Consider the following 62,260-nt stretch of genomic DNA (forward strand, 5'->3'; position numbering starts at 1 on the left):
GTCAAACAAAATATAGATGGATTGGTCAATAGGTTGAAGGCAAGACTAGTTGCAAAGGGGTTTACCCAGACCTATGGGATTGATTATTAAGAAACCTAGCGCTTGTTGCAAAACTAGACACTGTTAGAGCTTTGTTATCTGTAGGTGTGAACAAATACTGGAACTTGCATAAACTAGATGTAAAGATTGCGTTCTTACATGGGGAGTTGGAGGAAGAAGTTTATATGGGGATTCCACATGGCTTCTCTGATGAAAGCACTGTAGGAAAAGTATGTTAGTTAAAGAGGTCAATTTATGGATTGAAACAATCTCCTAGGTGTTGGTTGGGCGTCTCTAGAATACAGTGTCCTTTATTGGGTACAAGCAAAGTAATGTTGATTACACACTGTTTGTCAAGAAGTTAGGGAACAAGATAACTGTTCTCATTATTTATATGGATGATATTGTTATCATAAGGAATGATGCTAAAGAAATACAGAGGCTGAAAGACTTTCTTGGCAAAGAGTTTGAGATTAAAGATTTAGGGAAGCTACAATACTTCCTAGGATTGAGGTTGCCCGATCAAAAAAGGGTATATACCTTTTCCAAAGGAAGTATGCTCTAGATTTAGTGTTTGAAGTGGGAATCTTGGAGGCATAAAGTAGTGGATACCCTTATTGAAGATGGAGCTAAACTCAAGGAGAAAGAGGGAGAACTAGTGGATGAAGGAAGATATCAAAGTCTAGTAGGAAAGCTTATCTACTTGTCCCACACCAGGCCTGACATTGCTTATGCGGTTGGGTTGGTGGGCGAGTTCATGCATGATCCATATGCAGCCTGTATGAAGGCCATTAGCATAAAACTACATTATTTAAAGGGAACTCCTATAAAAGAGATACTTTTGTTACCTATAGATAATATATAGGTAGAAGCATATACAAATGCAGATTGCAGATTAGGCTGGGTCTCTTGACAGGAAGTCTATTTCAGGTTATTGTGCCTTTGTTGGAGGTAATCTAGTTACTTGAGGGAGTAAGAAATAGAATGAGGTTGCCTTATCCAGTATAAAAGCAGAATATAAAGCTATGGTTTGTGGAGTTTGTGAGCTATTGTGGCTGGAAGGTCTGTCAGAAGACATTGGAGTTTAAGTCCTAAGCCTTATGATGTTGTATGATGACAATAAGGTCGCAATTAACATTGTCAATAATTCTTTGCAACATGATCGAACCAAGCACATTGAGATTGACAGATTTTTTTTATCAAAGGAAAGTTGGAACAAGGGCTCATTTGTATGCCTTTTGTGAGATCTAGAGAGCAAGTGGCTGATATTTTCACCAAGGGTTTAAAGGAAGGAGATTTCCTCCCTATTGTAGGCAAGTTGGGCATGACTAACATCTATGCCTCAACTTGAGGGCGAGTGTTGGTTGGTTCGGTTCTATTAGTGGGTTTGGTTTATTTAGATTGTTTTTTCTTGTTGCCCAAGTAAGGGTATTTGTGTAGCATTCTACTTTCCATTTCATTATAAATAAAGGGTTGGGAACTTGGGATCACATTGATCTAACCAGCCATTCTACCACAATCAACTTTGTCAATAGAAGTTTTTGCAGGACAGATAGAAGGCGGTTTCTTGAAAAACTAACAAGTTCTTAGGTTTTTGTGTGTATGGCAGCTTCCCGGCATAGTTCAAGTTTTGGTCGAAACTGACCGAAACTTTGGCAAAATGTCTACTCTGAGAAACTGAGACTGAGTTTCATGGGTAAAAAGGAAAGTTAATCAATTCAGTCGAGTTGGTTGATATCTCGACTGAGGTGGAGGTCGCAACCAGTTTTTAAGTGAAAAAAAACTCTTTTCGACATAAACTTGCAAATCTTGGTGGTTTTGAGCTTCTCTTTCCTAGTGTTTCAACATCTCTACCTTTCGTTAATACAAATGCTTAGTTTTTGGAGAATAAAACATGATTTCTTCTACTTCAAAGTTTCTATTGAGCAAGCTTCTTTGTTTTAGGGTTTACAACATCTAATTTGTCTTCTTGACATTGTTGTGTTAAAGTACATTAGAGCCCTTGTGTGTTTCTAAGTTAGTAACCAACTATTCTAAATTCCAGCAAACAATGGTAGACATAGGTCAAGAATCATATCCAGAATTCTCTTTCTATAGAAAACTAGCAAAATTTCACATGCATACCCACGTGGTTTTCGTTGTTTCTGTAAAAAATCAAATGTTTAAACATATTCATATTGAGGGAGAAAATGGTTGGAAAATAGTCAATTTTCTCTTTGCTTTAATATATCGAATGGAATTTGACTTTTTTCCCCTCGTAAAGAGTCGTTATGGAATTTTTAATTTGATATGTTGAGTGAAATCATGTGGTTCTTCTTCTTCTTCTTCTTCTTCTTCTTCTTCTTCTTCTTCTTCTTTTTTTTTTTTTTTTTTTTTGTGTGTGTGTGTGTGTGTGTGTGGAGAAAAGGGAGACTATTATATCATATAAAATCATTTTTTTTTGTATAAAATATTTCATAAATTTTTTTGTGCAAATATTTCATAGTTTTGATTATATCATTTTGGAATGGTGTTTATTTTGAGATGAGTCATGGGAATTTCAGTTGTCAAATGTTCAGTGATAGGGATGTTTTCTTCCCCTCCATATATTTTAAAGGTAAATTGATTTTCTTTTGTGTAATAAATGGGATTCTAACTTGAATTAGGTTTTATTAGAGATTATCATATTTTCGCTTGTTGACAGGAATTTTTGTTTTAAGTACATCGTAGAATTTATGTAAAGGTAATTTGGATTTAATTTTAACAAACTTTGTTTGGGATAGCTTCCAAAGATATATGGGATGGTTGGTTGGAAGTTGTCTTCTTGCTTGAAGGTGGTGTGGTCTTGCTCAATTATAGGATCCAGACTCCTGTATGCTTGCTCTTCCCATGTCTGGTCTTCCTCCTCTAACCTCCTTCCTGAAATGTAGATGGAGCTGTTGATCTTGACCTAGGTGTTGCTCTTCTAGCCTGCTCATGTTGCTTCACATTATCTAAATACAAGTCTACTAGCTTAAAGGCCGCCCCATCTGTCTCCACTTCACTGCTGTTTCTATACCCATATTTCTTCTGTCTGCCTCATCATCATCAGATTCCTCATCCACATCAACAGAAGGCCTCTGAATGGGTGCCTGCTCGAACTCCCTCTGCTGCCTTTTGTTCTTCTCTGTCCTCTTTAGTCTCCCTCTTAAATTGAATTGTTTATCACTTTGGTGTCCTATATGACTTCCTCTAAGCCTTGCTACCTCAAATGACTTTCTCATAGCTTATCAGGTATAGGATCCAGTACCAAACCAGTTCTAACACGATTGTTCCTCAATGATAAAAGTCCCCACATTTTAATTTATGAAGCTATAGACTTTTAATTCCATTCTCTGCAAAATAGAAGTATGAGAATAAATAAAATATTCTCGTGTTGTGGTAGTCAACTTATATGAATAAACCCACTTAAGATGCTCTTCTTTAAGATGTCAGTTATGCATGTGTACTGGTGATTCTGTCTTCCCTCCCCCCTTTTGGGTGTTTTTAAGTTAAATTTGTGGTTTTAATTGAAAAGGAAACACATTATTGTTTGTATATGTGATGTGATGATATTTTTTTCTTGGGCAAAATTCTTCTGTTTATGTCTTCTATATATTTGTTTGGTTATAGTTGAGCTTCCTTTCCTTGTCTCAATGCATGGCCAGTTTGAATATAGTATCAAGGACATTGTCGGAAGTCCTTTTATGCTCTTGACCTATACATGGATCAATTTTATCTGAGAATAATTGTCATTACAGTCATCTTCATTGATATGGCCAATTTGCAGATTAGATCACAGTGTTTTAGTTGTTTGATGTCTCAAACACCAAGGAAAGATGCAAAGGCTGCTAAAATCAATAGGCAACCATTGTTTTATAAGTCGGGGTCCTCATTGTCATTGCTTCCAAGAAATCGTATCCTTTTTTCTTTATCTCCAAACCTCTGGGTCATGTTAACATTGCTGATGCTTTTAGTAATTCTTTTAATCTTATGATTGCTGTGCTTCTTGTTGCAACCTAGGTCATGTTTACATTGCTGATGCTCTTGGTACATTTTTTTAATTGTGTAATCACATTGAAGGTATGCTTTTTGTTCCAACATCTCCAATAATAGTGAACTATCAAGGTTGTCATGCTTATGCATGAGTTTACATATATTGGACCATATTGCAGCAGTAAAAGTGCCTTCTGTGAATCAATGCTATCTATTCTCTTCATCCATACAACAAGATAAAAAACTGGGGGGGGGGGAGGTTGAAGAACCAAAAGAAGCACGGTGATTCCTGCCACTATGTACTATTCCTCCCTTCTTTTGGGTGATTTCCCAAGCAGATTTAGTGCTAAAGCTCCATCCTCTGTTCTCTGTGAGGATGGGGGTGGTTTCTTTCTGAGTTGAAATTTTATATTTGGATTTCTTGCATTCTCTGATGTAATAATGAATGAGAAATTATACTTCATATCTCTAGTTAAACTATCTCCACATCAATGCTGTTTAAAAAGTTGAAAGCTTTTCTTCAGCTTTTGAAATACTGGATTACAATATTATTTCAAACTTTCCCTTTTCGTTTCTCTCCTTACGGTCATCCTTTTACATTTTCTTAGTTCAGTTTTATGATACCATTATACTCTTGTCACTATTTTCTCTTGTTTCTTTTTCCCCCTGTACTGTACCTTAATAATATCTAGATATATTAAATACTTTGCGGGCAAATGATGCTAGTGCACTTGTCCTTATGAGCGATATCCTTGGATTATCTGGGGGAAGTTTAAATTCTCAATCAACAGCATGCTTCCAAGGCAGTGCTTGTTGTCTTATTGGTTCTGCATGCTTGTGAGTATCCCTTTTGGAGTTGTTCCTGGTCATTGTCTCAAAAATGATGATAATTGCTTTAGATGGTTTGCTCATGTAAGCTGTTGCTTTAGAAAAATAGTGCTGATGATTGACTGCTATAGAAAGAGGTGAGGTACAGAATCACAAATAAAGTTCACTTTAACAGAAAAGTGATACATGAAACAATAAAATAAACACAATAACAGCAGCAACAACAAATACAAATAAAAGCAATTGTACTACTTGCATACCAGAAAACAACCACTATAGACTTGTTCAAGAACTGGATCACAAAAGTAATTTAAAAACCAGAAAAATTATAAATATGAACATGCCAAAATCCTACTTGGCATGAATGCTGCCGTGATCTTAGAAATATCTTGGTTTTATTAGAAACTGAGAGAAGATGCTATACAATATTGGGAGAAGGAGAGTCTTGGTTGAGACCAAGACTAACCCAAACCATCATATAACTTGTGCTTTAACTTGACCATGAACGGTAAATATCTTGACCAACTGCTGTTGGTTGTCTTGTTGGTTTCCACAGAGAAGCTCAAATTAAATTTTTTTTTTTTTATAAAATTGGTTTATGATCCTTCGAAAAATAGCTGTATTGTGTGGATCATCTTCAATGAGTTGGAAATTATAGAATGTAAGGTGAAGGGAGAAAGACAAAGGAAGAAGCCTGAAGAAGAAAAGAAGACTAGACAGTAGAATTTTGTGCATTTGAGAAAATATCTCCATAGTCCAATCACACCTATATATGGGAAGACTATTTCCTGAGAAGGCAGTAAGCCAAAAGCTATCGGCATATCTCTAAATATTGTTTTCACTTGAAATCTCCCCAACAAACTAATAAACTCAGAGTTGAGAAGGAGCCTCCCCCTCTCAAACATGAGTCAAAGCAGCTGGCCCACGTATTAAGGCCCCTAGCAATTTCAAATAAAAGGAACCAAACTAGAAGAAAGCTCTCCTATCTTTCTTTGGCTTATCAAACTATAAAGTGTGCTATGTGAAATGAAAGTTTAAAGATCAAAGCCGGATACTGTTCAATAACAACCTTTTCAGAGGTTGCTGTAGACTCAGAGGTATGTACCTTCCTAAATCCTAATAACCAGAGAATGTGAAAGACTCCACCAGAACTCTGTTTCCCCCAGAACCTTCTCCCATTGACCAGGCTTCCCAGGAACATCTTTTCCATGCTTTGTAAGCATAGTTTGAGATCTCATCTCGTCCCGCTGTCTTGATCGAGAAAGCCAAGATACCGAGATCTTGGCGAGATTTCAGCGAAACATGGTAGTACCATGTTTTAACAGGCTGTTTCAGTGGGTTGTAGGTGTTTTTTTTGGTCTGATCTTTGGTTACAGCCTAATATAAGGCCAATGAATGGTTGAAAAAAATGGAAATGTTTCTTTTGACTAAAACCTAACACAAAGTGGTGTTCTTGACTCGTGCATACTTGGGTGTATACGGATGAAACTGGAAGTCTAGAACATGTATTTTGACAAATGTAAACATGGATATTATGCAAGAGAACACTAAACCTTCCATTATAATGTAGAAACAAATACAAGAAAAACTACAAAAACAAGTAGAAATCAAGAAGTCATAACATGCTAAACTAAGTACTCAATTGAAAAATTACCATGATGAAGGTACAAGTTTACAACTTGACAAGACATCATCAATCATAAAAGTGAGTTCTGTGGGACCTGACGCTCACTTTGTGCCATATAGTCATCCCATGACATGGAAGCTGAGAAGTATCGAACATAATTAGACACTGCCTCCAGCTCCATATATATGGCATCATCAGCATAATCAAGGTAACAATCTTTGGATATTATCAGCACCATAATGTGAAGTTTGGGATGTACTGCCACCTGATGCACCACTATAGCTATCATATGAATGATATGGTGATGTCGGCGTCGGGTATGGGTGCAAAGATGTTGATTGGTGTGTAGGGGCAAGGACATTGGTAAGTTAGAAGAACGTGTCATCAATGAAGGAAGACACCATGCCGCCATATTGTGACTAGCATTATGACTCTAAGTAGAAGCCATAGTCAATTAGGGATAAAATGGAGCAGACATCCCCCATCCCAACCATTTGATGGTATGGATTAAAATATGTCCCACTCTTCTTTGAGCCCTTCTGAGATGAACTCCCAACAATAATCCTAATTCTTATACCATGGATGTTGCTTGATAAGCTCTCAATGTCTGCGTCCGTCTGCCCTAGTGGGTGGAACTAGCCACAAGGCCCTCTTAAGTAACCCCTAGTCCCAGTGGATAAGGAGGGCATGCTCTTATGATGAGGTATACCACCCTGGTATGTTGCATATACTAGGTGGCTTGTGTTAACTGTGACTCCCTAGTGAATTTAATGTGGCTCATTGACTTTTGTAATGTCACCACATAATGCTATGGAAGTCCACCACTACCATCATGACCATCACCACCATCACTGCTTGCAACATTGCTAGTCTGCACTCCTCTAGTAGCAACATCTCCACCATCATCCCCAACATGGTCCAGTGTGAGGATGATTATCTTACAAGTGTGGGCGGCAGTTTGAGCACTAGGCTGTATGCCTGTTTAGGCCCTTTTGGCACACGTACTTAGCATTTGCATGGTTGCATCTCTTTAAGCAAGATCTAATATGGGTCTTTTCTTTTGTTTAACAGTAGATGAAATGTGATGGATTCGAATCCATCGGATTCCAAGAGATCAATCAATTTTACTTTGGTAATCTAACTGTTACTGAATGATCCATATGAAGTTTGCACAGAGAGGTTGACGTGACCAAGGATGACCCCTTATAACTGGGGCCAAAACCTAGGTCTGAAGCACCCAATCCAATGTTGGCCAAATAACCCAAGGTTATTTTGGTCATTTTTCCAACCCTTTTAGGGTTCAAGATGGGTCTAGTTGGAACCCCCTCGATCCAAGGGTTGTGTATTTATCTTTATTATTAGTATTATTATTATTATTATTTGGATTAGTATTTGCTGAGTTATAAAAGAGTCCTCCATTGTAATTTCTTAATTTGAGTTGTTTTTGAATAAAGGTGCGAAATTTCTGCGACACAAGGGGTTTCGCTACCTAACAAAACCGGCAAAACCCTGAAATGTTGGCGAAATTTTGCTGACATTTGGGAGAGTTTTTGTGAGATTTTGCCCCTCAGTTTCGGGGGTATTTGAGGTCATTTTGGCTTGTTTTTGTTGTCTAGCCTAATTTGAGGCGAATAAACACATTGGGAGTGATATTTTGGCTTAAAACATCACATAAAGTGGTGTTCCTTATCGACACATGCCCAATTGTATGTGGGCAAAATTGAAAGTTTGGAACATAATTTTAAACAAATGTAAACATGCAAGATACAAGTGAACACAAACATCTTCATTAACTGTCAAATAAGAAGAGAAGTGTTAAAGTCTTCATTATACAACCAGTGAAGTCAAGTGTATTGATACAAGTATACGCAAGTACATAATAGTAATCCAATCATCTCAAATCTCAATACCAAGTACTGTGTCTAGGTGGATCCATCCCCTCGTGACTCTTCATCATACCCATAGTGTACAACATCCTCTCCCCCAACCAATCTATATACTAGACCCATGTCATTCCATACTGATGGTTGTTCAAATAGTCTTGAATTGCAGCTCTGTAGCGGTCATCTTCTATCTCTAAGAGAACCCCGATCTGAGGAAGTGAGAATAGGGCCAAGCAAGGTGCTGTAGTGGTGGTGATGATGCTATTGGCTCCAGTGAGTGTGCAAATGGTGGGTCTATCTGCCATCCGAATATAGACCCCGCAACTAACTATGGCCCTGAGAGACCACGCTTATAATATCCATCAATATGCCCATAGTGCGAACACTGGAAAGGATACCCAAACCTATATCTAATGTCCATGAGGGGGAGGCACACTATAAAAATCAATAGCCCCATAAGTAGATGTGGAGGCTATAGACTCATCCAAGCTTATGGATCCCATCGCTCCCGCCAAGTTGTCATCCCAATTTGGACCCGAAGGATTTTCGTTAGAATCGTACAATCCATCATTATAACCCTCTCTATGCTTCTTCCCATGACCCCTACCCTTCCTACTGTAGGTCGTAGTATGCCCACACTAATGCTCACCACCATGATCCCGATCCTAGGTTGCATTGTATGAAATGAGTCTCCCCAGTGTATATCAATGGGGGTTGTTGTGTCTTAAATAATGGAACATGTAAACGCTCTTGAAGTCATCCACCACCATCTTCATTAGAATCCCTCCAGAGTTGGATTGGGATTGGGAGCGACTTTGTCATATGGATCGTCGTTACACATGCTAGGTGCCAACATCCTATCCTCGTCCACAATAGTAGTTGCCTCCTATGCATGTGTATGCTCATCTCGGGATGCCATGAACTCATCTACATTAACCCTTGCAGCTCGAGCAAGCTCTAGGTCAGGCCTCCCTCCAGTTGGTCCAACACCAGCTCACCCTTGTCCATCAACCACTGAGTGAGGGGATCATATATCGTCGAGGTCGATGTCTTACGGACTACTCTCAGCCTATTCCCTAGCATGTTGTATCTTCAACCTCATGTTGTAGTGGCAAAACACTAGATCGTTCAGGCATTGGCTCCCCAACCTGTTCCTCCTTTTGGAATGAATCATGCTAAATGTACTCCATTTCCTTGCGCACCCAAAGGCGGAGCAAGTCTAGGAGAGGATCTTGATCACCAGTCTCTTGAGGTTATATGTACTCTTATCATATGAGTATCACAATAATCATTTTCTAGTGTAAGGTTGTCAAACATCATGCAAAGTCAGACTTCAGGCGAACCCTCTAAAGCTTACAATTAAATCAAAACTATTGAACACCTTGGGATTTATTTTCACCCCTAGGTCTTTTACTTATCAGTTAACATAACATAATAAGTAATAACCAAGATCATATCATGCATAATCACTAAACTAATATTAAAACATGTACAAGATGCAGGGCATTATTTCCCAGTGGAATGGTTGCTGGCTTAGTAGCGGATTTGGGACCAGCCATCATGAAGCAACACTAAATAGGATGAATTAAAAAAAAAATCAGAAGTTGGCTGAAATATGAAGTCAGATAACCTCCAAAATGTGGATTGAATATCCTTAGTAAAAAAGGAATAAAACCCTAAAATAACAGCTTGATCTGATTAATCAATAAGTAAAAAACGCAACAACAGATTTGATGAAAACAAACCTATATATCAGTGTGCTGCTGGTTGTAATGAAGAAAAAGTTATTGTCCTCAAGGTGCTATGATGGACTCCAAATGCAATCCAGTTGACCAAGAGATAGCTGTAATAATGTCCTGAAATTACAATAATGAGCTGGATAGTTTTGAAATAATTGCTAGTCTAATAATTCCGAAACAAGAATGGGAGCAGAAGCATGGAGATTTCACTGGCAAGCAATATTGAAGTCAGAATGGCACCAAATCTGGATCAAGACTCATTTAGTAAAGGAGCTATGATGTCCTAAAATCTTTGTTGCCTCTGATGATTACATTGCTTGTATGTTGCATGGTTTTCAAGCCTAGGCTGCCACCCTAGTTGCCACCGCTTTGTTTACATGCAGTTTTTCATCCGCTTTTTCGCCTAATTTTGTCGCCTTGGGCGCCTTATTGCCGCCTAGATGCCAAAGAGGTCTTTTTTTTTTTTTTTTGTAATTTTGTACATAATAATGTTTTTTCTCTATATTATTTTAAATCAAATTTTATTCTACAAAGCCATATATGAATTTAATAGTTAGTCCTTTCGGAATCAAGATTCATTAAATGGATAATGATTTGGAAACCAGAATAACATAACTTATTAATTTATCGTGTTCAATAAAAAAAAAGTGGTAAAAAAAGGGACATATCAATCCCGACTTGGATTAAAAAATTATTAGTTTATTTCAAAAAAGCCGTGTGAAAAACAATTTGGTCAAAAAATACCCCCTAAAATTAATGCCACCTCTTGAGCTATCCAATTTATCAACCAGACCCACCTTATGGATTTCTATGCTAACTCAGGGTTCGACTGAAAATTCCCTATATAAAGAAAGAAGGCATTATAATAAGACTTTGCTCCATCTTATGGATCACTATATTGTTATGATGCTTGATGAGATGCACTTATGTTTGTGTTCTTTTTTTGATTTTTTTTCATAATTATGATTGTTGAATGCTTTTTTTTTTTTTTTTGGGGGATGAATGTGATTCTTGAATGTTTGTTTATCTTATAATAGAAATTTATCACTTTAAATGTAGTTGTATTAAAAAAATTTGACCCAGCCGCTTTAGTCACCTTGTTGTCGCCTAAGTGGAACCCCTAACCGCTTTGGTCACCTTGCCACCTTGACAACCATGGTATGTTGTAAGCAAGGTGTGAAATTTTGCTGAAATTAGGTGTTTTGCTGGATAACAAAACTACCGAAACCAAAATTTTGGAAAATTTTATTTAGATTTCGACCTTTTTATAGTAAGGGTAAAGACTATTGGAAAATTTTATGAGACTTTCATGAAATTTCAGCGAAACTTACAACTTTGAAATTTCGCCTGTGATTTCGTTTTTCCATATGTCGAAACACCAAAATTTCGGCAAGTTTCACCGAAATATCTTACCATGGTTGTAAGGTGTAAGCAACATGTTGTTTCCAAGAGTAGAAACACGAGAAAACATAGTCTCACATAATATGGAGAAGATCAATTGTGGAGTCACTATATTGTGATGAACATGCAGGAAAACTTTCGATATTTTGTGATGAGCTTGCAGGAAAACTCTTTGGATTTTCCCATGATCTTTGGATTATCTATTTCTTTGATTGGATCTAATGTAAATCATTTCTAGGGCTTCCACAGGGCCCTAATTTGAACCAGGGGCATTATGGTAATATTGGTAGAATTTGGGTGTCTTAGATTTGGGTTCCATTGAGTCCAATGTGTTGTTACTTGTTTGGACCCTAGATCTATTATTATTTTATATTTTTTTATTAATATTTTGCAAGCTTTTTAAGAGTCCTTGTCTAGCTATAATTCCTAGTTATGTTGGGATCCCCTAATTGAGTCCACTTAGATTCTCCTTTTTATTAAGACTCCATATCTACTCTTAGAATTTGGATTGGAGTCTTCTAGAGTTAGTTATAGAGTTTCCTTGATCAAGTTAAAGTCTTAGCTTGTCATTAATTAGAGTTAGATTGGATATCCAATTAGAGTTCTAATTGGTTTTCCAACTTTGAGTCTCCTTTTATTTCTTTATTTGAGGCTATAAATAAAGCCTTTAAACCATGCTATCATTCGATTGAATACAAATCTGAGTGTGGAGGAAATCCTGGTCGTGGTCTTCTTGGGAGGGCCACAACAAAAGTTTTGGCTCTTCTTCAATTCCAGCAAAATTCTTGAAGCTCCATCACTAATTCAACACAAAAACAACCTCCTACCATTTGCCAACTAAGTATAGCCCCACCCCTCCCCATTCCAGGCCCTCCTCCCTCTTCCCTAGTTCACATGAACCCTCCTCCACCCTTCCCTTCTATCGCAGACATCCCCAGCCCCCTTCTAAACCCTGCGGCTCCCCTTAGAACCCCTCCCCCTTCAGTAAGACCTAATACCCTATCCTCCCCTACCCCTAACCTACCATTCCAGCCATTCTCCTTTGGGTTTTCTTCTTCTTTTTCTTACAAGCCTGCAGAGCCTTGGAATCCCAGAAAACCCTAATTGAGATTTTCCCCAACCCTAAAAAGACCAAGATTGCAAGAAGAAAAAAAACGAAAGCAAAATCCTATCAAGAACTCCAAGAGATGTTTATATTGTAAAAAAAGCAAGATTTAACCAAGAAGCATAGGACATCATCCTACCTTCACCTACATTCGTCCTTATACCCATCTAAACCCAACTGCAAGCCCCAAGACCCCATTCTCCCTTTGCTGCAAGTGATATAAACTCAATTTTAGGGTTAGGGTTCCTTGGATGAATTCCCTAAATTTTAAGGTTTGCCCAAAATCTTCCAGCCACTAATTTTGAAATTCTACAGGTTGATCTAAAGCACAAGGAATATTTGTGGAAAGGGATATGGGTATTTTAGGGAAGATTAGGATTTTACTAAATTCCCATGGGATGATTTGGGAATGTTTAGGGATTCTAAGGATATGTTATGGGTGGTTTTGGGTTTACTTTGAGTTTGAGATGGCTAAAAATTACTGGATAACCTATGGGATGGTTTGACTAGGAGAAAAGGACTATTGTTTATGTATCTTGGGTTGTGGGAATTACCCTATGGGATGACTTAGGGTTGATGGGAAAAAGGGAGGGAATATCATAGGGTTAAAAAAATTGATATGGGTATGGATTTTTAGATGTTTAAGAAAATCAAGGAAGGAGAAGTGAAGCGAATTAACAATTTAGGGATGGGGAAAAAGATGTTGGAAAAGGAAATTAGGATTAAGACTTGCGATGGGAAAGGAAGGGAAAGGGGTAGGGAAGACTTGCGGCAAAGGGGAGGGGTGTTTCTTGCTGGATTCTTGGCATTCTTTCAAGAATCTTGGTCTCTTTCTTCTTTCTTCTCTCTTTTCTTTCATTTCTGCTGCGACTTTCAGAAAATAAAAGAAAGTTAAAGGAAAACAGAAAAGGGGGGAGAGAGGGCCTTCCACAAGAAAGAGAAGAAGGGGGACGACTTTCTAGCTGCCACAAGAGGGGGGGGGTGGGGTGAGAAGGGGCTTGAAGTTAATGGGAGGGATTGGGGTTGTCACATCCCCCCAGCCAATACCCTAACCGCGATACCCGGAGGTGTGATTCCACAAGTCCCACGGTTAAGTTTAGGAAAACCATATAATCACATAACATAATCATGAGCAAAGAATAATCATATTCAATGTTTACCTTCATTAAGAAATCAATCAAAGGAATAATCTCGGAAATATAATCAGAGTATAATCAGAGAAAGTAACTAGAGTGTAGCGGAAAATAACTCTATGGGTTCAAATGCGGAGAGTAGATCAAAACTCTAAAGTAAGTCTAAAGCTATTACATCAGGAATAAACTAAGAACATAAAGAAAATTCTTCTATTCTTCCATGGGCTCTTCTTCTTCTTCTTCAATCTTCATCTTCTTCGCCTAGGGTTTATGCTCCTATAACTTTGGATCAGCATCTAACTCAAGATCCCATCGGCGAATGAGACGATGTCTGCTACTATCAATAGGAGCCATCAGTGTGGTCCACACCGATGATGTCCGTAGCTGTCCATATAAGGAAGGGTCCTCCGTACTAGCGCACGGGATCTCTTCCGAACCTGCAAGGTCATTTAAAAACATATCCCCCAAAGGGTGAGCTCAAAAGAACTCAACAAGTAGTTCAATTCACAATATACAACTACAAGCAGTTCAAAGAAAACATGATGCAATGATATAAGACAATGAATGAAAGTATGCTTCTAACTCTAAGTATGTTGGTCTCTATTGGCAGACACGCCTTAAGATAAAACACCATACTCCTTTGGGTAGGTCTTAAATCACTCTCCCTCACGGCTCTGATGCACGTCTTTTGGGTTCTCCGGTGGTAATTGGATCCTTCATCCATCTCGGACATTCTATGGCTGGGGTTTAGGTCAACACTATCACTCACAACCATTGGTCTGAGTATTGGTGCGTGTCAGGGTTAATACCTAGCCCAATGCAAGTCATCTACTGAGTCACATCTACTCAGAGTCGGATATCTCCCTTCCGAGCACTAGACAGTCTGTTCCAGTATGATAGCCTCCCTTTTGTGCCTATGCAGTCTGCTCCAATATCTCCCTCCCTGGAGTCACCGTCTCCCTCTCGGATAATTCCTAACATATCAAAGCATGTATTTTTGCATATTGTGAGTGAAAGCACTCACCTTATATCCAACTTCACAAACTCTAAATAAGAGATCAAAGAGCAAGTTCAAAATCAGCAAAATAACCCTAAACAAACAGGTAGAGAGTATAAGGAACAAACCCTAATGATCGGAGATGAAACGGAGGCAAAATGGAGCAAAGTTGCTGTCACAGACACCTTTGGTCGATTTGGTTGGAAACTCTTCAAACAACATCGGAACACTCCGAAATTAATAGGAAAAATTCTAAAATAACATATAGAGACTATTTATGATCTAAACATCAAACAAGGCCATTAGAATATAAATCCAATAAATCACCTAATAGGCTTGATCTGCGGATTCTCACGGAAAGGCTAGAATGAATGGAGATTCATTCTAAAGATAAGAAAATAGTAGATTATGCATAGAAAATAACTTAGGAACATATCTAACATAGATTAGAATCAAATAATTACAGTAAGAGTAAATTATGGACTCATGCTAGATCAAAATGGTGAAAACACACCTTATTGTCTAAAGGAGTAGAGTGAATGGGAATTCACTCTAAGACTATGAGTATCAGAGACTAGATCATTACATTAGTGTAAGACCTTCCTCACAATCATAACAAGTAGTAGAAACAGTAGAGAGAGTAAATCAATGAAGTATTGGATTGAATACTAACCTTGTAGAAGAAGATCAATGGAGGAACTTTGCTTGGATGCTTGGAATCAACCTTGGGCTTGAAGAGGAGGCTCTAGGGTTCTTCTCACGTTCTCCAAAAGTTAAGAGGCAAAGTGGTTAGGTTTAGTCCGAAGTTACATATAAATAGTACTTCAAAACCTTAAACTTCCAAAAATAAACAATTCTATCCGAGGCTTGCTTTGGTCGATTGGATCAACCAAAGGTTCCCCCCTGCAAATTACTGAATTTTGGTTTCCAAAAGCCAAAACCACCACTTGGGTCCTCAACTAACTTAAGGAAAGGTCTTACCTGAATTCATAGGACCTTCCGAAGGTGTCCACACTGTACTCAAGGTCCATCTTCCAAATCCATCATCATTTAGGTTACATCTTCTTCCAAAATCCAACAAGGTTTCCATAATGGGACCTTCACTATCAATCTCCATTGGTTCTAGGTCAGAGCCAATGGGTTCAACAGAGAGGGTCCACAGCTGCCTTCTACCTTGACTTCGGGTCTTCAGACCTACAACATAGATTTCCAGATTAGGGTTGGTGTGGGATTTCATAGGGGTTATGCTCATGGTTGGAGATCTCGCTCTCGAGCGAGATCTCGCCACTCAGAATATCAAGATCTCGACCGAGATGGTGAGATCTCGGTCAAGATATGCCAAAAAATTGGCGGTAGTCTCGGTAGCCCATCTCGGTGAGTTTTGGGGCTCTGGTTGGGCTGAAACTTGGTATTTAGCCTATTTAAGGCCTTTTGAACACATTGATGGCCTTAGATTTGTGAGAAAATAACCCTGACTATGTCTCCTACATCGACCCTATGTGTAAAACCAAAATTCTGTGAAATGCAAGGTTAGAGTCTTAGAGAATAGAGATTATAGATATAGAGTTAGAGTCTTAGAGAGTTAGAGACAACATGTAATGTAATTATGTAAAGATATCAAGTAATTCAAGACTTCAAGAGTTCAAGTTAATGAGTTATCATTTATCAACCATCAAGTATCAAATACAAATATACAAATACAAATATACAATAACATTACACATCAAGTATTCAAGTCAACAAGTGATCAAAGTTCAAACTTCAAACTATCAAAGATTCAAAGTAATAAATTGTTAAATGTCTTCAAAATTTTACAACCATAAGAATTAAGAAGATTACAACTTACAACTTACAACTTACAACTTACAACTTACAACTTACAAGACTAAGAGTATCACTCGACATTCCACATCAATTGATTCTGAATGGTGGCCACATATGACTCCCAAGTCAATTGATCACTGAAGTATGTCACATATCGGTTTATATGATCATTATATGTTTGCATGTCAGAATACTGGAGGAATAGCAGTTTGGGATAACCGTCAATCGTGGGTGGGTGAAAGAGCCATTGTTGTTGTTCATATAGTTGTTGAGTATTTGGGTATGGGTTTCCAAACCACTCATTTAACAACCCACCTTCACTCCCATATGCATACTCTCCAGGTGAAGGGTCTTGAGGAATAGTATGACCCCCATAAGAAGAATACCCACTGTAATCCGAGCCGGTCTTTGTGATCCCCATATTGGTACCCCGATGACGAGCTCTGCTGTTGTGAATCACTCGATCTAGGCTCATGCTTCCCATGTTCAATTCAAGATCATGCATGCTTGCATCATCATTCGGTTGCCCCTGCCCCTGCTTTGATATGCTCTTCCTACTCCTACTATAAGTCCGAGAGATGGGGGAACTGTGGCTCACATGTGTCGGATGACTCGGACCTGGTGGAGGTGAGTCAGGTAACTCCCTTTGTTGCGCCGCCGACTTCCACCGGAAACACGACCAGCCTGACTGCCTCTATGACTCGAACTCGATGTCTGATTTGGGCCACTTGGCCGTCTGGTATCATCGGCATCATCATCTGAATCCCCACTACTAGTTGTCACCTCAGTTGTTTGAAGTCGACCAGGTGGCTCCACAAATGGTACAGTTGATCCTTCTGATGTCGCTACAGCAGCCGACCCTCATCAGAAGATAGGTGCTCAGCAACAGCATCTGGGTCCATAGCAGCAGCAATGGTAGGATCAGGCTGCCCTTCTGGCCCATCCAGCACTAGGCCACCTCGATCCCTAACCCACTGATATATGACATCATCTTCCTCATCTTCTGCGGGGGGCTCGTGGAATATATCAGTCAACTCAATCGGTTCACGATTGTCGTCATCTATATTATCTTGTATGTGCCTTACTCTCAATCTCTTGTTGTAATGCACATACACCAAGTTCTCTAGCCTCTTACTCCCCAATCTGTTCCGTACCTTACTATGGATGAGCGAGAAGGTGCTCTAGTTCCTCTCGCAACCAGAGGATGAGCAAGTCTGTGAGAGTACTTTAATTGCTATGTCCCTGAGATTTGGCGCACTAATTCCATATAGAAACCACCAGTCAGCTGCATAACCAAAAATAAGAATGCATTAGGCAAGTAAATTTTTATATTTATATAACTTATCAGTTATCATTTATAGAGTTATAGTCTATAGACTTTTAGACTTAATGACTTATAGAGTAGTGAACTATTTACCAGGATCAGTTTTTTTCCTAGTTGCAACTGCAAAAGGCTTTCCAAAACTCCCAGAGGCATCCCTGAACTCCCTAATCTGTACACCAATTCTTCAATTATTGTATTATGTATATGCTTAATGCACTAATGCAAGAAGTTGAAGAAACAATTGAATAAGTTCTCACCTCTCCATTAATTGTCCCTTGCATGACGGGATTTGACACAAGCTTCTCCACCACCTCTTGCACCGCAGTCATCAACTTTACATCAAGCCCCAGATCATTCTTGTAATGGTACTTTGGGTTGAGGTAGTAAGCTTGCATTGTGGAAATAAAAAATTTGGTTAGTGACTTAGTGATTTGGTTGTTTACTAACTTACTTGTTTATAAATTATAAGTTATAAGTTATAACAAATAAAGAATTTAAATTAAAGTATACAACAAAAACTTAAAGACTTAAAAGTGACTCACCAACCAAGTGCAAAGGATGCATCAAGTGCATCTCCCATCTATTATCGATGATCCTCTCGTAGGATTTGAAGGTGCTAGGGGCAGCAGCTCTAACCAATTCTTTCGTTTGCTGGAGGGCAGCATATATGTGGGGCATTGTGGGCTTCTTCTCCGAATCCACCATCCTTAAAACAAACACAATAGGCTCTATAATGCCTAGTGTCCTATTCAGCTGCCTCCAAAAGGAATCATCAACAATGGTTTGTTGGGCTAGTACTGCATCAGGATGGCTAGATCCACGCCAACCAAACCACTCCTCACTTGTAAACATGTGCCGAAGACCCACCACTTTCTTTTGGAAGCTTTTCAGAGCTACGTGGCGAATCTAGTCAATTCAGGTTTGACTAGATCACCCTTACAGTGGTTCCTCATCATCTTTAGCACATAACCATGGTTATAAATAAAATTACTTACCCTTCTAGCCCTCTCAACCACAGTATTGATTGACTTTCTTTTCCCCAAGTCCTTCAACATAACATCAATCGAATGAGCAGCACATGGTGTCCAAAAGAGGTGGATCCTGCTGCTCTTCTTCCTCATCAACATTTCACCAGCTTTTTTGAAGTTTGCACCATTATCTGTGACAATTTGGACAACATTCTTTGTCCCTACCTCGAGGACCACCTCCCTAAAAAGCTTGTAAAGGTAGTCAGCATCTTTGATCTTATCTGAGGCATCCACTGACTTGAGGAAGGATGTGTTTTCATTGGAGCTCACCATGAAATTAATGATGGACTGTCTAGTAGGACCAGTCCATCCATTAGCCATCACAGTAACACCATATATACTCCATTTTTCTTTTAATAAACCAATGTATTCATCCACCTCCTGCTTTACCTTAGGTAAATATTTATTCATTACTTCCCAAGCTGTTGGGCCTTTAACCCCTACACATGCCCTAGCAATTGCATTGATCATCCCCTGATAGTATGGTGTTTTGGCTACATTGGGTGCAATGTTGTTATAGAGCATGAATTTGCTGATTGATAACCTAGCTTCCTCCTCCCTACTGCCTTCTCTACCTCCAGCAAACATATAGGGAATGCTTCTTTGATAGATGTCTTGTTGGTTGAAGAGGGAGGGGTCTTGGTCAAATGTGGAATCATAATGTGTAGTCTTCCTCCTCCTCCTTTCGGTCCTCTCAGTCTCAGTTCCCTGAAAACTATGTCTAGGTGGCATACCCGAACCACCTGCTCCCCTTGTTTGTTCATATTGCCTCACACTATCAACATGTAAGGACTGTCTGCTAGCTTCCATTGCAGCCTTCATTTGTCTCCATTCGGCTCGTGACTCAAGACCCATAACCCTCCTCTTTTCATCATCGCTTGACTCCTCATCAACATCAAGAGTAGGTCTAGATAGCACTGTATCCTCAAATTCCCTTTGTTTTTGTGCCATCTCTTCCTTTTTTTGTTTCTGTCCCCTTAAAGTTGCTGCAATTGCTTTTTGCACTTCATAAGGAACGCTGGGACACTTGGCAACATCTTTATAACCACCAGCCAAATGTTGCTTTAATCTGGTTGAACCACTAGAATTCAAAGTCTTAAGGCAATACTTGCATCGGGATTTCTTCTTGTCAGCAGTCAGTGGATCCCCATGTTGCCAAACAATGTCCTGAGTCCCACTACCAGTGCCGCCACTCCCACTAGTTGCCGTTTAAGATTCAAATGTACAGCACTGAAAGTCTGAAATACATACATGAATCATGAATATTCCCAAATAATCATTAGAATAATTTTTAGATACATAAAAACATGTAAAAGTAATTTATAAAACAACAAAACACACACTTTGTTCTAAGATAACATATATACACTGCTCAAACAAGCATGTTAGTATTTTTAAAATAAACTACATAATATGAGCATCATTTAAAAAAAAAAAACAGATAAATTTTTAATAACATATTATTTTTTATAATTATTTTATGAAAAATAATTTATAAAACAACAAAACAGACACTTTGTTCTAAGATAACATATATACAATGCTCAATAAGACATGTTTGTATTTTTAAAATAAACTACATAATATAAGCATCATTTAAAAAAAAAACACAGATAATTTTTTAATAAATTATTTTTCATAATTATTTTATTTAATTATTTAAATAAAAAAATACAGCAAGCATGATAATTCAAAATATCAATACATGAGATTGTAGCCCTCTAAATGTAGTTTAACATAAATAATAATCACATTCATATCATAAGTATTTATTTATAATCTTTAATTTTAATTTTTTAGATAATATATTTTTTAAATACGAAAATTCAAAAAAAAATTAATAACAGAAAATTAATTTTTTTTCCATGAAAGTGTAGATCAAAGCTTGAACATCAACATATATTTATATCACACTCATACAATCATTATAGAACCTTGTATTTGAAAAAAAATCAAATTTGGGGGAAAATCTTACATTTCTTGAAGATCCCTTGAAATATGCTTGAATCACTACAAATATGCTTCAATTTGTTGTTGTAGATGAGTTGATGATGTTGCTATTTTGAATCCCCAACAAATTCCGGCCAAATTCCGGCAAAAAATGGAGTTTTCCGGCCAATTTTGGTGATCCAACGAGATAGAGGAGAGAGAGAGGCGAGATATGCCTCTCTCGAGCGAGACAAGGCCTTTAAAAAGGCTTTAAAGAAGAAAAAATCCCACCGTTAGCGAGATCTCGAGCAAGATCTGCAATCTCGCAGATCTCGCCAGAGATCTCGTCTCGCCTCTCTAAAAAGGCGAGATATCTTGCGAGATCTCCCACCATGGTTGTGCTGCAATGTAAGGGAGGGGCTGGGGAGGGTTCTTGGCTGCTGTACTTGCTAGATGGAATGAAGGTGTTGTGATTGCTAGGATGTGCTAGACTTCAAGAACTCTTACTGAATTGACTGAAAAAATCTTCCTAAATCCGCCATGGTTGCCATGGCACTCCCAAGAAGACCACGACCTTGTTTGCCCCCAAACAGAAATTCTTTGTCATCAATTCAAGTTATCTTACAATAAAGTAGGGTGTGCTATTTATAGCCTTAAAGGTGGAGGGATTAGACTTGGACTCTAATTAAGAAACCTAACTTGACTCAACTAGGGAATTAGAAACTAATTCAACTAGGGTTTTCCTTTATAAGTTAGAAACCCTTTACAAATAAATAATATCCACATAAATAAAAGAACTTAACTTCAAATAAAAGAGCTAATTATCCATAAAGAGTCCTACTTAAAAGAAAGGCTCCTTGTGATGTGACACAAGCTAATGAGGGACAAAATAGAGGAGCAAGAAGGATTAGAAAATAAGGGGAAAGAAGGGGAAACCTGAAAAAATAAGACTTGAAGGCGCGGAAGAAGGAGAATAACAATCACAAGAAGAAGAAGAGAAAAGGTGAGAGAGGAGGGGCTGGCTAAAGCGTCAATTCATTTTTTTTCCTATTCCATCCCCAATTAGCTGAATACAAGTGTCTAAATAATTTAAAGGTCATTCCTTCATATGAAAACAACTATAGTAGTACTTTTTGTAACTTAAACTAACAAAAAAACTTATCGTTCTAGTACTCTTGGAAATTTAAAACTAATTAAAACTGATCCGATAACTAGGACTTCAAAATGGAATTGGACTCATAAGAATAAAACAGAACTTCTGAAAATAAAACCATCTAATTTGGGCTGGAAAATGACAAAATTGCCCCTTTTTGGAGCCCTGGGTGCACCACCTTGGTGCCCAAACCAGGGTTTCAGCCAGGGGGTTACCCTTGGTTACATCAGCAAGACACTAAACCTAATCTCCCTTAGCCACAAGCCTAAAATCCCTTTATACCTATACCCATACCCATTCCCAGTTTTGAATCTGACCCTGTAGCCAGGTTACTGGTCCTATAGTTCATTGTTCTTAAGCCTGACACTCCCATCTTAGGAACTCTTTGTGTACTTGAGACCCTAATTCCTCCAGAAATCTTCCATAAGATAGCTGGCTCTCAGAGAGAGGATTCTGAGGAACCCAATTTTAGTTTTTAATATCAAAACTCAGAACCTACAATTTGGTTTACATCAGGCTTGCTTCAAGTTTGTGCATCCTACATAACAGGCTTGTAAGATCCTGAAATATGGGTGTCTCTTGGGCTCTGATCAGGTCCAAAAATGAGATCAATTGTACTTACCAAAAATCTCAATCAGTTTCTGAAATGGTAAATTAATATGTTAACTTGAATGGAGAAAAGAGCTAGATCTGATTAGTTGCGGAGAGCAAAACAAAAACGGAGTACTAGCAGCTCTTGTAGAAAACACAATAAATTGGTCATCTCTATGCTGTATTCTTCAAATTTCAAAGGCATATGTGGAAGATTCTTGTTTTCTATTGACATCACCAGATCCTCAAAGTAGTACTTGCCACTATTAAAGATGGCGTGACACCTTAATAGGGATGGTTTTGGGTGAACAAAATTGGTATTTTAGGATGACAAAGATCCCTAGGTTGTTGGATCTATTTAGTAAATTGTATCTTGTGCTTGTACTTGGAAAAAATTAGGGGAGGGGTTAGGTTTTTAACAATCAGATAGATGGGATAGATTTGGGAACTTTAGGGTTTTGGAATATGAGAGACATCCTAGGTGGGATGGGATGGGATGGGATGGGAAAGCATTCAGATAGAAGGGATAGATTAGGGTTTTATCAATTAGGAAAAGGTGGGAAAGGTTAGGGCTTTAACAAGCCTAAATGGGAGGTTTGAGAGGTTTACAGTTCTCTTTTCTTTTTTTTTTTTTTTTTTTGGGGGGGGGGGGGGGGGAAGGAAGAGGGAAGCTTGGGGTAGTCTTGGATGGTTCCTTGGTGAATTCTTCAATGCTTTCTCCTTTCTTGATCTTCTTTCTTTTCTCTCTTTGTTTTTCTTTGTTTCTTTCTTATCTCTCTTTGTTTTTCTTTCTTCCTTTCTTTTCTCTCTTTCTTTTTCCTTTTTCTTCTTTCTTTCTTTCTTTTTTTTTTTTTTTGGCTGCCGTAAGATCAAGAGTAGGGAAGACTTGGGGGGGGGGGGGGTGTGAAGGCTTGCTTTTGCATGACATGGGAGGGGTTGGGAGTTGAGATCTCACGACAAGGGGGGAAAGGGGCCTCCAGTGGAAGGGGGAGGGTTGAAGGAGGTATTGCGATGGAGGGGACAGGTGGGGAGGGCTTGCATGGCTTAGAGAAGAAGAACGCGGGGCTAGAATGGAAGGGGAGGGGCCTGGGATGTACTTACAGGTGTAGGAGAATGCTGACTGCTGTTAGCTCATTTTAAGAAGATGAAGATGGAAACTAGGAATTAAACTCAAAGAACCTCTCAGCCCATGTGTTGAGGTAGATTCTCATGACTCCAAGCCTTTAATTTTTATTCATTTTCAACTCCATTCTTTACAAGGAGGTGGGGGGGGGGCTATAAATACCCTTACATTGAAAAAAAAGTTAGACTTGGAGTGGATCTTGAAAACCTAATTGGAGTCAACTACTTCTAAGTTGTAAAAAATAAAAATATTAAATATATAAATAAAATAATAATAATAATAATAAAAATCTTCAAAAACACTAGCAAAACTAATTGCCAACTAAGTGAAAACTAGGCCCCCAAGAAATAACTAGTAATTAGAGCCATCTTCCTTTGTTCCAATCTTCTATCTCGAGAAGCGAGCGAACCTGTGTAGAACAAAATAAAATAATAATTATCTAGTAGGAATCTTGCAAATAGATTCTAACTAGGACTCTCAATTAATTTGATTAAAGAAAACAAAATATTTCTAAACTCCTTATTCGGCAAGGAATCTAACTGGACTTAGGAGACCCTAAGGAGGGGGTATGAAATTGACCAAAATGCCCCTTAATGCATTTGGCCGTCCCTAGTTGCCATTCGTCCAAGGGCCTTTTTTGGGCTGAATTTTCAAGGCTCCATGGGCCTACTGACCCTTGTTACATGAGCTCTTCCCTTCTTGGAAGGGTTAATCTCCTGATTAATGTGTCTATCATATACTTTGTATCAATTCTCTATGATGTTAAGTGTGAACTCATCTTTGCATTATGCGGTGAGGAGGAAGTAGCATGTGAGCTGCTACTGGCACTGCTCCTAGACAACTCTGGCACAAATGGAGTATAAGGAATTCAGCCTTTGAGCTTATGAATCTTCCCTTTAAAGAACCTTGCGGAAGGACAAGTTCGAAATACTCATGCTTAAAGTTTGCCTTTATGACTTGGAACCTCCTATATTCTTGGCTTCCATTGGTGCAGACATCTTAGTCCTGTTGCTGTGGATGTCTTGAGTGCCTATTTTAGTTTTCTTGTTCTTCCTTTCTCCCTCTATGTCAACCTTGATAGATTGGTATATTGTGTAATCTGATTCTTTCAAGAAGCTATTTGGGAACAAGGGTAGAGTTGGTGTTGCATGGGATATGGGTTGGTGTTACTTTGAATCTTGTGGATTGCCTCCCTTTGTATTTAGGTCAAGAGCATAGTGACCTTATAATAGGGGAGGCACTTCTCTAAGCACCTCTTCAGCTAATGTTATTGTTTCCGCCATGTCTTTGTAAGTTGTGATAGCACTATCACCAATTCCTTCATCAAGGGCTTGAGTCTTCTCCTTTTCTTCTACTGTATCAATCTTGAAGTCTTTCTTAACCTCTTTTGGCTCACTTTAGTAGGCGTTGGCAGCGTCTTTTTACTTTCCGCTATTTCATCAAGGACATGCGATAGCGATAGGGCCTGAGATCACAATATTATGCTACATTGAGGAGAGGAGGAGAGAGAGAATTAGGGTTGATTAGGGGTTATAAATAGGGGTAAGATGTGAGGAGTAGTTATGGATTATTTTATGTGAGTGTTTGGGCAGCCGTAGGCTGAGGGGCAGCAATGTGCTGCAGGGGTGACTGACACCATTGTAACCAGATTATCTTGCTTATTGTTATTCTTCATTCATTTTAGTAATCAAACATTATTAGTTTTTGTTCTCGATTCACGAGTTCCTAACAGCCTAGTAGTTTTTTGAACATTCCGCCTCATCGAAGAAGTCTTATAGGGTTGCTTCTAGAAAGGACTTCTTCAAGAGATAGTTGGTGTTTTTCAAAGTCAACTCCCCTTTTATGAGGGTACTCCCAAGAAAAGTGATCATTTTTGTAGTATCTAGAGTTACTGTTGTTACTGTAATATGCCCCTTGTAGTCTATTGTAGGAAGTTGTGAAAAAATTTAGGTTTCGGTGTGTGGTGGATCCCTCTGATGGACAATACTCTAATTGTGATGTAACCCTTGAACATAATCACTAAATTAACATGGCTTGATAAGCTCTCCCCGAGTGGGTGGTGAGTGATGAGAAGCCTTTCTTTATCTTCAAACTGGTCATATAATGGATTCTCATTTGATTTTTTTTTATATGATTATCCTTGTTTCTCTCTCTTCTGTACTAATCCTTTTGTTTTTTCCTTTAGATTTAGAGAACTTTTGATGGTATTGTTGTTGGAGTTAGTGGGTTTGTTGGTGTTGCCTAGCTTGGTATTCTTATGGGAAAAATAGGTGGCTCAGAGCTCCTGACATCTTCCAAGTATTAAGTTTAGTGGCTTCATACCTTATCCTTCACCATGTGTTGTCCCATTGTACACGGGCATATCCCACCAAATGGCCATATGATCTCCTCATCTTACTATACTTCGATAAGTAGTGTCCATCAAAATAGCAGTCTAGATCATATAGTCACTTGTAGAAAACTTGAAGGTTGTTAATGCCATCATAAGCTCCAACTCATAAATCTCTGAAGGCCTTTGTGGCTGCATTATCCCTTTGTGAATAAAATGGAAGTAGCCTCTAGTTGGTTTCTCCATGCTCGGGCTACTACTGATTTATCTATCTTTGGTTGTGGATGCTTCTTCTAGCTCTGGGTGTTACTAGATCATCTAGCTCTGATACTAATTGATGGAACTCAGGTTTTCGGTTAGTTTTCAAGATCCTCTCAAAGTGAACCAGCTACTGATTGGGCTATCTCTAACGTTAGGATCATATAAATGGGGATGGTCTTTAGTGAAGTAAATGGGTAACTTTAGGATAACTGTTGAAATATAAATTTAGTAGGTTTACTTTCAATATTTTGGGTTTCCTTGTTTAGGGTAGATTTACTAGGATTTTGTTTTTCTTGTAAGATTCCCACATTAGGAAGATTTGGTTTGTTCTGTATTTGGTAAGTTTTCAGTATAAATAGAGTTCTTACTGTGTCCTTCAACCACAAGTCAAGATCTCTCCAACTTTTCCAACATGGTATCAGAGCCAACGTTGATCCATCACTGAGCAATAGCTTCACCATTGGCCCTTTCTCCTCTTCTCTCTTAGTCACAAAAACTCTGTTTGCTCTCCACAGTGTCAATTTGACTTTTGCCTTTTGGATAATTGACTCTAAGGCAACCGACCATATGATTTATTCATCTTCCTTGATTCATACTTATTCCTTTACTCCTTTGACTCAGGTTGTTTGAATCATGGTTATCAAAGCGTCCGCCTAGGCGGCCACGGCAAAGCGGTTTTTGAACCGCTTAAATTGTGACCGCTTAACTAACGAGCTGATTTCTTGCAGTTTTTTTGCTTTGTCACTACTGCTTTGCCGCCTAGAAGCTAAAGCAACCGCTTTTTTTATGTTTTGTAATTTGTGCATATTATTATTATTATTTTTTTTAATCATAATTTATTCTACAATGTCGTATATAAATTTAAATATGTGAGCCATTTTGGAATCGAGGCCCAATTTGCAAATGAACTCTGAGGCCCAAAGTGCCTGTCGGCAAGAGAATGTGAAGCATGAGCCATATTCAACATTGATAATCAATGAATCATTAAATAAACAATGACTTGGAAATCGGAATAATGAGATGTATTAATTTATCATGTCGGCACTGTTTGGTTAAAAAAGGGAAAATGGATACGTCAATTCTGATTCCAATTCGAATATTATTCATATATATTTAACAAAAAAGTCATGTTAAAATAATTTGTAAAATAGTTTCACTAAACTATATATGAATAATATTGTTATTCATAATTGTGATTCTTGAATGTTTTTTTTATTTTTATTTTTATGAATGTGATCGTTGAATGTTTGTTTAGTACTTTAGTTTATTATAAAAAGTATTTATATTAAAAAGTAGTTATATTAAAAATATTGACTAAACCGCTTTTGTGCTTTATTGTCGCCTAAGCGCCGCTTAGTCGCTTAATTGCTTAATTGCCAAAGACGAAGCCCCAGTTGCTTTGCCGTTTTAATATCCATGGTTTGCATGGCTAATGAGTAACTTTCTCCTATGTGTGCGTGGGGATCCATTATTTGTTCGCCATCTCTTACCATATCTTTTGTTTTTGCATATTCCTAAGTTTTCGGCGAACCTTTTATCTATTAGTAGCCTTACTCGTGATATTTCTACAAAACAATCTTTTATACTTCTCACGATTTGTAAACAAGGTGTAAAATTGGCAGTGGCAGACAGAAAGGGGGGCTCTCCTTATTGGACAAGTCTCCACCTATGGCCTCAAGTTTCGCCTCTCTTGCACTTTTTAGTTTATTGCAATGGCATTGTCGTCTTGGCTATTTCCCTTTACCTGTTTTGTCCAAGTTATTTTCTGGTCTAATTAAAAGGTGTAATTTGAATGATTTTCATTGTGAATTTTGCATTCTAGCTAAACAGAATAGACATGTTTACTCTATTTCATACCATCGTAGCCCTATTCCTTTTTCAACCATTCATTTTGATGTTTGGGATCCTTCTCAGACCGTGTCTTTGTTTGGTTATTGGTGGTTTGTTACCCTTATCATCTATTGCACTAACACCACACAAGTTTACTTCACCAAAAAAGGGACATTTTCTCATGTTTCTAGAATTTTCATAATATGGTTAGGACTTAGTTTGGGGCTACGCTGCCACAGTCAAAATCATTTGTATGGATAAAGGGATTATGTACATTGGTTAAACATTCCCTTCTTACCTCGCTCAACCATGGCATCATACACCAGATCAGTTGTGTCGGCACTTCACCTCAAAATGGGGTTTTCGAAGCAAGAATATACATCTACTTGTGCTAGCATGTTCCATTATGTTTAATATGCATGTGCCTCCCGGCTTTAGGGTGAAAAGGTTAAAATTGCAGCTTATCTGATTGACCAAATGCCTTCCCAAGTCTTAAACCAACATTCTCCTTTAAGGTTATTTTAGGGACAGCAGCCTTTACAGTACCACCTTAGGTATGTTGCTATGTTTTTATCCGAAATCACCATGTTCATGGTAAGTTGGATCCTCGTGGTTTACGGTGCATTTTCTTATGTTATCATCCTACACAAAAGGGGTATAAGTATTATCATCTTAATTCTTATTGTTTCTTTGTCTCTATGGATGTTGCATTCTAGGAACAAGTTCCTTTCTTTTCCGGGAGACTCTTAGTGAAGAGGTTCCAATGTTAATTCCTCCTTTCGATATTCATCCTGAGTTTCCTGGAGATGACCCTCTTGTGGAAGATGGAGTGACCGAATAGGAATAGCTGGTGGGTGATGTGCAGGGGGAGCCTAGACCTTTGAAAACTTATCAATGAAAGCAACGGGTGATGCCTTATGGACTGAGCCGGTTGGAAGCTTCGATTCCTAGTCCTGAAGAGTTTGTTCCTCCAAGTGGATTTGTCTCTGACCCTTCTTTTGATCCTACTTTAGACTTGCCAATTGCATTGAGAAAGCAGCCATGAACTTGCCCCAAACATCATATTTCCAATTATATTCCATGCCAATCCCTATCTCAAGAATTTTAAAGTTTAATTTTTTGTTTGTCTTCTACTTTTGTTCGTAACAGTTGGCAGAAAGCATTATTCCACTTACACTAGAAGGAGGCTATGGATGAGGAAATGTGAGCTCTGCAAAAAAACAAAACGTGGGAGTTGATGACTCTTCCTGCAGGAAAGTGGATTGTTGGGTGTAAATGGGTGTTTGTGATCAAGCACAAGGCAAATGAGATTGTTAAGAGGTACAAGGCAAGATTGGTGGTCAAAGGCTTTACTTAGACTTTTGGCATTGACTCCTAGGAGAAGTTTACCCTGTTGCCAAGATAAACACAATTTCGAACTATTCTTTCATGTGTAGTGAATAAAGGATGGAGTCTATAACAGTTAGATGTGAAGAATGCTTTTTTGCATGGACAACTTCAAGAGGAGGCATACATAGATGTGCCATATGGGTACTACTACTACTAAGGCTCATGGGAAAGTGTGCAAGTTGAAGAGGACATTGTATGGGCTGAAGCAATCTCCAAGAGTGTGGTTTGGAAGGTTTTGTGAGGCCATGATCTCTAATGGCTATTATCAGAGCAATGAAGAACACACCTTATTCATCAAAAGAGATGGTTCCCACACTACTATACTTCTAGTATATGTAGATAATATTGTGTTCACAGGTAGCATTGAAAAAGAAATTTCAGCTTTAAAGACTTTTTTGGGGACTAAGTTTGAGATAAAGGATATGGGCAAACTTAGGCATTTCTTTGGGTTAGAGCTTGAGTATTCAGCCGGTGTCTCTCTCTTAGAGGAAGTATACTTCGGATTTACTAAAAGAGACTAGGACATTAGGCTGTAGGCCTGAGACTCTTGTTGAGCCTAATCTAAGCTTTAAGGCAAAAGAAGGAGAACCAGTTGATAAGATAGGCTATCAAAAGTTGGTTGGGAAGTTGATATATTTGTCACACACCAGACCGGATGTCACATATGGAGTTGGTCTTATCAGTCAATGTATGCATGATCCTTATTCTTCACATCTAGATGTTGTATACCGGATGTTGAGATATTTGAAGGCTACTTCAAGGAAAGGCATTTTTTATTTCAACTCATGGACACCTTAGAGTTGAGGCATACCCAGATGCAGATTGAGCAGGATGTCCAGATGAGAGGAGGTCTTCCTCTGGCTGTTGTGCGTATGTAGGAGGCAATTTGTAGCTTGGAGAAGCAAAAAAACAAGTAATAGTTGTGTGATCTAGTGTTGAAGCAGAATTTAGGGCTTTAGCTCAAGGTATTTGTGAGGTATTGTGGTTGAAGGTACTTCTTCAGGAGCTTGGGATAGATTTAGAGGTGCTTATATAGCTTTGTCTTTGGATAGCAAGTCCAGGAGGAGACCGCCCGAGAGAACCGCACCGAAAAGAGAGACCGACCACCGGGAGACTCGGCGAGAATACAAGGGCAACCGGGGCCCACCGGGGGAGGGCCCAATTGGGTGAAACGGATTTAGCATTTAAGGCCGAACACGGGGGCCAGGATTGTCAAAACAACCAGATGATCAAGTCTAACCCTAGTGTGAAACCGAAATGAGAGGATTAGGGAATGCAATGTTATACAACATGTAAATAGAACCTTAAAGCATATAAATGAAAACAAGAATATCAAATGCACAACAACAAAGTTAAAACCACCAAGAGACACAACTCAATTTTCAAGAATAAAATAATAACAACCATGAAGCATATAAGCATTAAACATAAACAAAGACAAGGAGAAGATTGACCCTGTTGTAGAGCTAAGAGAGTGCAAGTGAAAATCAGCCAAAACCACAAAAAGGCAAAAATAAGAGTCCGGCGAGACCGGGCGAGATATGGCGAGATATAGTGAGATAGGCGAGATATGGCGAGTCTCGGCGAGATATTCCAACTCGCAGGTCTCGACCTCCATCTCGTCTCGCCAATGTGAAAAAACGAGATATCTCGCGAGATCTCCCACCATGAGCAAGTCAGCAATCAGCACAGCTCATAATCCAGTACAGCATGACAAGACCAAGCATGTGGAGATTGACAGGCACTTCATCAAGGAAAAGGTTGAGAGGACTGGACTGGTTCAGATTACCTTTGTTACCTCAGATAATCAGTTGGGCATGATAAATGTCTATGCTCTAATTTGAGGGTGAGTGTTGAAATATAGATTTAGTAGGTTTACTTTCCATATTTGGGATTTTCTTGTTTAGGGTAGATTTACTAGGATTTTATTTTTCTTGTAAGATTCCCACACTAGGAAGATTTGGATTGTTTTGTGTTGGTAAGTTTTAACTATAAATAGAGCTTCTGCTGTCTCCTTTAGACACAAGTCAGGATTTCTCCAACTCTTCCAACAATAACAAAGATCCTTAAGGTGGTTGGATCTATTTGGGAAGTTGTGTCTTGTGTATGGCGATTAGGGTGGGGTTATGGTTTTAACAATCAAATAGATGGGATAGATTTGGGAGATTTAGGGTTTTGGGATATCCAAAGACACCCTAGGTGGGATGGGGTGGGAAAATAATCAGATAGAAGGGATGGATTAGGGTTTCATCAATTTAGGAAAAGGATGGGAAAGGTTGGGGTTTTGACAAGCCTAAATGGGAAAGGTTTGAGAGGCCTACAGTTAGGGGGAAAGGAAGAGGGAAGCTTGTGGTTGGGGCTTGGGTTATTCTTGGATGGTTCTTAGATGAATTCTTTCATTCTTTATCCTTTCTTTCTTTGTCTTACTTTTTCTCTTTTCTCTCTTTCTTTTCTTCTTCCTTTCTTTTTTTTTTTTGGCTGCCACAAGATCATGGAAGGGAAGAGAGGGATGGGAGAGGGTGAAGGGTTGCTGCTGCAAGACTTGGGAGCAGTAGGGGAGTTGGCATCTTGCTGTCACAAGATCCAGATGAGGGGGAAAGGGGCCTGTAATGAAAGGGGAGGGGTGCGGGAGGTCTTGCGATGGAGGGAAGGGGTGGGGGAGGGCTTGCGTGGCCTTGAAAGGAAGAAGGTGGGGGCTGGGGTGTACTTACAGGTGTAGGATAATGGTGGCTGCTGTTAGCTCACTGGAAGAAGATGAAGATGGATGCTGGGAATTGCAGAAAACTCAGAAAACCTCTCAGGCTAGGTCATGAGGTAGCTTCCCACGACTCCAAGCCTATTCATCTTCAACTCCCTTATGTACAAGGAGGTGGGGGGCTAAAAATAGCCTTAGTTTGAAGAAATTATACTTGGACTGCATCTTGAAAACCTGATTGGACTCATCTTCTTGTAACGACAAAAAAAAAGGAGAAGAAAAAAAGTATATTCAAAAACACTTGCAAAACTAATAACTAAGTGACAACTAGGACCACAAGAAATAAAATAAAACAACTATTATATAGAAGGAATCTTGCAAATAGACTCTCACATAGATTAGGACTCTCATTATCTTTACTTAACATGATCAATTAAGAAAACAAGTGAGTTCTAGAATCTAGACTCCTCATGAGGGAAGGAATCTAACTGGCCCAAAGGAGGGGCATGAAAAATGACCAAAACACCCCTTAGGGCATTCAGCAAGCCCTAGCTGTTGTATGTCCATGGGCCTCCATGGGCCTGCTGACCCTTATTACATTACATGGTAGAGCTCTATTTGCTGAGAAAACGATAAATATATTATGAAAACTTTTTCTGAAATCTTCTAATTAAACTCTTGCTGTTGTATCATCATCATATTCTGCTTTTATATTATATATGATAAACAAAACTAGTCCTTTTTGCTTACTAATGTGTAAAATATTTCCTAGCCTGGATGTTTCACCAATTTTTTTTCTTTTCCCCTTCTTTGCTTCTTTGTACTCTTTCCTGTTTCCTTTCTAAGTATTCGTTGATTACATTCACCCTAGGTATCACTCACTTCTTGGCTTGCTTAAAGTCCTCATTAGCAAAGCCCGTTCTTGCAATTACTTAAAGTTGTTGGATAAGCACTGTCCAGCTCCAGGTTTAGATGAAAGTACAAATATAAATGTTGGATCATCTGAGGTGAACAAGTTGCACACAAATTTACTTGATAAAAGTCGTATGGGGTTACAGACAAACTGCAGTCTTTGGAAGGAACTAGATTGCCATGTCAATAGACCACAACAGAACAAACTTTGCAAGACTCCAGATGTCTCTGACTGTCAGGTTGAGATAAATGGACACTACTCTCATAAATGCCAAGTTGTCTCTTTTTTATGGTCTATTTGTAGGATTATAGTTCCTCCTGATTTGCTTGGAGCTCCTTCTAATTGGAGAATATTAAGGAGAAATATTTCAAAGTTTGTTTCTTTACGAAGGTTTGAAAATTTCAGCTTAAGGCAGTGTATGCATGGATTGAAGACATCAAGTTTCCCTTTTCTATCAGATAAGAAGTTTTTGTGCTTTTTTAGTAATGATGTTATAAAAGATGAGTCAGTCAGATGTGCAAATATTCGTGAGGGAATCAACGGATTAAGTGACGCCGAAGGTACTCTGAAAAATAGGGTTTTGGAAAGCTGGATATATTGGTTCTTTAATTATTTAGTCATGCCCATCTTGTATGCCAATTTCTATGTTACTGAAAGTGATCAGGGGAAGCAAGAGATTTTTTATTATCGAAAGCCAATTTGGGAGAAAGTGACCCATACAGCCGTTGCTTCATTGGGAAAACGAAGCTATCATTTGTTGGACAATACATCTTTAAGATATATTTTAAGTACAAGAAAATTTGGTTTTTCCAAAGTCAGATTTTGTCCCAAAGAACATGGAGTGAGGGTCCTAGCAAATCTAAAAGCACCATCAAAGGTACCCCTACAAGGTTTCTTGCAGGACTGCTCTCATGGAATGCAGGAAAAAGTGGATATTCATTCAAAGCTGATGAAATTTGTTTTTTTCAAGTCCGTGAATAATGTGCTTCGTGATTTGCATGTCGTTCTGAAAGGGATACAAATGAAATGTCCAGAGAAATTGGGTTCATCGGTATTTGACTATACTGGAGTCTACCGAAAGCTTTGTCCATTTCTTATTGGTTTGAAAAATGAATCCGGGAGCTTGCCTAAATTATTTGTTGTCATATGTGATGTTTCTAAGGCATTTGACTCTGTTGATCAGGATATATTACTTACTGTAATGAAGGATGTCATTCTCAGCGATGAATATCTTGTAGATCAGTATGCTCAGGTTTTTTCTGCAAAGAAGTCTTTAGGATTCCGTGTTAACCAAATTTTGTCAGATCAAAATATCAGCAAAGCTGTTTCAAAAATTGCACCCTCTTTCACTTCAAATCCATTGCCGAGTGTCCTTATTAATCAGGTATGTCTTTCAAATACTCATGGACTACTAACCTTGTTTCACATAGCATAGATTTCAGTGCTTTCTTAGTTGTATCTTTATTTCTTCTCTTACAATAAGTGCATGGGATGATGCATTTTTGTAATATCTCCTCATTCCTTATCAATATGTTGATAATTTAAGGTTAATATAGATAGGCCTATACTGAATTTAGGCATAATAACACATCCCTCCGCTGTTAATTTAAGTTTTTTTCGGCTGGATCCTTGATGTTTGATGTAAATCAGACTCAACCCAAAAAAATCACTTTTTGTATCTTGCCCCCTATGATACTCAGAAATGTTCAGATAAGGACACGCTGTCAAATTTGGATGATTGCTGCTAGTGAATAATTTTGTCTGACAAAAATGCCCTTCTAGTTAAATAATTTTTTAATTAAAATAATCACACAGGGGAATATTTCTAATCTTCTTCCCCAGTTCATGTACAGGAAACCCTGAGGTTTGGAGGGTTTAAACTTCACTATCTCTTCTCTTCATCATCTTCTTCTACTGCTGAAACCTGGTTGAATCAAACCTGCAACTGTTAACACAAAATGAAAACCTATTGCTTGATAACTGCTATGGTTTCTAGCAACATGCTGCCTTTTGGTTTCTATGGAACAAATTGAAGCTCCAGTTGAAAGCCGCATGGTATGGTATTAACAAACGAAGTTCGAGCTACCAAATTTCTATTATCACAAACCCTCTTCCTTCTGCTTCTTCCAAAATCCACTAAGAAACCTCATCCACCTCTACAGTTCTGATTATTTTCTTCTTTCCCAATTTCTATCAGCAAAAACTCAAGTTTGAGTCCTTATCGATTTCTTGTTCTCATTTTTCTAAAATACTAGGACCCCTTTAGTTCTCTCTTCAACGGTAAACCCAGATTCTGACACTCAGTGACCGTTTATCTCAAATCACCCCTACCCTAGTCATGGATAAAAGTTCTAACGGTTTTAATACTAAACCAAATTGTTGCTATGCCTAATCTCATGCTGCAGATCAAGCTAGTGCAAAACCATAAGTAAATGAAACATTGAACCAAAGATCTTGAGGTTTGTGCACATGTTTGTGGTTTCCATTTTGAGCAAGATTTCCTCATCCAGGTTTGTTTGATGCAAATTAAAGAGATGCATTTTTGGGGTATCCACTGTCAAGTTGCCAGAAAGTTCTAAAAGCGTATGTAGTTTCAAAGGTATGCAGAGATGCTGCAGAGTAATAACTTACATAAAAAATGGTCATCGCAGTGCCACTAAACCATCAAATTAAATCGGCAGACTTCCATGTTTTCCTATCAAAAAACCATGATTAGCTGTTAGTCTCTTCCTCGAACAACTCATTGAAATTGAAATAATCCAAGTCATGGAGGTAAAAAAGGGTTTCTTAGCCAGTGGATTTTGGAAGAAGCAAAAGGAAGAACTGGAGTGAGAAATGAAGTATGAAAACTGAGTTCCCTGCTGTATTTTAGAGGAGTTGCAGGTAAGGGAGGAGAAAGAAGGAAGGCATTTGTGTCATTCTATCTATCAAGAGTAAAATGGTCGTAAAAAATACTCAAATCATGTCAGTTTTAGTAACTAATAGCCAATTTTAACAGACTGGGCTTTTTCTTGTTAAGAGTTGGAATCACAGGGGAACCAGATGCAAATTACTATTTACTTTAATCAAATTTGACTTAGTCTGACCTTAGGGGGTCCACTTGAGAAAAACAAAAGACCCTTAATTTGGATATACAGGTCTTCGCCAACTGACATACACTCCTAAAAGTGAAGGTTTAATTTACCAATATAAACTTCTTCCTTAGTAGGTGTAAAAAGGAAAATGACCTAACTACCCATTACATATTGGTCCCTGTCTTCAACTCCACTAAAAGCGAAGGTTTAATTTACCAATATAAACTTCTTACTTAGTTAGGGTAAAAAGGAAAATGACCTCACTGCCCATTACACCCCAAATGTATACCTCTTTTTCCATACTGGTCTCTGTCTTCAACTCCACCAACCTTATGCTTGTGTTTATCATTTTTATGTCCATGCAGCTGCAACTTTTCTCATTTGTCTTTAACTCCACCCACTTACAACTTTCATGTCCAAGTTCCACCCAAGCTCCGGGCCTTTGCAACCCAACAGAGCTTCATAGCATCATGATCCAACTTCAACTCAACCAAGCTCTTTGCTACATGTGTGAGAAAGTGGTAATGGGGGAATCATAGGCACATTCTCATCATCTGATGAATCCCATGTCAAATTTGGGTCATAGTCATGCAGATAAATTACTCAATCACAAACAAGGAATCATTGATCAAGCCAGGGTTGAGATGTCTTCATTCTCATGCTACAAGTCCAAGACTGGAATGACTAGCAATGGAAGAAAGGAAGGCTTTCTGTCTTGTTTAACCTTCAGAATCTGCATCTAGTTCTAAAACTGGACCAGGAATTGGGGTAGGTGTTGCACTGCCACTAGGACTGGAGGGGTCTTTTTTGTAGATGTCTTCTGCTCCTAAAACATTTTGCGCATTAGGTTAACAATTTCTTGAAATGAGGAGAATGGGATATGTAACTGCAATGCAGTTTTGACTTTTGAGAACCTGTACCGAAGAGAAGAGAAGAGAGGAATGTGAGAGAGGATGAAGAGGAGAGGGAGATTGTGCAAGCTAGGCTCCCCCTGATCCATATTATCATTATAGTCTCTCAATCGAAGATAGTCTGGGGAAACTTCCCTAAACTGGTTACACAGAAAGAAAAGGCAAATATTGATTTCAAAAATAGAAACTATCCTAGAATGGGGTTGCTTTTCAACCAGGACAAAAGGGAAAGGTATCAATTAATAACAATATAACATTTATCTACCAACTTGAAGGGGAGTGTTAATGTGAGCCTTGAGAGTATTTTGGGTTCATACCTAACTATATTTAGTCATAGTGAACTATTTGTAATTTCCCTGTTTCTCTTGTAATAAATAGAACTTGTCTGTGCTCGCACAACAGATAAGCTGTAATTCTCATTTTTCTCCAATTCTCTCATTATCAACAGTTCCTGTTTTGGTTTACTGTGGGTGTTGAGGCTACATTAATTTTATCTCTACATGCAAACACTAATTTAAATGAAAAATATAACAGCAGCTAACACTAACTACTAATGGAATACAGTTTTGCTTCCTCTTAACCATATTTTATGCCCACTAAGTGTCCGTTGGACCAAAGGCCCCATGCATGGACCCAGGGCTTATTTCTACTAAACTTACTCAACTTCAGTTGTTTTTCTGCATAATCTTTTGTTTGTCATATGATGCTCTTTAGCATTTTCTTACAATTTTATTTGTCAAACTTCCTAGGTCAGTAGTAGAAATATAAGAAAGAAGGAGCTTTATCATAATCTTGAAGAGCATGTAAAGCGCAACGTGCTGCAAATTGGTCAGCAATTCTACTTGCAAAAAGTTGGTATACCTCAAGGAAGCATTCTGTCTTCTCTTCTTTGCTCCTATTATTATGGCCATATGGAGAGGAATGTTTTATTTCCTTATCTTAATAAAATTTGTCACCCTGGAATTTTTTATACCAAAGGGAATTTACCTGTGGAGTATAATCCTGAGAATGGGAGTAGTAGCGTTCAAGGTGGCTCCAGCTCACAATCCTCCAACTATATGCTAATCAGGTTCGTTGATGACTTCTTCTTCTTGTCAACGTCGAAGAAGGTGGCAAATGGCTTCTTTACCAGGTTAAAACGAGGATTTCATGAGTACAACTGCGTCATGAATGAAAAGAAATTCTGTATGAATTTTGAGCCTGATCATATTTCAAGGTTTTCATCGAACAGAATGTATGTTGGTGAAGATGGTATATCATTTCTTCCATGGAGTGGTTTGCTTATTAACTGTTGCACTTTGGAAATTCAGGCAGACTACACAAGGTTCTATTTACTTACAACTTGAGTTTCTTCTTATCTCATGTTAATGGTTGAATACCACTTGTGGATTGTCATAAGAAAATGCAGGTCAAGAATTTAGCATTCTAGTTGTCTTTCTAGCCCCAGCCACATGGGCAGTGTTTATTCTTTTTTCTTTTTTTGGGTAGAAGAATAGTGTTTATTCTGCTTCCAGAAGACCATAGGTTGAATATGGCCACGAGTATTTGCTAGAAGTAAATGTTGGCTTGTTTTCTCTTGAACCTTGTTTATCTTGTTGATCCTTGACCTGCCAATCTATGTTTTGTTTAGTTACATAGTCAATTTAATGACTTTGGTGTGCTTACCCAGCCCAGGCTGTGGTAATTTTTCCTACTCTGGAAGTTACCTTGTTTAACTATTTTCATCCTCAAAATTACTAAAATTATGTACTCAGAAGACTTTTTCTTGGGCACCATTGACCAGGTATTTGAATATCCATTTGGGCTCAACTCTTACAGTCTGCTCGCAAGTTAAACCAGGCCAGCATTTGAAGGCAAAGCTGTGTGCTTATATGCGGCCTAAATGCCATCCCATCTTCTATGACTCGAACATTAATTCCCCAGCTGTTGTTCGATTGAATATCTATCAAGCATTTTTACTCTGTGCAATGAAGTTCCATTGTTATATCTGTGAATTGTCTGGCATTTGCAATCTCCCAGCAGTACACAACCTGGAAATTATTCAGAAGTCTTTCAGGTAATGATTTTCTTCTATACTGTTTGTCTGGTCTTGCAATGAGTTAAATGCTTGACAAATAGGTAACTCTTTTCTTGGTTGAGAGATCGTAATTGATTCAAAATATTTGATTGAGCAGTTCTACTAATGGATTGAAAAGAAAGCAATTGGTTAAGCCCCAAAATATCCTAAACATCCTGCAAATTCTTGTCATCATGAGAATAAAAAATGTCACTATTATCAACTCTTTTTTTTTTTTTTTTTTTTGTACAAAGGGGCTTTATTAAGCCAGGGATGGGGATATTAATATGCCTCAGCAAGAGTAGAACCCACGACCTCTTCACGGCTGATCAATTTTCATCTCTATTATGCCTATTTAAAATAAATAGTACAAAAATTTATATTGGTCAAGAATGAAAAGATGGGAATACAAAATAATGAATGAAAAAGTTTGGTGTCAAGTAAAAATTGTCTAAAAAAAAAAAAAATCACTAAGAGGTGATTGACGTTTCAACCACTCTTTTTTAGAACTCAGCTTCCTGCGTAATGAAAGCTCATCTAATCCATAATGGACAAACGTCTATTTTGGTATTTCAGCCCTTTATGCATTTCCATAATTGACAAAGAAAATTGATAACAAAAAAGGGAAAAGGGGGGGGGGGGAAAAAACAAAAAAACAGGGGGGGGGGGAAATAAAAATAAAATTATTTGTATTAAAAGAGGGATATCTCATTGGACAGTTTACTATTCTGTAGAGAAACTGCAGCTGGTCTAAGAGATTGAATCTTAGACGTTTTGACTATATATATTAATTTGGAATAATGTTGTTTTACTTGAATTTTTTTTTTTGGGTGTCTCCTCTGACCTTTGTTTTATGGGTCTTCAATTTGTCTTTCTTGTTGGTTACAAATTTAACATGTAATGTTGGCAGATACATGCAGACGCTCATATGGAGAAGAATGCAATCCGTAGTTCTTGGATCAAATTTTCATCCTATTTTTCGTTTGGAGAAATCTGAAGTTGAATGGCTTGGATTACATGCTTACATTCGAGCGCTGAACAGAAAACAATCGAGGCACAAAGAGTTGCTGTCATTATTGAGGTCCCAGTTGATGATGCATGAGATAACAGATAGCACATCGCCTCAATTGATGTATGCGATAGATGACTCACATTCCTCTTGTTTCTGGAAAATCAAGTATTAAGCTTTTAACACTCTGTTACCTTTTCGCAGATTGATTTGTGATTTGCCACAATGACTAGACGTCCATGCCAAACCAAAACCAAATCAGTACGGTGTTGGTTTCATTTCAGTTTTTGTTTATGCATTTTGCATCTTCAACAAACTTAAAAGTGCTGTACTCCAAGAACTAATTACCTAATGGAAGGCCCTTCTATCATCTCAATTCAATATATTATCCATCTTACTCTTCTGTGTCCATTTTCTAGGAATACTTCCTTTCAGTTGCAACAGGGGGTATTACATATGCCATTAGCAGGAGTCAAGCTCACGACCTTTTCATTAGGAGTTGTTGGTCTTACCAATCAAGCAACCCTAGTGCATTGGCATAACAATATCAGTTACTAGCAGTTCTGGATCCAAAGCCTATTACATTCCTCCAAAAATGGACTATTTTGAAATGTATTCAGTTGGACTCTGACATTATTCAAATTGCTTTTTTCTTTTTATTACAAAATTCACCTTAACGGGTATAAATGAAAATTTTGGATAGAAGGGGGAGTGCAAAAAGATGGCCTCAAAGGGAATCTTCCTTTGGTCGACTTCTAGCCAACATTAGTCATATCAAATTCCAACAGCAATCATAAAAATCTAGCCGTATTCATCTTATAAATGCTGGCTTTTAGAAGAGATACTTGACTGGATCCATCTCTGAAATTAGCTGAATATGATGAGCTATTATGTATTGTCCTGGTCTCCCCCTAGTAACCCATACTAATGCTATACAAGTCTCCTCCAAATTGGTAGGGAGTCCACGTTATACAACATGTGGCCACACGATACAATGGTCTAGATTGATCGAATGAATAGATAAGAATCTGATGTGGACGACCAATAAGAGACCGGTCAAACCAGATTGATACGAGTAAGAGCGACCCAGTTCATGGTTGAACCTATCATGGAACGGTTCGACCAACCATGTGGCCGAACCATGCGCTAATCAAGGAAAGATTCACTTCAAGAACGTAAGTAATTCAATATCCTAGAAATCAGGGATGAGAAGATAAAACTCATTTACAGAGCGAACTCTATAACAGTAATACAAGGGACGAGAGTCCAAACTGGACTCCAATTTGAACTCTAGTTTTCCAACACTTCAAGGTAATCCGACAATTGGCAAGTATTATGAATTCCTCTTCTATGCTTGGCATCAAGATTAGGCTTCCCAACCTGTAATTTCATGCTAACTTGATCGTGGAGATGATACTTGACCAACACGGTCGAGCATGTGTTTGCAGGTATCCTTATTAGGGTGGTTGAGTGAGATTCTGCATCAACAATTGGCGCTATTTGTGGGAACTCTGATAAAAAAGCCATCATGCTTACCAGATTAGGAAGAGTAGTTGGAAAAGTGAAGGCGAACCAAAAATTAATACAGGGATGCACCTCGAGGAATTATAAGAATTCCTCATCGTGGCATCTCAACAGAACAATCTGATCACTTCGTGACAATTTAATGAACTACATGAGCAAATTCTAGACCTGAGTAAATTGATTACGGCAAGCATCCATCAGCAAGTGGCCGTTCCTAATTGGTTAGCAAGTTAATTCAATTAAAACTTGATGAAAATAGGAAAGGTCAGCCACCAAAACTAAAGGAGGTTCGAGCATCAACACTAGACCACTCCGCACAACCATCTCCGAGAAATCAGAAAAAAAAAAAAAAAAAAAAAAAAAAAGTAGGTCGCAGAGAGATCTCGACCATCGAGAAAGTAGCTCTCGTCCTATCGACAATCTTCAAGGCGGAGATAATAATGAAGTTCCTGCAAAACATGCTGACTATGTGAACAAGCGACTCGAAGAACTTGATGAAAAGTTGAAGAAATTAAAGGATTTAGGTAGAGATGCTCTACACTTTGTTTTGAAAGAAGATCCTTTCGTCTGAGCAATCTCGGAAGTAGAGATGCCAAAGAATTTAAATGTTCGACCTTCACAATGTTTGATGGGACAAGACGTCTGAGACATCACATCATGCACTATAAGTCTGTCATGTCCTCGTACAAACATAGTGAAATTACCATGTGTAGAATCTTTCTCGCTTCATTGATCGAAGTTGCATCTGAGTGGTTTTTGGGACTCCAAAATGGCTTAATAAAGAATTTCAACCATCTTGGTCGAGTGTTCCTGTCACGCTTCCAAATTGGAGTGAGTACAAAGAAGAGAGATGACACCTTATTCTCTATTAAACAAGGTCGAACGGAGTCAGTCAAAAGCTATCTTCTATGGTTCAACAATTTAACCATCCAAATTAAGAATTTAGACGAGAAGATAGCCTTTCATGCACTATATCAAGGGCTTAGTCATGAATGATTGCTCGAAAACCTCTCGTTGGATATGCTCGAGACATATGTGGAGTTGCTCAAACAATGCCACAAGCAGGCGGAGATATCAAAACCATAGAGTCTCGGAAGAAGAAGCTGACCACAGAAACGAAGGAAAATAAAGAAAAATTCCAACAAACCAAGAATCCGAAAACTAATCAGAGCAAAGGTGTTAGTTTAGATCCAACGAGGCAGACAGAGTAGACATATACTCCCCCTTGAACACTAAAAGATCAGAGATCCTAATGCAAGTTAAAGGCCAAGGACTACTCAAATTGCCAAAGAAGCTTCAATCTCGACCAGAGGAGCACGATAGAAGCAAGTACTGTGAATTTCATAAAGATCACGGTCATTGGATTGATAACTGTAGGCAATTGAAAGCGGAGATTGAGAAACTAATCTCCAAGAGGAAATTGAAGAAATATTCGAGCAAAACAAAGATCTCATCAACTACCAGACAAGGGTAGGAAGAGGGTTAGGTCAACCGACAAAGAAAGGCATCAAAGTCCTAACAAAAAAAGACCAAAGAATGGGGACAACAACATAAAGCGATCCCCGATTTATACAGTATTCGGTGGCCCAATAGAGGAGTCAACTCAGCAAGCTAAGAGGAAGGCTCAACATGTAGGGAATGCTGAACTTGGAAAGCAAGGTGTGAAGTCAACATTAGAGCCAATTGCCTTTTCTTCTAAAGATATGCAAGGTGTAAAGAATCCCCATGATGATGCTCTTGTAATAACGGTCATCTTAGTCGGAACTGAAGTGTGAAATCCAGCCCTTTCCTAACCCTGACCCTGACCCGGATCCATTGGTGTTTGTAAGTCCGAAGACTCGGAGTAGTGGAAGAAGAGATTTGTGGGCCCCCATAGTCAAAGATTCGGTGTATGACTCAGAGCCTATGGATATTGACAATGATGCCCCTTACTTGGATACACTGTCAGTGTTCAGTGAGAAACTGCACTTAGAAGGGGGGAGCATAGTTGAAGTACGTGATGCACTTCCGATCTCATTCCGAAGGTATTTATCTATTCTAGACTTGTTGATTGACTTGTAGGAGGAAACCCAACTCAATTTGGATAAATCTGGCATTCCATTTCCCTTACTGAAGTGGCTGTTCAGGCTTGGTCGACTGGCCACTCAACCAGTCAGTCTACCAGCAGATTAATAAATTCGAAAATCACAAAATTCTCTATTATTTTAACCCTACTTTATGGGAACTCGTGAATAGAAGCCTAACCTAATCATTGGCACTCCAGAGCTCGAGGAGTGAGCTTCCCAAAGCCCTCTCTTGAAGTTGGTGAAGATTATTGGTCTCAATCATTGCATTCCCTCTTCATTCACTTCCTCAAGGTATGATTTCTCTCTCTTATTCTCTAATCTACTCTTTCCTCCACTCTTTCTCACTATTGAGACTATGGCTGAAGTGCTGCAACCTTGCAAACACTTGGTCGTGTGTTTCCCCTTTCATCTCCATTAATTTCTCTTCATTCTTGCTATGCTATGCATTCAATACAATCAATAGCATTGCATTTCTATGATTCTTGTCATTCCAACTTGTCTTATTGATCTAAACTGATCTGTAGATGCATGCTAGGTTTGATTTACTATTAGTTAATGATTCTAGTATAATTCTTCTCACTTCCTTAGTTGATTCCCCATTATTCCTTGTCATTGCAACAAATTCCATTTCAATTCTTGATGTTTAGCATATAGAACATAGGGTTTCAATTTGGGTATTCCTAATTGGACCATTGGATCATGATAATTTTCATTGTATAGTGTCCTTATATTGCTATAATCATTCCCTCCAAGTTTCAGATCGATCCGAGACCCGGAAGATCGGTTTTGGGCCCAATTGCCCTATGCTGCCCGTTACTGATCCTCTTGGTTGACTGGTCAGTTGACCAGTCAGTCGACCAAAGGAAAACAGAAACTCAACACTTGCTCGTTTGATCTCCAATTTGATTGTTTCCTTCTCTAATGTTGCATATATGTTGTCTAGGGTTCAAGCACTAAGTTGGGGACTATTCTAAGTGGTATTTGCTATTATTCCCGATTCGATTAAGGTAAGGACAATTATACCCATATGGCATGGACTATGTGTTTATTCAATGATGATTGGAAACTTGATATGCTTTGCTTATCAACTCTATTTAGACATCATATGACTACTGTAGTTGTCTTTTAACAGTAGTAACATGTTTAATTACTCTTGGATATCATGTCTATTTAATTATTGTTATTTACATTACATTTGAATTATGTGATGTTATGATATGACTTTCAATATGATGATGTATCATGTATGTGTGATATGATGAATTGAGAATGTGATTGGATAAGCATAATTTGAGATTGAGGAATGTCCTATTGACATTTTTGTCCTTGAACATCAGAGGGAATATTATGGGATGTTCTCCGAAGGTGTCCATCGACGCTTTCCCGGATTATTGGATAACATATATAGGATATGTCTAGGTGTATGGCTAGGATGTCCTTGTCATATCAGACCTGAATCGGAAGGGTATTGAGACCGAATGACTCGTGGTAGTAGTATGGTTTGATGGGCGTTCAAGACCGGTAACCAACCCATGAGAGGACATAGATCATATTACGGATACCCGAAAGGGGCCATTGTTGGTAGGGTTGCAAATAGTTAGACTTGGGCTCACGGGTGCTCGAAGATCAGTGAGTCATATCCGTGAGGGGAAGTGAGAGCTTCCCGTCTACTATATGCTAGCTTGATTGAAAGGGGTTTAAGCAAATGGAAAGGGGGAAACACATGAATGGGTGGTTGCAAGGTTGTAGCACCTTATTCATGGTCTCAACAGCAAGAGAGAGAAGAGGTGAGAGTAGAATAGAGAGAGAGTGAGAGAAAAGATACCTTAGAGAAGAGATTTGAGCAAAGAGACAATGATTCTTGAAGAAATGCTTCACAACTACCAAGGAGATGTCTTGGGAAGCTCTCTCCACGTTCTCAGGAGGCTAAAGGAATAGAATAGGGTTCTAATCACGAGGTTCCCTTATGTAGACATATAATAATCAAGAAAAATGCAATTTTTGCATTTAATAATCTGCTAGTCAACTGGCTGGTCGACTGGTCAGTTGACCAAGCAAAAACAACAACTTCAGACAGGGAATTGGAAGGCTAGATCAACTTAAATTCACTTGGGCTTTCTCCTATAGCTCAATCAACAAATCTAGGTCAGAGTATTACCTTTGGATCAAGTCCGAAAGTGCATTAGGTACTTCAACTAAACTTCCCTCCTCTTCTAGGTGCAGCTTCTCACTAAACACTGACAGTGCATCCAAGTAAGGGGCACCACCATCAATGTCCATAGGTTTGGAATCAAACACCATATCTTCAACTGAGAGGGCTCACAACTGTCTTCTTCCACCACTTCGGGTCTTCGGACCTACAAACATCAAGGATTCCGGGTCAGGGTCAGGGTTAGGCTAGGGCTGGATTTCACACATGGTGTCTTAAAGGGGAATTGAAGCTAAACTAGAGATGATTAAAGCAATCCTGAACATGAAACCACCAAGGAATATAAAAGAAGTACATAGTCTAATAGGTCAGGTGACTGCACTTAATAGATTCATTGCTTGGGCAGGAGAAAGATGTTTGCCATTCTTCAAAGCCTTGAAGGGTGTATCAAACCTACAGACCAAAGAATGGAACAAAGAATGCCAAAAAGCTTTCGATGAACTAAAGAATAAACTTTCTAGTTCACCTTTTCTCGCTCGTCAAACCCCTAAGAGGGAGTTACTTCTATAATTGGCAACATTGCCTAATGCTGGTCAAGAGGAAGGTAACGTCCAGAACCTTGTTTATTATATAAGTCATGTGTTGGTCGATGCTAAAACCAGGTATCTGGAAGTGGACAAACAAGCATTAACTTTGGTGATTGCTGCGCGAAAACTCCGACCATACTTTCAGTCACATCCTATCGTTGTCTTGAGAAACTTCCCTTTAAAGAAGATATTACACCAACCTAACTTAGCCAGACTACTAGTTACTTGGGCGATCGAACTCAGCGAGCACCAAATTTATTTCCATCCAAGGCCGACCATCAAGGGTCAAGCCCTGGCGAACTTTATTGTTGAAACCCAGTATTTTGAAACTTAACAAGCCAAGCACAAGCAACTTCCCAAGCAAGTCGGTAGATGGATTATGTCTGTCGATGGGTCTAGCAATGCACAAGGGAGCACAACAAGTCTACTTTTACAAAGCCCATGAGGTTTTGAAATCAAATATGCATTTTGCTTCAAGTTTAGAGCCTCTAACAATGAAGCAGAGTACGAGGCATTACTAGCTGGTCACATACTAGCAACAATCCTAGGGATCCGAAACATAGAAGTAAGAAGTGATTCACAATTAATTGTGAATCAAGTTAATGGGATGTATGAAGCAAAGGAGAAAAGGATGAGCAGATATCTAAGCTTGGTTGACCAATATAGACAACATTTTATAGATTTTCTAATCAAGCAAGTGCCTAGAATGGATAATAACCAAGCAAGTGCACTTTCTCGCCTAGCAACAGAAGAGTTGGATATTGCAAAGACTTCAATTTATTTAGAGGAGTTGGAAAGTACTAGCATCTGTATGGTCGATCACATGCAAATACAAGTCGAGCAAGGCTCGATGGAACTAATTATCAGCTATTTGGAGCACGATCAACTACCAGACAACCAAAAGGAAGTACGAGCAACTCAATAAAGAGCTACTCGATATACCATCCGAGGGGCAACTATATAAAAAATCCATAACTTGACCATTACTCTGATGCCTAGGATCCCTAAAAGCTCTTAAAATTTTAAAGGAGATACATGAAGCATTAAGACAAGGATTTTTGGCCTACTATGCAAGAAGATGCCAAGAGCTATGTCAAAAAATGCGACAAGTGTCAAGCCCATGCAAATGTACCTCACGCACTAGCTGTACCCCTAGCTTTAGTCCTATCACCCATCCCTTTTGCAAGGTGGGGAATAGAGTCATAGACTTGGTGGGGAAATTGCCAAAGGCCTCGGGAGGCCTTGAATATTTAGTGGTCTTAGTTGACTATTTTACAAAATGCGTGGAAGCCAAACCCCTTGTTGGTATTAATACTTACCAGATGAAGAAGTTCATTACTCACAACATTATTTACAGATATGGAGTGCCGAAGATAATCCTGACCAACCATGAAAAGCAATTTGAGAACCCATTTGAAAAATTCTACACGGGTTAAGGGATCGAGCACCGATTATCTTTGGTAGCATACCCTCAAAGCAATGGCCAAGTCGAGGTCAGTAATCGAATCATGCTCGATGGGTTAAAAAAGAGGCTCGACCGGCTCAAAGGAAGATGAGTTGTAGAATTACCCAATGTATTTGGTCGTACCAAACAACATCTAGAACGACCACTGGAGAATCTCCATTCAAACTTGCTAATGGGGTCAAAGCACGAGTACCATTTGAAGTACAAGTGGGATTTCTATGAGAGAAAGAATTTACAAAAGAAGCCAACATTGAAGAGATGAAGGCTATATGGACCTTATCGATGAAGTAAGGGATAAAGCACAATATCGTCTAGAAGAATAGCAAAGGTGCATAGCAACTTACTACAATGCTAAGGTACAATTGAGACAATATTTTCCTGAGGATCCAAAGTACTCCGCCGAACAGCAGCATCAGATCCAACCAATTAAGGCAAGCTCACCCCAAACTTGGAAGGGCCAAACGTGGTCATCCAGCAAGTCACTCCAAGAGCATACCACTTACGTGATCTTGAAACCAGAGAAGTCATTCCTTGATCATGGAACTCCATCAACCTCAGGAAATATTATCAGTAGTTTTCTTTCAATGTATATGTTATTTATCAGGGATATATTCCTAATTTTGTCATCACATCGGATCAACAAAAGTTTTTAAGCAATAAAGGCTACTAGCACAATTACAATCTCAATTTATCATGCTCGGGGGGCCGGAAAGGCAATACACCCGCAGAAAGAAACCATATGGTAACTTTGAACTAACAATGGTCGACAACACGTGGTTGATTAACAATGGTCGACAACACGGGGTCGATCAATTATGGTCAACAACACATGGTCGACTACTCTAAAGGCAATTAGCCAACTATGGTCGACTACATATGATCGACTAAAGAAAGATTACAAAGATTACAAAGATTTGCATTAAATAAAGGAGTTTACACCAACAATTACTAAACAAAAGGAGTTCAAAAGTTTTCAAAAGTTTACAATGGAAAAAATATTATACAACAGCTCCATCATCCGAATTTCCTCCATCAGCTTCTTGCTCGTCCTCTTCAGCATCGGTCTCTCCTCCTTCTGGGTCGGCTCCTAGTTTGAGTTTAAAAAATCATTGACATCAACTGGAACAGCCTAGGAATGGTTCCTTTCCAAGAGACTAAGATGGACGAGCAAGTTCCAACTCATCATAGATGCCCAGGTCAACAAAATCCTCAAATCTAAAGACATCAAGATCGGGAAATTTCTTTAAGACGTCTTTGTAGCCGTATTTCCGACCATAGTTAAACCCGGGCCGGTGACTTCAGCCATAAAATCCATACACTTTCTTGTCTTGACCCAACGACGTATCACCTGTGACGGAGTTGGTTGAGCAAGTCCTCAAAGCACTGAGGGGAAGTTCGAGTAAGATGAGCCTGAAGGTCTTCAACCTCTGCTCGAGCAGCTGAGCAATCTTGAGATACAACGCTCAATTGACTCGACTTCTCATCAAGATCTTTTTTCTCTCTCCCAGCTTCTACTATAAAGATTTTATAAGGTCAGCAGATGCAGAAGCCGACCCCTCCAACTCGGCCACCTTGACCAACAGAGAGGCTTAATTCTCGGCCAGGCGCTCACTCTTGAATAAGAAGTTCGAAACCTCAGACTCCTTCTCTTTTAGATTTTCCATTAGAGAGTGCACGGCAAGATGGTCACTCCGACCAATCTCAAAACACGACCCCAATGCTTGGGTCAAATTACAAAGCACCCTGAAGAAAGCAAGAAAATGTTAGTCGAAACCTTAAGAAATAAGGATAAAACAAAGGAAAAGCTGAAATGAAGCTTACTTGGTCACCATGCATAATGACGCATAGGGACCAGACAGTCCATAAAACGTTGGTCGGTCAGTAATAGAACTCTAGAGAGCCACTCCTTCGCAACGGGAGTGCCACTTCGATTATTGCTGAGCACTTTTGACTCAGCTATCAACAACCATCAAGGAGACAAGATGGCCGGGTCAGCAGTAGAAGGCCCAGCAGCAGATGGCCTTCTGGGGTTGGATTGACCAGGGGAACTTGGAGCAGATTTCAGTTTAGATGAAGTTCCCTCTGGCCGACCCTCAAAAGGGTCTTCTGGCCTGTTTTTCTTCTCAGGGCTCTCTGCTATCTCTTTTTAAGAACTGACTTGTTTTGGGGCTTTTGGAGGATGCCCGGAAGATGACCTAGCCTTGGATTTTTCCAACCGAGCTCTCTCGGGCTTGGACAGGTGCTTTTTCTCAAATTCTTTAATTTTGGCCACCGCGGCCTTTGCAGAGGATGTCACACTAAGAAGCACTGAACAAACAAAAGAGAGAGCGCTTAGAAGTCAACCAAGCAAACTATGAATATTAAAAAGAAAAGAGAAACCACACCATCGACTCACCATCACAAGGGAGGAAGCCCCAAAAACAGAAAAATCTCCAAAATTCCTAGCAGTAGCCGTTCATTGCACGAAGATTCTCGTTCGAGGTCAGGATTTGAAGAATCTTGTCCTTCGCTCTATTTTTAAGGGGATGAGGGTTGGTTGATACTTCAACCCTCGTGATGGTCCCCTAGTCCAAGAGGTCGGGAAAGAAGGGCTACGAGAAGGGTGAGCATAGAAAAAATTTGGTTGCCAACCCTTTGTGTTGGGGCTACAACAGGCCCAGGCTGGGCCGAGCTTTTACAATCCCAAGCCCAGCCCTATATATTCTAATCTGAGTCCATCCCACACTGACCCTAGTTCAGGGTCAAGGATTATTGTCCCTAGCCCTAAGCCCTACAGGGTCAAGCCAAGCTCATTCCTGCCCTGATTGGCCCTAATTGGGCCGAGTCGGATGGGTTGGCCCTGATTGCCCTTGTCCCTAGCCTTAATTGGTCTTATCCTTAGACCTAAAATATCAAATGTAAATTTATAAAAATAAAATAAAATACATAAAAGTATCACAAGTAAATTAAAAATAAAATTCATAGAAATATAAGATGATTCAAGCTCATACAAAATGATAAAATAATCAATAAATTGATAGTGTTGCTTTAAACATAAGGAAATTCACACTCCATAATTCTATATTGAGCTCTGAAAGTCTCCCATTGCTTTATTGATGGAAATTGAAAATCTCTTCCATTATTTTAGTGATGGAAATTGAAAACTTCTCCCATTGATATCCTAATTCAACAAAAAAAAAAAAAAAAAAATTCATATTCAAAACCTTGTTAACAAGTAAATCAACAACAATTTAGTATTGATATTTTTTTCGTAGTTAAAGAAAATGATATTTTAGTTACAAACAAAGCTATCTGTCCTCAATAAGTTTCTCTGAAATATCACATTGGAGGCAAAAGAAAGATGTCAGTATTCATGATGAGAAGTTGGGGTGTAGATTTGTTAGATATTAATTCTCTATATACTAGTTTTTATTATTTATAATATATTTATCTCGTCTTAGTCCCAAAAAAAAAATCAATGTTTTTTGGGAACTAAAAATGACTTAGTTCGAAAAATAAAATTACCGTAAAAATAATATAAAAAGTGAACTCATAGTCTAATATGATCAAAATGACTGAAGGTCAAAATCGAGACTTATAGTTGTATCAACGTTAATGTGAAGATTAGGGTAAAAATTTAATACATGATCAGGGTCAAATTAACATTAAGACTAGAGCCAAAATGAGGGTCAGGATCAGGGTCAAAATCATATGAATGGTAATGAGGATATAATTTTATAAAAAACATAATCATGTTTTTAAATTTGACACGTGTCAAGTATTCACTCATGTGGATTAGAATTAATTCCTCTCCATATGGGTGGAGGGTCCAGACTCAAATCAAGGCCAGGATCAGGGTCAAAATCATGGGCCTCAATCAGGGCCAAAATCAAGCCAAAATCAGGCCAAAATTAGGACCAAAATCAGGGCCACAATCAGGGCTAAGATCAAGGCCAGAATCAGGGACAAAATCAAGGCCAAAATCAAGGACGGACTGGGGTGGGCAGAGAGTAATCCCAAGCCCACCCTTGGCCCTACTTCAGGGCCAGAATATTTTGGCCCTAACCCGCCCTTAGGGCCAAAATCTTTAGCCCAAACCCTATTCGGGCTCAGGGTGGGCTTAGGGCAGGTCAAGGCTGCCAAGGCCAAACTTACACCCCTACTTTGTGTTCGACAAGAGTGTCCCATTCTCGACAAAGTTACCTTCTCAACTAGTTTGGCTTGATGGTCGCTTAGATAAATAAAACCGTCCACTCTGCTCCATCTTTTTGGCCATGAAGAAATACAAAAATAAATCCAAAGAGGGTTGGATAATAATTGACTCCTATTGGCAGAATCCCCAAAAGTTGATGAAGTTATGCCAGTTGTTTGGAGCCAACATGCCCGGGCACAATCCCAAATGGCATAAGATTTCACTAAAGAGCAAATGGACGGGAAATATAAGGCCACTCTTCAGTGCATTTTCATAGAGAACAAATTCCCTTGGCTAGCATTTGTCAGCTCAATCAGACTTGTTAGGGGGGCGCGAGACAAAATCTTAGGGAATATCGTATCTTGACCTAAGATACTCTAGTCTCTCAGTTGTTATTTCAGAAGTCCTAAATTATGGACTGGACTTGTTGGGATCAAACTCAATGTGATCGAGAGAAGGATCCTTGTCTTGTTTGGCCTTGTATTGTTCAAGAGTAAGGCTATCGACCCATTTTTACCGCTCAACCTTAAATTTTGCTCGAGCACTAACCACTGATTTTCCTTGACCAACAACAGTAGCTATAGAGGGTCGGGAGTCATATTCAGAATTTTCACCCTCATTGCTCGAAGAGTCTTGAGCAGATTTAGGGAGTCAGGAAATCTGAATGGTCCCCGGAGGATTGGTCGGCAGAACCTAATCTCTCACTAGCAGACTCACCGTTTGATAAAGAGGTCGTCTTTGAATGAAGGTCGGCCATGGAATGAGGAGGCTTTTTTGCTACGGTTTTTGTGAAATCCCACCAAAACCTAATCCGAAAATCCATAGTGTAGATCCGAAGACCCGAAGTGAAGGAAGAAAACAACTATGGGCCATCCAAATTTGAAACCATTAGGTCTGACCTAGAACCCTTGGAGGTAGATGATGAAGACCCCAGTATAGAAACCCTAACTGAATTTGGAAGAAGATGTGACCAGAATGAAGTTTGACTAGAAAGGTGGACCAAGAATACAGTGATGATACCCTTAGTAGGTCTTATAGAGCCTGGTAAGACCCTTTTTTAAGTTGGTAGAGGACCCAAGTGGAACTTGTGGCTTCTAGAGGCCAAAGGACCAATTTGACCAAAAGGCAAAGCCTTGGTCGCCACAGGAGACCAAGCCAAGCGACCAAAGCTAGTTAGGGACATAATTGTCTCTTTTGGGAAAAAATAGGTTTTTGGAGCCCTATGTTTGTGAAATTTAAAAGTAACCGCAAGTGCACGGTATTGTGTAGCGAACGGGTCGATCTCAAGGAGATATGCCACTTAGAATTCAAACTTCTTAATAATAATGCGAGAGTGGAATGATTCAATTTTTGTTAAACTAATTAACTAAACTAAACGATCATAATCCATACATCAAATGCAATCGAATTAAAACGAAAAATAAAGTAAACACAATCAATGCATAAATAAAAGACAGGAAAAAATTGTGAACAATAAAAATAAAAGGAAAAGGGAAGTAATCCGGCTGTCAGCTCTAGATCGAGGGAAGGGTAGTATAATAATAATGACTTTAACCGTGGACCCTTTGCCGTAGCTTACAGTCCACCGATCGGGGGAATGGATATTAAAGAAAAAAAATAGTGCAGAAAGTAAATAACAAAGCAATAAACAAAGCAATAAAAGGAAAATGAAGCCTTAACCAAAGAGAGGCACGACTGTAGGCATCTCTGATCAAGGATCCAAGGGAAGGGAGAACAATAAATAAATGCTGAAAGTAAATCCTAAATTAAGAATATGGAGGGGTAGATAGAAGCGGGAATGGAGGGAGAAGAGAAGATTAATAAAGAAGGTTACTTACTTGCGAATTGAACAAACGATTCGAATCTCAACCAACCCTAACAACCAGATCTAGATCTAGAATGATCTAAAGCTGCAATTACTAGACCCAGAGAAAAACGAATCTAAAAACTTGAAACTTGAACTTGAATTGCATTACAAAAAAAAACCCTAAACATTCAATCTAGAAATTAAAATCTCACAAATGCAAGCAAAGAAAACTAAAGAAAGCCTAAATAAACCAAAGAGAAAAGAAAATGTGCTTCTCCTAAGCTCTAGAACACATCCTCCCTTGATGGAGTAGCTCTCCTTTTATAGAGTTTACATGGGATATGAGGCACGGCTGAATTTGAATAAAACTCAAAGTTCTTATCTGACTCAACCAATTAGGGTTTTGGCTTACCAATCGGACGGACTTAGGGATGTTAAATACATAATTCCACCATTGGATTTCAGGGTTAAGAAGTTGTAAAGCTCTCCTCCAAAAACCAGCTCGATCGGACACCGGATGACCATTCGATGAAGGGCTTGATTGAAACTGGACGGAGACATTCAAAAACGGGATTTTTCCTCTTTTTCTTTCTGAATATAATTAATTTTCCTCTTTTTCTTTCTTTGACCAGGTCCCAAATAGAAAATAAGATATTGAGGTGTGCAAGGACTCTTTTTTCCATTAGGGCTCTCTCAATAATATCTCTGTAGATTTGATTAATAATTTCTAATCTCAGCCGTATATCAAAATTTGCTTCTTTATCTCTAAAATACTTTGGAGTTGGCCTATAATCACATCTTTGGCCCATCATGCTCCAGTTCAGGCCCATCTTCGCACTTGAGAACTTGAATAGACCTCTTGACGTGTAAAATCGCATGTTTAATACCCAAGACTCCAAATATTTGCTCAAGTCCTGAAAATTCATAAAATCTACAAAAACAACATAAAACCTAAGGTAGCTCCGCTCAAAGTGTATAAAATACATGCTTTATGCCCTAAGATTTCACACATAAATGTGTTCATCACCCTATATATTCAAACTTCGATATAATTTGAACCACTTTGCCTCTAAGCCTCTGGGCAACATGAGAATAACCCTAGAGCTCTCTCTTTAAAGCCAAGGAAGATCCCCAAGCATCCGTAGGAGTTTCTCCGTCAAATCCTCTTCTACAAGGTTAGTATTCACTTCTATTCTCGCTAGATTTCACTCTCTCTCTCTCTCTCTCTCTCTCTCTCTCTCTCTCTCTCTCTCTCTCTCTCTCTCTCTCTCTCTCTCTCTCTCTCTCTCTCTCTCTCTCTCTCTCTCTCTCTCGTTTCTACCCAATTTTGTGATTGTGAGAAAGGTCTTATGTTATTGTAATGACTTAATCTCTGATCTTCATAATCTTTGAGTGAATTCCCATTCACTACGTGATCGTAGTATGTCACGTCATCTCATCCCCGCTGTATCGAAGAGCACCTAAAAGCTATCTTCCGGTTCACTGAACCGGAAGATAGAGTTGGGGTGGGGGTCTACGATGTGATACTAAAGTATGACCCAGGGAGATACATGCTAACTATGGGTTCTTTATGTGGACAACACGGTGTGATTTCGGTGTTTAACCTAGTGTGATCTTCAAGATCTCAATTCTACTTGTGTTGTTTGACACCGAACTCATGTTAGATCTATTCCTAGGTTTTTTTTTTATAACCATGATCTATTGTTCTCTTATCTCTAGAATGAATCCCCATTCATTCTAGTCTATCCATGAAATATACGGATCGATTTCAGATTAAGCCTATTATGTGATCCGATATATTTCTATTCCAATGACCATGTTAGAAGCTTAGATCATGCTAGATAGTCTTAGTATGTTATTTTAGAATTTTCCTATTGATTTTAGAGTATTCCAATCTTGAACGAAGAGTTTTCGACCAAAGTTGGAGTTTGTTGTCCGTACACAGTAGGCTTGAGGTCACCTGCTTTGGTCGCCCCAAGTGACCAAAGGGGGTCTGTGACAGCAACTTCCCTCTATTTTGTATCTGTTTCGTCTCCAATCATTAGGATTTGATCCTTATACCCTATACTTGTTTGTTTAGGGTTGTTTTGGTGATTTTGGACTTGCCCTTTGATCTTTTTCTCGAAGATTACGAATCGAATATAAGGTGAGTACGTTCACTCACAATTGACATCATTATGTGCTATACTATGGTAAGATTTTTATGCATATGTTAGCTACTGTTTTAGAACTTTCTCTATATTGTTATACTTTTGAAATTACAGTATACTATCCATTATGTGAATTACATGCTTGTATTATATGAATGATGGGATTGTGAGTTGGACTTTGTTATGATATTTATGGAATTATGATGTGATGTGATTGTTTAAATTTTGATTGGGGAATGGGGAATGCATTTTTGGCGTTTCTGACTCGGGACACTAGTGGAGGTGGTATGGGACGCTTTCTATGGTGCCCCTTGGCACTTTCCTTGATTACTGGTTGACATACTTAGGGCATGTCTAGTAGTGTTTGGCTAGGAGAAATCCTGTCATATCTAACCTTATCGGAAGGGGTATTGAGGCCAAGTGACCCGTGATAGCAATGGGGATTTGTGGGCTTTCAAGACCAGTAACCAACCCGTGAGAGGACGCAAATCACATTGTGAGGACCATTCATTTTTAGGGTCGTACATAATAAGCTTGGGCTCATGGGTGCCCAAGAAGGCGAGAAGCATGAGGGAACACGAGAGCTTCCCGTTTATTATATATGGATGACCAATAGGGTTAACAGTCTAGGTAGCTGAGGAGACAGTGACTCTAGCGAGGAAGGTACCCGAACGGATTGCCTAATTAGTCTTCACATTGAAGATCCATTAGCAACCGTAATAAGAACATAAAGACTAATAGTTATTGGATATTAGTCTTTCAGTACAACATAAAAACTAATAGTCCTAATTATTGTAAAGTTCCCATCTTTGTAGACTCCACTCATTGTAAAATACCACATCATGTACACTTCTATCTCTATTTATAGTTAATGAAAGTTCTCCCCAGAATATAGTTGATTGGGGATTTCACCGTGGACGTAGACTTCACATTGAAGATCGAACCACGTTAAAATTGTGTATTCATTCTGAACATGTTATTAGAGCACTCCTGGATTTGTTCAGTGTGCACTCGTTCTTGAAGCTTTGCATCTGTTTTCCTTACTTTTTCGGAGAAGATCAACCGCCACAGTGGTGCTTTCTTTCGAATCACCACCACTGGTTCGTCAACCTAACCTACCATATTTTTTAGCCACCACCGTGAAATCCATGTACGCCTGTATGAGTTTCAGTGTGCACGTCTGAACCCGTTCTCTGACTTTCCGCCTCGCTCCGTTAATTTTTTTTTTTTTGTTTCTTTTTGTTATTCTCTTATTTGGTTTCTCCGAGTTTTCCGACCAATTTCCCGTCATTAGCCTTTCCTATTCTTCACAAAGAGTCGTTTTTCAATTTCCTTCTCTTGATCAGTTCCACCGCAAGTTTCTGAGCCGGCAGCCCCCATTTTCATGGAAGGGAACACAGAAATAAAGCGCCTACAAAACGCTCTCAGTGTAGTTAAGTTTTTAGAAACTTCAACACCTGACTCTTTGAATCAGTTCCTCTTAGGAGATTCGAGTGTCTGTTGCGGTGAAAACTCCTTCTCTTCAGTCTGTTCGGTCCAGATAAGTCATCATCTCTTTTTTTATTATTATTATCTTGTTCACAAAAAAAAAAAAATTTTGATATGCTTTTTGCATTCTAATAGCGTTTTCGACCTTCTAATTTAAAAAAAAAAAAAACCCACCCAAACATCTTTTTAGTTCCACGTGTTGCAGCCCTCTTTTTATTTGGTTGGGTTATTTTATTTGATTAGTGGGTTGTTGGTATTTTAAAAAAATAAAAAAAATATATATATATATATATATATATATTTATATATATATATATATATATATATATATATATATATATATATATATATATATATTTAGTGGAGTGTTCATCATGATTGACCTAAAAGTTTCATATGAACTCCTGGTCGCCTTACCTCCACCTTACTCAATGAGAGAAATTTTTTGACTTAGTCTCGTGCAATAACGGTTGCCTTAGGTGGCTATTCTAGGATTGGTCATGTTAATGGACAAACTAAAGCTTCTGATGTTGCTAACCCCAAATATGGTGAATGGCTTGCCAATGATAACCAAGTTATGACTTGGCTTTCTAATTCCATGGAACCTCAGATATAGAGATCTTTGCTTATTTTGAAACGGCTAAATCTCTGTGGGATGCCTTGAAACTCATGTATGGACAAGCTGATAATTCATCTAGGATCTATGAATTGCAACAAGAGATTGCCCATGTTGAGTAGGGCTCTTCTCAGTCTTTCTTTGATCATCTTGGAAACCTTAAAAAGAAATAGGACGAACTTTGTCAGTATCGTCCACCAGCCCACACTATTGAATATTGATGAATATATTAAAAAAGATGAGTATGATTGTGTATTTCAGCTGTTAGCCAGTATTCGTCCTGAATATGAAGACTTAAAAAGACAGATACTTATGAATCCAGAAATTCCCACATTCACTACTATTTGTGACATTATTCAGAGAGAAGAAACTAGAAGACGTGTTATGCAATCTGAATCTAAAATAGGGATTGATCAAAGTGAGGCTATTGCTCACGTTGCAAAAACAAACATAGTTCCTAATTCTGGCTCTGGAAATCAAGTCTCTTATGGTTGTCATCGTGGGAAAGGTCGTGGAACTTGACTTACTTATCATTGTGATCATTGTAATCGTGATGCTCATTCTAAAGAATGATGCTGGCAGTTGCAACCTCACTTGCACCCTTCTAAAGATCAGCCCATCACTAAACGATCATATCCAAAAATTATTGCTCAAGCAGGCTCTTCAGTTTTTGAGGGTTCTCTTAAACAAATTGCATCTCAACTACAGTAACTCCTTCAGTCAAATAGTCCTGTTCGCTCAGCAGCTGAATCAAGCAATGTTGCTCACACCACTGGTACTCCCCTTGCCCTTTCAACTTTATCTCAGAATTACTTTTTAGTGGATTCAGGTGCAACTGACAATATGTGTCGTTCTTCATATTGTTTATCTGATTTGAGTACTGATAAAGTGGAATCCTTCCCTCTTATTACCGTTGCTAATGGCACCACTGTTCCTATTCAAGGACATGGGAAGTTGAATTTATTTTCAACCAAAGCAGATGCATTGTTTGTGCCATCTTTATCTATGAATTTACTATCAGTTAGCAAGATCATTAAAAGTTTGAATTGCCATGTGATCTTTTCCAAGGACAAAGTAATATTTCAGGACAGCAGAACTGGAATGGCGATTGGTGAAGGTCGCTTGCAACATGGTCTCTATGTGTTGGACTCTCCAAATAGTGCTTTGGTTTTTTTGAGAAACCATGAGGAATCCCAACTTTAGCATGGCGTATGGGCCATCCTTCTGATAGGATTCTAAATTTTTTAAATTCATCATTTTCTTTTGATTCCAGTTGTTATGATGCTTGTCATTTTGCTAAGCAACATAGGTTGCCCTTTCCGAACAGTACTCATTTTTCCAGTACGTGTTTTGAAATTGTGTGTTTAGATGTTTGGCACTCTCCTGTGGATTCTAGAGATGGTTTTAAATTTTTCATTACTTTTATTGATGATAAATCACGAGCCACATGGTTATATTTATTGAGATCGAAGACTGAAGTTTTGCATATATTTCAAGACTTTTGCAATATGGTTCACACTCAATTTTAGACTTGTATTAAAACCTTGCGAACAGATAATGGCACAGAGTATACAAATACTCATTTCCAGTCCTATCTCAGGAATATGGGAATCTTGCATCAAACATCATGTGTTGGCACACCTCAACAAAACGGAATTGCTGAACGTAAGAATAGGCATTTGCTTGAGGTGACCCGTTCTTTACTTTTCCATGGAAATCTTCCCAAAATTTATTGGTCTGATGTTGTTCTTACAAGTTGTTATTTGATTAATCGTCTTCCAAGTAGTGTGTTACAATTCAAGATTCCATTGGAGGTTCTCTATAATCGTCCAATTACAATGACTCATCTTAGAGTCTTTGGTTGTGTTGCTTATGTTCACTCACAGCATGGTAGCAAACTTGATCCTCGCTCACAGAAGTGTGTGTTTTTGGGCTACTCGACATCACAAAAAGGCTATAACTGCTATAATCCTTCCACCAAGAAAGTTTTTATTTCTCGTGATGTTTCCTTTAATGAAACTCATATGTTTTATCCTGACAGGAGTTAAATTTAGGGGGAGAATATGGATCATTATAATGAACTTGTTGTGCAGGAATTTGCTCCTATCCCGTTACCAAGTATGTCATATACCTCATCAATCGACATTGAACAACAAAACAACCTTGATACTCAAGAAGAACCACAAAAATTGGTTCCACCTGAGAATGGGCAGACATCATCTATACAAGTTCGAAGGTCACAAGTCTCTAAACCTTCCATTAGATTGCATGACTTCTCAACATATCATGTAGTAAAATATCCCATTCAATCTCATATTTGTTATGATCGTATTTCTCTTCAATTCCTTGCCTTTTTAACTGCCATTGAGGATCATAAGGAACCAATTAATTATTTTGAAGCCAAGAATTCATCAGTATGGATGAAGGCTATGAAAGATGAACTAAAGGCCCTTGATAAGAATCACACATGGGATATTGTTCCACTTTCAAATGGTGTACATCCAGTTGGTTGTCGATGGGTCTATAAGACCAAATACAACAGTGATACAAGGCTAGGCTTGTTGCCAAAGGATATACCCAAAATATGGAGTTGACTATAAGGAAACGTTTGCACCTGTAGTGAAGATGAACACTGTAAGAGTGTTAATGTCAATAGTCGTCAATTGTGAATGGCCTCTCTTTCAAATGGACGTAAAGAATGCATTCTTACAAGGAGATTTGCTAGAAGAAGTATACATGGAAGTTCCTCCAGGTCATCCATTGAAACATCAAGATGATATTGCCTGTAAGTTGAAGAAGGCAATATACAGTCTTAAGCAATCACCACGAGCGTGGTATGAGAAGTTAAGTACAACCCTTCTAGTTTTTGGATTCAAAAGAAGTGGATCAGACTCTTCAATGTTTGTCAAGAAAAATACTGAGGGTACAATTATCGTCTTAGTCTATGTCGATGACTTAGTTATCACTGGAGATAATCATCAGGAAATTACTACCCTCAAGCAATATTTGGGTAGAACTTTTGACATCAAGGATCTAGAAAAACTTTGATATTTTCTTGGTATTGAAGTTGCAAGCTCTAATAAGGGATTGTTCATTTGTCAAAGGAAGTATACTCTTGATCTTCTAAAAGAAACTGTAAAAATGGGTGTGAAACTAGCTAATTCTCCCATGGACTATAATAGCAAAGTGGTTAGTGATTCTACTCCTCTGCAAGATATTGGTTGTTTCCAACGATTAGTAGGACGACTAATTTATCTTACTATTACTAGACCTGATATTGCATATTCAGTGAGTTATGTGAGCCAATTCATGCATGCTCCTACGAAAGGACATATGGAGTTGATAGACCATATTCTATGTTACTTGAAGTCATCTCCAGGACGAGGTATATGGATGAAGAAAAATGGGAACACTATTATTAAAGGATTCTCTGATGCTGATTGGGCGGGTAATCCTATTGATCGAAAATCAACTATTGGTTTTTGCGTATTTGTTGGAGGAAACCTAGTCACTTGGAAAAGTAAAATACAAAGTGTGGTTGCATGTTCCAGTGCTAAAGCTGAGTATAGAGCAATGGCATCTGCTAGTGAGTTGGTATGGATCAGATCTCTTCTTCAAGAATTAGGATTTGACAGTTTTAGTCAACCTATGAAGCTCTTCTGTGATAATCAAGTAGCTACTCACATTAGCTTCCAACCCAAGTGATTTCATTAAAGAACCAAACACATTGAGATTGATTTTCATTTTAGTCGTGAGAAAGTCCAAGATGGAACTATTGCAACCCCATTCATAAGAAGTGAAGAGCAGCTTGTAGATATTTTCCACAAAAGCTTTATTCAAGGGAACATTCCAAAATTCTTGTCCAAGTTGACCTCGGATGTCATCTTCGATCAAACTTGAGGGGAGTGTTATTGGATATTAGTCTTCAAGTACAACATAAAGACTAATAGTCCTAATTATTGTAAAGTTCCCATCTTTGTAGAACTCCACTCATTGTAAAATACCACATCATGTACACTTCTATCTCTATTTATAGTTAATGAAAGTTCTCCC

The 62,260-nt window shown here is 38.6% G+C and overlaps 1 protein-coding gene across 1 annotated transcript; it reads left to right on the forward strand.

Annotated features, from left to right (window-relative positions):
* Positions 1–2,487: 2,487 nt before the first annotated feature.
* On the forward strand, positions 2,488–41,122 carry LOC149002369 (telomerase reverse transcriptase-like). Its single transcript, XM_089136386.1, has 6 exons — positions 2,488–3,953; positions 4,725–4,869; positions 33,093–34,518; positions 37,869–38,443; positions 38,903–39,175; positions 40,086–41,122. Exons 1-6 carry the CDS (start codon positions 3,761–3,763, stop codon positions 40,357–40,359), a joined length of 2,886 nt encoding a protein of 961 aa, XP_088992512.1. The 5' UTR covers positions 2,488–3,760; the 3' UTR covers positions 40,360–41,122.
* The last annotated feature ends 21,138 nt before the right edge of the window (positions 41,123–62,260 follow it).

This window comes from Hakea prostrata, chromosome 10 (genome assembly GCF_041222555.1).
Source record: "Hakea prostrata isolate BN-2017 chromosome 10, UWA_Hpros_2, whole genome shotgun sequence".
Classification (NCBI taxonomy): Eukaryota; Viridiplantae; Streptophyta; class Magnoliopsida; order Proteales; family Proteaceae; genus Hakea; species Hakea prostrata.

Coding starts and splice junctions, on each gene's coding strand:
- LOC149002369 (XM_089136386.1), top strand. CDS start 3,761: ATGGATCAATTTTATCTGAGAATAATTGTCATTACAGTCATCTTCATT. Junction 34,519..37,868: donor CGAGTGTCCTTATTAATCAG/GTATGTCTTTCA, acceptor CAAACTTCCTAG/GTCAGTAGTAGAAATATAAG. Junction 38,444..38,902: donor ATTCAGGCAGACTACACAAG/GTTCTATTTACT, acceptor ACCATTGACCAG/GTATTTGAATATCCATTTGG.